At 39.2% G+C, this 72089-nt stretch overlaps 1 protein-coding gene across 1 annotated transcript; it reads left to right on the top strand.

Moving 5' to 3' along the window:
- Window positions 1-36441: 36441 nt before the first annotated feature.
- Window positions 36442-64631, top strand: LOC132612940 (uncharacterized). Its single transcript, XM_060327009.1, has 10 exons — window positions 36442-36975; window positions 37512-37580; window positions 53319-53546; window positions 60125-60194; window positions 61097-61284; window positions 62216-62222; window positions 62399-62451; window positions 62530-62613; window positions 63448-63717; window positions 64221-64631. The coding sequence occupies exons 1-10, from the start codon at window positions 36442-36444 to the stop codon at window positions 64314-64316; spliced, it is 1599 nt and encodes a 532-aa protein (XP_060182992.1). The 3' UTR covers window positions 64317-64631.
- The last annotated feature ends 7458 nt before the right edge of the window (window positions 64632-72089 follow it).

Below are 72089 nucleotides of genomic sequence, written 5' to 3'. Positions count from 1 at the left end.
GCTTGGATCTTACCAAATCTCCATTATGATGATGGAAAATGTTGGGAGTAAATATGCTAGGGTTTTATCTGACTTGGAAGAGAGAAAATGAGAAATAAATTCATGGGATCACCTATTTATACTTGGAACTAAAAAGCTTCAGCGGTGCGGTTCGACGACCCGTCGACAGTCCGTCGACTTGCTTCGTCGACCTGTGCCTGCAGATTAAAGGCTACGAAAACCTATCGATTCCGCACAACGATAGTCCGTCAACATGTCAACGGCCCCTCGATGATTACTAGTGTCTGCAGATTTTCTTGAATCAGTTCAGGTTGCGTCAATTCGATTCGTTCAACTTCTAGTTCTGTAAATTACTAGGAATACCTACTGGTACCCTTGTACACGGGGTAAAACACTTTCAATCTCCCAAAACTCAAAGACGGGTCTCTATTCCAAAGGAATACCCGACTAGGGAACCATAAGTTCTCCTATGACAAAAACGAGAGGCGTAACATTCTCCCCCCCCCCCCCCCCCTCTTAGGAAGGACGAATGTTCAAACAAATCATGGGCTATAAAAATTTTGGCAGAGTTTCCCCTGTAAATATACCAATCCAACCTGCACACAGCAACCCAAACGATGCCACATAGGGCTACATACTACAACATACAATACCATGGCCTCACACGACCAGTCACGATGACTGAAAATGGAATAATACCTGGGGTGATGATGCCTCGGACTAAACCTCCTGTACTACAAAAAAAAATGCGGGTACATAATCTCATTGCCTCTATCGCTTTCCAAGTCACTTCCTCAACATTCTTGTTCTTCCATAAAACTTTAACTGAAGCTACATTCTTGGTTCGCAACAAACGAACCTATCTGTCCAATATAGCCACTGGGATTTCCTCATATGCTAACTGCTCATTCACCTAGATATCATCGACTAGTACAACTCTTGAAGGATCTCCGATGCATTTACGAAGCATAGACACATGAAATACCGAATGTACAGACTCTAACTCAGAAGGCAATTCTAACTCATATGCCACCTTACCCACAGTACGAATGATCTTATATGGCCTAATATATCGAGGGCTCAACTTACCCTTCTTGCCAAACCTCATCACTCCCTTCATAGGCAAAACTTTTAGGAAAACCCAATCGCCTATCTCAAACTCTAACTTGCATCGCCGATTATCCGCATAGGATTTCTGTTGACTCTGAGCTGTTAGCAATCTTTCTCGAATCATTTTCACCTTATCAACTGCTTGCTGAATTAAGTCTGGGCCTACTAGCTGATTCTCGCCAACATCAAACCATCCTATGGGCGATCTATATCTCAGGCCATATAAGGCCTCATAAGGAGCCATCTGAATACTGGAATGGTAACTGTTGTTATATACAAATTCAATAAGAGACAAATGATCATCCCAGCTACTTCAAAAGTCAATCATGCAAGCTCTCAACATATCCTCAAGTGTCTGTGTAGTACGCTCCGCCTGTCCATTTGTCTGTGGAGGAAACGCAGTACTAAGACTCACTTGAGTCCTCAATCCATTCTAAAACGGCTTCCAAAAATTAGCTGTGAACGGTGTTCACCTATCTGAAATAATGGTCGCGGGAACACCATGAAGTCGTACAATCTCTTTAAGGTAAAGCTTCGCATAATCCTCGGCTATATGAGTAGTTCTGACAAGCAAAAAGTGGGATGACTTTGTGAGCCAATCAACTACAACCCATATGGAATCATACTTCCGCTGGGTACGGGGAAAACCTATAATAAAGTCCATATTAATTACCTCCCACTTCGATGTCGGAATCTCCATAGCTTGCAATAGACCTCCAGGCTTCTTGTGTTCTATTTTAACCTATTGACAATTTGGACACTGAGCAATAAATTCTGCTATATCTCTTTTCATACAATCCCACAAATAAACTTCCTTGAGATCCTGGTACATCTTTGTTGAGCATGGATAAATAAAATAGCAAGAATGATGTACTTTCCCAATAACCTGCTGACGAAGTCCTGTAATGTTAGGAACACATAATCTACCTCGATACCTGAGTACTCCATCCCCTGTAATTACAAAGGGTGTATTTTCTTTCTAAGGTGTTGTATCTCGATAATGAACTAGAACAGGGTCTTCGTACTGACGTTCTTTTAATTTTTCTACCAAAGATGACACCGCTGTGTTTTGAATAGTAACTCCTATATCACCAGAATCTATCAATCGAACTCCGAGGCTAGCTAGTCGACGAACTTCATGGACCATTCCTCTTTTCTCTGACGGCATATATGACAAGCTACCCATGGATTTACGACTGAGGGCATCGGCTACTACATTAGTCTTCCCGGGGTGGTACAGAATATCCAAATCATAGTATTTCAACCACTCTAAATATCGCCTCTGATGCAAATTCAAGTCTTTCTGCTTAAAGATGTACTGGAGGCTCTTATGATCAGTATAGATATTAACATGGACACCGTATAATTAGTGCCTCCATATTTTCAAAGCATGAATCATTGCCGCTAGCTCAGGATCGTGGGTTGGATAATTCTTCTCGTGCTTCTTCAGCTGTCTAGAAGCATAAGCGACAACCTTACCATGCTGTATCAACACACAGCCCAAACCAATACCTGAAGCATCACAATATACCACATAGCCGTATGTTCCCTCTGGAAGAGTCAAAACAGGTGTTGAAGTCTACTTATCCTTCAATGTCTGAAAATTCTGCTCACAAGCATCTGTCCATTGGAACTTAGCCGATTTCTGAGTCAACCTAGTCAATCGGGCTGAAAGAGAGGAAAATCCTTCTACGAACCTTCTATAATATCCTGCCAGGCCCAAGAAACTATGTATCTCCATTGGTGCCATAGGCCTTGGCCAGTTCTTCAAAGCCTCAATCTTTTGGGCATCCACTCTAATGCCTTCCTCTGAAATAATGTGACCTAGAAAAGTCACAGAGTTCCGCCAGAACTCGCACTTGGAAAACTTTGCATATATCTCTATTTTTCGAAGAACTCCCAGCACTGTTCGTAGATGCTCTGCATGTTCAATCTCTGACGGTGAATAAACCAGAATGTCATCTATAAATACAATCACGAACCGATCTAGGAAGCGTATGAATACAAGATTCATCAAATCCATGAATACGGCTGGAGCATTATTTAATGCGATTGACATGACACGAAACTCATAATGTCCATATCTAGTCTTGAATGCCATCTTCGGAATGTCTTCCTCCTTTACCCTGACCTAATGATACCCAGACCTCAAGTCTATCTTTGAGAAGTATTTGGCGCCTTGCAACTGATCAAATAAATTATCAATCCTCGGAAGCGGATACTTATTCTTTATATTCATTTTGTTCAATTGCCTATAGTCAATACACATTCGTAAGGAGCCATCTTTCTTCCTTACAAATAATACTGGCGCTTGCCATGGCAATGTACTGGGTCTAATAAAGCCCTTCTCAAGTAATTCTTTCAACTTCTCTTTCAATTCCTTCAACTCCGCAGGTGTCATCCTATAAGAAGGAATAGATATTGGCTGAGTATCTGGCAATAGATCAATCGTAAAATCAATCTCTGGAAGAATGCCTGGAAGTTCATCTGGAAATATCTCTGGAAACCCATTAATCACAAGGACAGACTGAAGAGTCGATGACTCTGCTTGCACATCTTAAACGCGAACTAAGTGAAAAATATATCGTTTCCTGATCATCTTTCTAGCCTTAAGGTAGGAAATAAACCTACCCTTTGGCGAAACGGCATTACCTTTCCACTCAAGAATTGGCTCATTGAGAAACTGGAATCGAACTATCTTTGTCCTACAATCACCATTAGCATAACAAGAAGCCAACCAGTCCATGCCCATAATAACGTCAAAATCAATCATATCTAACTCAATCAGATCTTCTACGATATGGCGGTCACAAACTATAACAACACAGCCCCGGTATACTCGCCTAGCTATAACCGGATCACCAACCGGCGTAGACACCTCAAATGGTTTAATCAACTCGGACTCTATCCCAAACTTGCCGGCAACAAAGGGCGTAACATATGATAAAGTGGAACCTGGGTCAATCAGTGCATAAACATGATGGGAGGAAACTGGTAATATACCTGTATCAGCATCAGGGGACGTCTCACGGTCTGTCTACCAGCTAATGCACAAACACAGTGCTAAGGCCCACTCGAACTAGGTGCTCCACTTCTCCCTCTATCACATCCCGCTGGTGTCCGAAAAAAGTGGCCTCGAAGGGCGTACTAATGAAAAAGAACCAGCTGTGGATCCCATAGGCTGAACAATGCCTGCACCAACCCTCGCCAGACACTCCCTCATCTTGTGGCCCGACTGACCATAATCATAGCAAACATCTAATCAAGCCCGACACTGCCCATCATGCAACCTACCCTACTAAGCACACCGTGGCAAGGGCGGTCTCACCTGGCCTGACTCTGGTCGGTACTGAGAGCCTGATGCTCTGAAACTCTGGCTCGCTCCGGAATATGAAGACCGATCAAACCTAGGGCCTGAAAATCGCTGACGTGCACTCCCTACCGATTGATATGAATATTCGGAATGTTGCTGCCTCTGTCCTCCCCTGAACTCACCAACCATATCAAATGACTTAGCCCTCTTACCAGGGCCCCCGTCACGCTCTGTCCTTCTCTGGCACTTACGGTCCTCCAAATTCTGTGCATACGCTTGTATACGGAAGATATCTATGTCTGGCTGTAATGCATCTATCAAGTGTGGCCCTAGACCAGCCACGAAACGATGAACTCTGTCCTCTATCTCAGCCACCATGGATGGGGAATATCTAGCCAACGAATCGAAGTGTACACAATACTCCTGAACACTCATACTTCCCTGCTCAGTATGTAAGAACCTATCTGGTCGGCTCGGCGGACCACTGGTGGTAAATAATGGTGAATAAAAGTATCTGAAAACTCTCGCCAAACAGCTGGAAGAGCACTCTCTCTCCTAGATAGCTCCCAAGTTTGATACCACTATACTGCAATGTCACGAAGTCTATATGAAGCCAACTCTACCGACTCAGCCTCATCGGCGTGCATAACCCTTAAGGTCCTCTGCATGCTATCAATAAAATCCTGGGGTTCATATTCTGCTTCAACACCTAGAACTCTGGAGAATCTAACCCAAGAAAAATCTTGACACTTGAACTACCAGCCCTGTCTGCCTGGTCAACACCAACTCCCTGCCGCTGAGCCTGGGCAGCTACTAATCTAGTCAACAACTGCACGGTATCCCGCACATCTTAGCTCGATGCATCTGGCTGAGGAACTGGGGCAGGTGCTGGAGGCGGGGTGTGCGATGTCTCAGACGGGCTCTCACTCTAAATCTTATCCTGAGCCCTCGTATCCGGATGCTCTCTTGCCCTTCTGGGAAGCTGTAGCTTTCTTGCGAGGCATCGCTAAAATCAGAACAAATCATCAGAAAGCGAACGCTTAACACATGGCTCTATTGCACGATCTAAGAGAGAAAGAACGACGTCATCCTAAATGTCCTGTAGCCTCCTGTTTATAAGTGTGGTGTACAACACACACATAAACAATACTCTACTAGACACGGTCTGTAGACAACCCTAGGACGGAATGGCTCTGATACCACTTCTGTTACGACCCAAACCGATGAGTCGCGACGAGTGTCTGACCTCTAGCAACCAAACACCCCTACATGCTTATCTAAACTTTACTGAACATCGAAAGCCCATAAATTACTTAAACTGATCCCATAAATAAGTGACCCCATGAACTCTGTACAACCTGTACATACATAAACATGCAGAAATAACAATGCAAGCTAGCTAGGCTGCTACATATACTATACTCAAAAGAATAGAAGCCGACAAAGCTACATCATCTGACTAATACATACAACTGTCTACAGACCTCTACAGGAATAAAGTTGTATAAAGGACGGGACAGGGCCTCATCATACCCATATACATATACATCTCAAAAGGTCTAGCATACAAAAATAAACTACAGCTCTAGATCAATGGAGCGCACAGACCACTGTTGGATAGAAGTCCTACTAAGCTGGACCATCTGTCGGTCTATCTGTACCTGCGGGCATGAACGCAGCCCCCCGAGCAACGGGGAGTCAGTACGGATATTATACTGAGTAAGTAAAGCATAAGAGCAACATATAAGTAAGAATCATGAATGATATATGAAACTCATAAGCTGAAATGACTATCTGCATTTATTTGAATGAACTAGTATCTGTATATATCTACCTAAATCTGTATAACTGATAATGCCTTTGTGGGCGCATAAGATGCACGCTCTCAATCATAATCATGCTCATGTGTATGTATATATATATGTCATAGTGCTGAGGAACGTTCAGCCCGATCCATATCTCATATCACATCGACCTCTCTGCAGCCATACTCAATATCATCATCACTGTGCACCAGCTGATCAGGTGGTAATGCGTGTATAACGCCTTCCCGTTTTTCCCTTCATACCCCATATACATATAATATACGCGTATATAATGCCTTCTGGTCACAGGTCAATATGCATATAAGTACATGTATGAATGAATATAATGTATAAATAAATTGTATACATAAAGCTGGACCCATGAACAGAAGGAACAATCATAAGCGGGGAATAGGAACATCAAAGACTGAAGTACCCCTATTGCTTCTAAGAGTAGAGTAATATGGAAGCTCATTTACTCACTTGTTGGTTCATAGCATAAGGTCATGCCAAAAGAAAGAATGGATAGCCCTAACATACCTTGAACTATATCCAATCGTCCAACTTCTAATCCTCAAACTCGTAAGTCTACAATCAAGATAACATAGGCCTTAATTAGACTATTTACCTCGCTTACTAGCCATTGTAGACACAATTAGAGCTTAACAAATCATAGGCAATGTATATATTCCTTGTAAGATCACAACCCTTCAACTTTCCATTCCATCCAACATCAACCACAATATCCATAACAACACTTACATATTAAAATACACTCAAATCTATTCCCAATCATCTCTTAAAATAGCTCCAAACAACTATCTTACCCTTTATCAACTTACCACTTCCATAAATATCCTCATTTCACTTAACATCACTAAAACTTTTGATAATTAACTTGAATACAAGGGTAGAAATCATTTACATACCTTGTGGGGCCTAAGATTCCAAGGATCAACTTCAACTCCAAATTCCTAAGCTCCAAAACTTAGGAGAAACCCTAGAAACAACCTTCTTCTTCATAAGCTCAGGTTTACGGGGCTCGAATCTTGCAAAATCTCTACTAATAATGATGGAGAAGGTTGGGAGAGAAAATACTAGGGTTTTCTCTTATTTGGAATGGAGAAATTATGAAATAAGATCGTGGACCACATATTTATACTCGAAGTTTAAAAAGTTCCAGCGGTACGATTCAACGAGCAGGTCGACAACCCGTCGACGATAACTGGTGTCTGCAGATTTCTTAGATCCGGCTCAGATTATGTCGATTCGATTCGCTCAAATTCTAGGGCTGCAAATTACCAGGAATACCCGTTGGTACCATTGTACACGGGGTAAGACACTTTCTATCTCCAAAACTCAGGCACGGGTCTCAACTCTAAAGGCATCCCGGGCTAGAAAATCATAAGCTCTCCTATAACGAAAATAAGAGGCGTAACATATGGACCCGCTGCAGCGGCCCATCACCCACTGCAATGGTCCATTTTGACCAGTAGCTCAGGTATTTGCAACAGCTTTCACCCAAAAATCCCAACACCAATCCAAGGCCCTACAAACACAAACAAAACATGCACAGATACATAAAAAGACACTATACACTTACCCGCGGCCTCAGAATTACCAACGAAGGTCTAGTTTCTAAATCACCCCCATAACGGGTAGTTATATCAAGACTAGAGCGTGACAGACATATGACTTCCTTCCATACTTTAGAGATGACGAAGAACAGGAGACCATGGCACCTGCATAGGATGAAACCCCACCTCCTACTCCAACAAATGTTGCATCAGCTTCTTCTCAATAAAGTTCAAATGAAAGGCCACAGAGGATGAAGAACATCCAAGAGCTCTATGAGGATACAAAAGAAGTTACTAATTTTGATTTTTTGTATTGTCTCTTTGCTGACAACGAACCAATGAATTTTGATGAATCTGTTACAGACAAAAGGTGGCGACAAGCCATGGAGGATAACAACACTTGGAAATTAACAAGTCTTCCCAAGGGTCATCAAGCAAATGGTGTTAAATTGGTATACAAAGCAAAAAAGAATGCCCATTGAGAGGTGGAGAGATACAAGGCAAGACTCGTGGCTAAAGGCTACAAGAAAAGGCTAGATATTAACTATAAAGAAATCTATGCACATGTTTCCCACATGGAGATGATCTATTTGTTGATCTGTTTAGTGGCACAAATTAAGTGGAAAATGCATCAACTAGATGTTAAGTCGGTATTCTTGAATGGATATCTTGAAAGGACGTCTACGTCTATGTTAAGCAACCACTAGGCTTTGTGGTAAAAAATCATAAAGATAAATTGTTGAAGTTGAAGATAGCTTTATATGGATAGCAAGCTCCACTAGCATGGAATAACCGCATTGACAAGTACTTTCAAGACAATAGGTTTACTCGTTGTCTCCATGAATATGCTCTTTACATTAAAGTTCATACTAATGGAGATATTTTGCTTGTTTGTCTTTAGGTTGATGATGTTATTCTGACAGGTAATAATCCAAGTTTTTTTCAAGCTTTCAAGAAATCCATGTCCCTTGAGTTCGAGATGATTGACATAGGGCTCAAGTCAAATTAATTAGGCCTAGAAGTGAAGCAAATGGAGGAAGGCATCTTCATATCTCAATAAAACTATATAAAGGAGATTTTGAAGAAATTCAATGTCACGACCCAACTAGGGGGGCCATGACTGGTACCCGGAGCTAACTACCAAGCACCACTCATTACGCTAGTCATCATACTCTTCCTAGACACATACAATTTCCAAGGCAATACATAAATATACATAAGCCCTCACGACTGCAAAAATGATATACAAGAATATACACTGATGTATCAATAAGACAACAACTACCGACGCATCCATATCTACGAGCCTCTATTAGAGTACTGACACATAAGGACGGGACAGGACCCCGTCATACCCAAATATATAAACAAAATAATGTATCAAAATGGCACCTCTAGAACAGTGGAGTGCTCCTGTGAATCTGCTGAGTAGCTCCTAAGAATCTGGGCCACCTCCCTGTCTACCTGTGGGCATGAACACAGCGTCCCAAAAGGAAGGACGTCAGTACGAAAAATGTACTGAGTATGTAAGGCATGAATAATACTAGCATAATAAAGAAATAATGAAATAGGAGGCGAAGATATAACCTGTACGTCAAATGCCTCTTAAAGCGAATACTATGCCTGCTTAACTTTTAAAGGAAAACACATGTTATGCATATCAAATATACCATCATCGTTAACCCGCGTCCGGGTAACTATCGCATGCCGCCCACTAGTGTGTCATGTCCGGCCCTCCAGGCACGGTGTTATCATAAGCCGCCCGCCTTAGCGATGTCATGTCCGGCCATCTAGGAACGGTGTAGTCATAAGCCGTCCGCCTTAGTGGTGTCATGTCCAACCATCTAGGCACTGTGTAATCTCATCATTATATATTTATCATAAAGCATGCATTAAAATAAATTAAATGCTACAACTCTATCGGGGTGACGTAAGGTCGAGAACCTCCGATTTCATTATGGAGTAGTCATGATCATCATGTCTCACCTTGAAGGAACTAGCATGATAAGGTGAGTTTAACAACAATGAATAACATCAAGGAATCATATAAGGGACATTAGCTTCGTAAGAATATCATATCATGAACTTTAGGATCACTAGACTTAGACTCACCATCATCATTGTCATTTTCATAACACATCACTTATCTTTATTTCATGAAAAGCTCTTAATAATCATAGACTCATAATTTTCGGAATATAAGAGAGTCATGGAGTGATAAAGGAAGTCGTGTTGTAGGAATCATACCTTAGAGGAAAAAAGGACTAGCCTTACATACCTTTACGCCTCTTTAACTTTATCGATTAAACGCTTCCCTCCAATGTTCACGGTTCTACATTCAAGAGAGTTTGTACTAAGGTTAGATAACCGAAAACATGCTTAAGCTTAAAGCTAATGAAATTTGGATAGCATCTCCTTTGTTTCTATAACTTTCTCCATATAATATAACTCCCAAACATCAACAACACACCCTCAATATCATAATCAATGAACTTCGTTAAGTTATTCATTATTCAATTATCACGATTCCCTCTCAATGTCATTCATAACCATAGCCATAATACAACACCACCTTCATCCTCACATAATTCTTCTCTAATATTCTTAATACCATTTATAACAAGATTATACTCATAACATCTCAAGAATCATGATGCATATCAAACTACTATTCAAGAATACCACTACTCTTATATTTGTAACCCATTTTCTACTTTCTTCCATAATCCAAGTCTTTCAACCATTCAATACTATTAATAGAAAACATCTTAGCATTGAATATCAAAACTATCAGTCGAAACCTTAATAGTGTCCAACCTTTTCACGGCGACAATGGCCTCTCCGGCCACTGGACAGCCGCCTATTTTGGCTGTCCAGGCTAATACAACAGCACCTACGCAACCTATTCACCTTTTACCGAACCAAACTTATGCAACAGCCCTTAATCCTACTATTTCTACTACCACGTATAGTCCTACACTACCTATGAAAAATATCACATATTTGCATAGAGAACCCATGGTAGTATGGGATGAAGAGGAGATTGAGCAGATGATTATTAAGGAAAAACTACAATATGCTGTCGTTGGGAAATTCACATATGGATGGCCTGACGTGAAAGATTTGAGAACATTAATTCCAAAGCAATGTGGTTTGAAAGGAGAGTCTATTATTGGTTTGTTGAGCAATAGGTATGTACTAATACGTGCTTCTTATTTAGAAGATTACGTGACCTTATTGTCCAAACCTTCATATTACATTACGCATAAGAACTGGTTCTATCCCATGCGTACGTTCAAATGGGATCCATGGTTTGATCTAGAAGAGGAAACGAAGATTCCAATTGCATGGATATCATTCCCATCATTACCTCCAAACTATTTTGTGAAAGAAGCTGTTTTCTCACTAGCATCTGTTGTTGGAAAGCCCCTACAAGTTGATATGGCCACAGCCAATAAAACCAGGCCAAGTTGTGCGAGAGTGAAGGTAGAAGTAGACTTGCTTAGAGAATTCCCAAAGAGAATCAATATAAGGATGAAGAAGAAGAGTACATGGGAGATTGTGGACAAATGGATAAAGATCAATTATGATTATGTTCCTAAGTACTGCAAAAACTGCAAACTTCAAGGGCATAATGAGCAAGATTCCTATGTCATTCATCCAGAATTGTATCCCAAGGATGAAGAACAAAGTTCAGACAAAGAATAGGAGGAAAACTGTTAGAACCCGTATTTTTGTACAGTGGAATAATTCGGATTTATTTATGATAAGCTAAGGACAAAATTATTTTGGGATAAAAAGTCGGGATTCTTGACCTTCGAATTTATTTTGAGATATAAGTTGTGCATGAATTTATTGGTATGGAACAATTAGGAAAATTTGGGACCAAAGGTTATAAAATTTGAAGTGGAAAGTCATCCACAAATTCCATGTGGTGCCCACACAACTTTGTGTCATCTTCTAAGTGGAACAAATCATTATGTGGGCCAAGGCACCCTTGACTAAGTCTTGCATTGTTAAAAAGATGACCACTTCATTTCACTTCACTCCAACTCTTAAAAAAAAAAAAGGAATTGAAGAGCACCACAATAAGGGGGCTCCCGGCCAGCCCAAGGAAAAATCCACCCCCATTTCTTGCTCTTCCAAAATTATTGCCTTGGTGCAAACCCACTATTTTGAGGTCCCTAAGTAGCGTGGGAGTGTCGTTGGAGCGATCAACCCATTATTTTTCATCCATTGGAAACCCTAGCATTTTGTGGAATTGAAGAGGATAGGTAAGAGTTGATCTTGCTTTTGTGTTATAAAGGTTGTTTGTATCTTGTAGTATCTTATAATGGAGGAAAATCATGAAATATGAAATGTTGGAGGTGAGTTGTGTATGTGGAGCTTGAGCCGTGTAAATGGGTGTTGTTGTGTTGTGATTGAAATTATGAATTAATGCCTAGTTAGTTGATTATGATCATTGTAAGGTGAAGAACAATTGAGAATCATCCATCTATGTATATGTGTAGTGTTAGCCGAAAATGGGTCACCTTATGTGCCAAGAATTGAATTAGTATCGCTTATTGTTTAGCCGTCGTCGCCATGAATTCTATGTTGGAAATGAAAGTTTATTGACTCAAATTGATGTTGTAAATATTGCGGACTGATTTGGAAGTTGTTGTACATTTAATGTAAATTGTGTATTGATGAAAATAGCATTGTTAGAATGTAAATTGTAGATACGAACCATGATTTGGAAATGAAGAAAACGTTAGGGGGGCTGTCTCGGTTAGGGGCTGTTTCGGGTAGCTTGGGAAAATTTATGGATTGTTGGAAAAATTGTATAAATTACTTAGAATGTCTTGAAATGTTTTTGGTATGGGTTCGGGTTAGTATGTGAGCGTATAAGCGTCGATTTTGGCTTGAAGGTAAGTCGTCGAATTGAATTTATGAAAGTTGATGAATGATGGAAAAGAGAGCTATTATTGTTGTATTACCTTTCGGATTGATTATTAATGTTGTTAGGTTGGTTGTTGTTGTTGTTGTTGATTGATACGGCCAAGTTAAATTCTAGGGGTAGCCTATTTACAGGGGAAATGCTGCTCAAATTTCTGTAGAATTAAGGGCGAAATTGGAATTTAATGCCCAAAAAGTCTTTAGCTAATGTTTGGCATTTTATGGCTTGTTTATAGATCGTGGGCAGCCCGAATCATATGTTGGATTTAGCTTGAGTTTGGATCGTATTGGAGAGCGTTTGAGGTATGTAAAGTAATCTTCCTTCTTCGGCATGCCTTAGTTAAAATAGGCTATGATATAAGCCTCGAGGAAACTCTATTCTCACAATCCGAGCATGTTTATGAATCGCATTTGTTCTTTGGCATCCTTGCCTTGTCATGGCAAAACATTGATCCTTATGTTCTTGGAATCCATAATTTGTAAAGATTACATGAAAGCTGATTTTTGTTTTAAAGTTCATTCTTTAGCGATTCCAAAACTTCAAACGCCCATTATTTCCTCAGAAAAGCTCGGATTGCTTTGAAATTTTCGTAGGAGTTTGTATGATATAAAATGAGTATGTTTTTCATAGGCGGGCTCAGTTCGGGTCTATACTCGTCCGTGGGTCCCGCGACGCCCTTTTTGAAATTCGATAACTTTGAAACAAAAAGTGATAATTATTATTCCGATTTCGAATATGACTATTTTACTTATCCTTCAGATTTATAATAATGATTTTATGCATATGATTCCTCACTACTCCGCTCGTGCCTACTGTGATATCGTTCATCGGTTCCCGGGCCGGTTCTGTTGTCGTGCGCTTTGTGATACATTTCGGTGTTATGCTGTGATTATGGTTCACCGTGCTCCTCGCTCGAGGGCCGGGTTCCACTTATGTTTGGCGTTATGCTGTGTTTGGCGTTATGCTGTGTTTGGCGTTATGCTGTGTTGTGATGTGTGACGGGGATTCAGAGATTTGAAACTTTCTGGTGTTATGATGTGTTGTGGCGCCATCGACAGGCGGGCGACCACATTTTCCTGTGCCCTATGCATAATTTATACTTTGGAAATAAACATTTTGATTTTTTTTTTTATATGTATTATTTTCTATATATCTGATTCGATTATTGTTCAGATTTATTTCTGTACCTTCTGCTTTGCATACTCAGTACATATTTCGTACTGACCCCCTTCTCCGGGGGCTGCGTTTCATGCCGGCAGGTACGGACGCACAGCCTGGTGATCCACCTGTTTAGGACACCCTTAATGCTATTCGGAGTGCTCCTCTCTTTCCGGAGCTTATACTTTTGGTATATATATTTATTAGTGCATTTGTATATATTCGTTCATGGGTACGGCGGGGCCCTGTCCCGTCATATGATTCTGTCGGTCTGTTTAGAGGTCTGTGGACATGTTTGTGGGTTAGGGTCTTTCTGTATGGATGTATGTACATGTCGTTTGGGCGATCCCATACGCCGAGGCGGCCGGTCCGCATATGTTTATATATTGCTTGGTTAGCCCTGTGTGGCATTTGTTGGTATTTTCTGCGTGCAGGGTATATTGGATAGTCCGTAAAACAAAGGAAACTCTGCCGAAATTTTTCTGGAAATTACCTAAATTTGAAATAAAGCCTTGTCGGCTTCCGCCATATACTAGAATGAGTTGATGGAATTTGAGATAATATTTGATAGATGGGTTCGGGTGCCCAGATCGGGCACTAGTCACGGCCTACGGGGTTGGGTCGTGACAGAAGTGGTATCAGAGCGGTTTGTCCTCGGAATGTCTACAGACCGTGTCTAGTAGGGTCTTGTTTATCGGTGTGTTGTGCACCACATCTATAAACAGGAAGCTACAGGACATTTAGGATGTTTCCTTTCTTTGAATCTTAGATCGTGCGATAGAGCTGTGCTATTAGGATGATTCTGTTCTGATCTGTTGTTGTTTTTCTTTCAGTGATGCCTCCGAAAAAGGCGACGGCCGCCCAGAAGAAAAAGGGTGAAGTAGGAGAGACCAGTCGGGCTCAGAAGGATACTCGGACCCTTGCTCAGATGATGCGTGATATTACGTCCCGGCCAGCCGACTCTGCTACGTCTTCATCGTCAGAGGAGTCTGGAGCAGCTTCACCATTAGCTCCAGGGGCTCCAGCTCCCGCGCCTCCAGCTCCTCAGCCAGGGGCGGAGGACAGGACACTGAGAGAGGTTGTGCAGTTATTGACCACTCTGGTAGCGGGACAGGCTCGCAGACGCGGGCGGAGAGATGATGATGATGACGATAGGTGTGACAGCCTGAGGGTTCGAGAGTTTCTATTATGTGGCCCTCCAGAGTTTTACGGGTCTAAGCCCGACGAGGACCCCCATGACTTTATTCGGGGGATGCGGCGCTCACTAGATTTGGTCAGGGCTTCAGAGACTGAGTCTGTTGAGTTGGCTTCGCATAGACTACGGGATGTCGCTGCTCACTGGTATGAGTCCTGGGAGCTATCTAGGGGTGAGGGTGCTTCCCCAGCTACTTGGGACGAGTTCGTGGCTGCTTTTACCCGCCACTTTTTGCCCCCAGAGTTACGGCGGGCGCGGGTTGACCGAATTTTACATCTGCAGCAGAGGGGTCGGAGTGTTCGTGAGTATAATATGGAGTTTGATTCTCTGGCCCGGTACGCACCTGCCATAGTAGCAGATATGGCCGATCGGATGCACAGATACGTGATGGGGTTAGACCGCTACTTGATTGATGGCTGTATGGCGGTGGCATAGCAGACAGACATGGATATTGCCCGACTACAGGCTTATGCTCTGGGTATGGAGGACCGACATAGAGCTGATTATTCCAGCAGAGATCGGGACAGGAGGCCGCCCAAGAGGGCCAGATCCGCAGGCTATTCTGGAGATTTCTGAGGCAGACAGCCTCAGCAGCAGCAGCAGAGCAGATATCCTTCTCAGTCATCACGGGGTACACCCCCACAGTTTACCGGCAGGAGATCTGAGGGTGCCGGATATTCAGAGGCAGGCCCGAGCTCCAGGGCTTCAGGTTCACAGTTGGACAGAGGTTCCAGCAGTCAGATGAGGCCACCCAGACCTTTGTGTTCCTACTGTGGGAGACAGCACCCGGGAGAGTGTTTCCGAGCTACGGGTGCATGCTTTGTTTGCGGCCGTCAGGGCCATCAGATGAGAGACTGTCCGGCTAGAGGTGGTACAGGCAGTTCAGCTCAGTCTACCGGGTCAGCCGGTGGTTCATCTTCAGCCTCGGTGGTGATGCGCCCTGCGGGGCGAGGTACTCCAGCACCAGCAGGCCGCGGCAGGGGTCGTGGCGGAGCTTCGGGTTCTAGCGGTCCTTCGAACCGCATTTATGCCTTAGCCAGCAGACAGGACCAGGAGGCTTCGCCTAATGTCGTTACAGGTATATTACTGGTTTTCTCTCGTGATGTGTATGCATTGATTGATCCTGGTTCTACATTATCATTTATATCTCCACTCGTTGCTGATAAAATTGGGATAGAATCCGAACCGATAGAGCCTTTTGAGGTAGCTACACCAGTAGGGGACTCTGTTATAGCCAGTCAGATTTATAGAGATTGTTCCGTGATTATCTGTGGCCGCTGCACTAAGGCGGATTTGGTAGAGTTAGATATGATCGAGTTTGACGTGATTTTGGGTATGGATTGGCTAGCTTCTTGCTATGCTAATGTTGATTGTCAAAAGAAGATAGTCCGATTCCAATTCCCAGGGGAGCCAGTTATAGAGTGGGCAGGTAATACAGTATCGCCGAGGGGTAAGTTTATTTCATACCTCAAGGCTGAGAAAATGATCAGAAAGGGGTATATTTATCATCTGGTCCGTGTTCATGATTTAGAGGCAGAGGCACCGACTCGTCAGTCAGTCCCAGTGGTTAATGAATTTGTAGATGTATTCCCAGATGAGCTTCCAAGTCTTCCTCCCGAACGGGAGATAGAGTTTTCTATTGATCTGTTGCCAGACACTCAGCCTATCTCTATTCCTCCGTACAGAATGGCACCCGCAGAATTGAAAGAATTGAAAGAGCAGCTGAGAGATTTATTGGAGAAGGGTTTCATTCGGCCTAGTGCGTCACCCTGGGGAGCTCCGGTATTATTTGTGAGGAAGAAAGACGGCTCGCTGCGGATGTGCATTGATTATCGGCACTTGAATAAGGTAACCATCAAGAATAAATATCCCCTCCCCAGGATTGATGATTTGTTTGATCAACTGCAGGGTGCCAGGTACTTCTCGAAGATAGACCTGCGATCGGGTTACCATCAGGTACGGGTACGAGAGGCTGATATTCCCAAGACAGCATTCAGGACCCGATATGGGCACTATGAGTTCAGAGTTATGTCTTTTGGGCTGACAAATGCCCCAGCAGTATTTATGGACCTGATGAATCGGGTATTCAGACCGTTCTTGGATATGTTTGTGATCGTATTTATCGATGATATTCTGGTTTATTCTCGGTCAGAGGCAGAGCATGCGGACCATTTGAGGACGGTACTTGGCACACTTCGGCACCAGGAATTATATGCTAAATTTTCTAAGTGTGAATTCTGGTTATCTTCAGTGGCATTTCTGGGACATATTATTGGGGCTGATGGCGTCCGGGTGGATACCCAGAAGATCGAGGCCGTAAAGAATTGGCCTAGACCTACGACGCCGACAGAGGTGCGTAGCTTTCTGGGATTGGCTGGTTATTATCGGAGATTCATGGAGAAGTTTTCTTCCATTTCAGCGCCTTTGACAAGGCTGACTCATAAGGGAGCTAAGTTTCAGTGGTCAGATGCTTGCGAGCGTAGCTTCCAGTTGCTGAAAGTGAAGTTGACTACGGCTCCAGTCCTGACTCTTCCGGAGGGTCCAGATGGGTATGTGATTTATTGTGATGCCTCTGGTATTGGTTTGGGATGTGTGTTGATGCAGCACGACAGGGTGATAGCTTATGCTTCCCGGCAGCTTAGAAAACATGAAAAGAATTATCCTACTCACGATTTGGAGCTGGCCGCGGTCATTCATGCTTTGAAGATGTGGAGACATTATTTATATGGGGTTCACGTTGACATTTATACAGATCATAAGAGCCTTCAGTACATCTTTAGGCAAAAGGAGCTGAACTTGCGGCAACGGAGGTGGTTAGAGTTGCTGAAAGATTATGATGTTGACATTCTCTACCATCCTGGGAAAGCTAATGTTGTGGCGGATGCACTCAGCTGCAAGTCTATGGGCAGCCTAGCAGACGTGTCATCAGAGAGCAAAGAAATGGTTCGTGATATTCATCAGTTGGCTAGTCTTGGAGTTCGCTTGGCTGATTCTGGAGATGTTGGGGTTTCTGTTCGAGGTATTGCTGAGTCCTCTATTACAGAAGATATTAAGCGGCATCAGTATGAGGATCCTATTCTGGCACAGTACAGAGACGCAGCGCTGGCACAGGAGAAGACTCCGTTTGAGATTTCACCTGATGGAGTGTTATTTCACAGAGGCAGATTGTGTGTACCTGACGTTGCAGGGTTGCGGCGACAGGTTATGGGCGAGGCACATTACGCCCGATATTCTGTTCACCCAGGGTCGACGAAGATTTACCATGATATCAGATGCCTATATTGGTGGGACGGTATGAAAAGAGATATAGCAGAGTTCGTTGCTCAGTGTCCAAATTGCCAGCAGGTTAAGATTGAGCACCAGAAGCCCGGTGGGCTATTGCAGGAGATGGAGATACCGACGTGGAAGTGGAAGATCATTAATATGGACTTTATTACAGGTCTACCTCGCACTCCACGGAAGTATGATTCTATTTGGGTTATTGTTGATCGGCTGACGAAATCAGCCCATTTTCTTCCGGTTCGGACGACCTATTCAGCTGAGGATTATGCCAGGCTTTATGTCAGGGAGATTGTACGACTTCATGGAGTTCCTGTGTCTGTTATTTCCGATAGAGGTGCCCAGTTTACAGCTAAGTTCTGGAGATCGTTTCAGGAGGGATTGGGGACCCAGGTGAGCCTGAGTACAGCCTTCCATCCCCAGTCCGACGGACAGGCCGAGCGCACTATTCAGACATTGGAAGATATGTTGCGTGCCTGTGTTATTGATTTCAGGGGTAGCTGGGATGACCATTTACCGCTTTTTGAGTTTGCGTATAATAACAGCTACCACTCCAGTATTCAGATGGCACCATATGAGGCTTTGTATGGCAGGAAGTGTAGATCACCGATCGGTTGGTTTGATGTTGGGGAGACTGAGTTGATTGGCCCAGATGTGGTCTAGCAGGCCGTGGATAAGGTGAAACTTATTCGAGAAAGATTGTTGGCAGCCCAGAGCCGACAGAAATCTTATGCCGATAAGCGACGTCGACCGTTAGAGTTTCAGATTGGCGATTGGGTGTTCCTGAAAGTGTCACCGATGAAAGGTGTTATGCGATTTGGCAAGAAAGGAAAGCTCAGTCCGAGATATATTGGGCCCTATCTGATTATTCGGAAAATAGGCAAGGTGGCCTACGAATTGGATTTGCCAGCTGACTTGGGAGCGGTACACCCGGTATTTCATGTTTCTATGCTTCGTAAGTGTATTGGTGACCCTTTCAGAGTCTTTCCTGTAGATGATATTCAGGTCACCGAGGAGCTATCTTATGAGGAGCAGCCTATAGCCATATTGGATCGCCAGGTAAAAAGGTTGCGGAACAAATATATGGCTTTTGTTAAACTGCTGTGGCGGAACAATAACCGAGAGGAAATGACCTGGGAAGCTGAGGAGCATATGAAGAAGAAGTATCCTCATTTATTTTCAGAGCCTACAGGTAATCCAATTCTCTATTTGACTATGTTGCTTGATAAATGAATCGTTGATCAATGATTGTATTGTTGTGATAGTTAGTAAGGAAACTCCCCCAAATTGTTGTATGACCGGTAAGGTTAATATGGCATTCGAGGACGAATGTTCTAAAGGGGGGGAGGATGTTAGAACCCGTATTTTTGTACAGTGGAATAATTCGGATTTATTTATGATAAGCTAAGGACAAAATTATTTGGGATACAAAGTCGGGATTCTTGACCTTCGAATTTATTTTGAGATATAAGTTGTGCATAAATTTATTGGTATGGAACAATTAGGAAAATTTGGGACCAAAGGTGATAAAATTTGAAGTGGAAAGTCATCCACAAATTCCATGTGGTGCCCACACAACTTTGTGTCATCTTCTAAGTGGAACAACTCATTATGTGGGCCAAGGCACCCTTGACTAAGTCTTGCATTGTTAAAAAGATGACCACTTCAATTCACTTCACTCCAACTCTTAAAAAAAAAAAAGAATTGAAGAGCACCACAATAAGGGGGCTCTCGGCCAGCCCAAGGAAAAATCCACCCCCATTTCTTGCTCTTCCAAAATTATTTCCTTGGTACAAACCCACTATTTTGAGGTCCCTAAGTAGCGTGGGAGTGTCGTTGGAGTGATCAACCCATTATTTTTCATCCATTGGAAACCCTAGCATTTTGTGGAATTGAAGAGGATAGGTAAGAGTTGATCTTGCTTTTGTGTTATAAAGGTTGTTTGTATCTTGTAGTATGTTATAATGGAGGAAAATCATGAAATATGAAATGTTGGAGGTGAGTTGTGTATGTGGAGAGCCGTGTAAATGGGTGTTGTTGTGTTGTGATTGAAATTATGAATTAATGCCTAGTTAGTTGATTATTATCATTGTAAGGTGAAGAACAATTGAGAATCATCCATATATGTATATGTGTAGTGTTAGCCGAAAATGGGTCACCTTATGTGCCAAGAATTGAATTAGTATCGCTTATTGTTTAGCCGTCGTCGCCATGAATTCTATGTTGGAAATGAAAGTTTATTGACTCAAATTGATGTTGTAAATATTGCGGACTGATTTGGAAGTTGTTGTACATTTAATGTAAATTGTGTATTGATGAAAATAGCATTGTTAGAATGTAAATTGTAGATACGAACCATGATTTGGAAATGAAGAAAAAGTTAGGGGGGTTGTCTCGGTTAGGGGCTGTTTCGGGTAGCTTGGGAAAATTTATGGATTGTTGGAAAAATTGTATAAATTGCTTAGAATGTCTTGAAATGTTTTTGGTATGGGTTCGGGTTAGTATGTGAGCGTATAAGCGTCGATTTTGGCTTGAAGGTAAGTCGTCTAATTGAATTTATGAAAGTTGATGAATGATGGAAAAGAGAGCTATTATTGTTGTATTACCTTTCGGATTGATTATTAATGTTGTTAGGTTGGTTGTTGTTGTTGTTGTTGATTGATACGGCCGAGTTAAATTCTAGGGGTAGCCTATTTACAGGGGAAATGCTGCTCAAATTTCTGTAGAATTAAGGGTGAAATTGGAATTTAATGCCCAAAAAGTCTTTAGCTAATGTTTGGCATTTTATGGCTTGTTTATAGATCGTGGGCAGCCCGAATCATAGGTTGGATTTAGCTTGAGTTTGGATCGTATTGGAGAGCGTTTGAGGTATGTAAAGTAATCTTCCTTCTTCGGCATGCCTTAGTTAAAATAGGCTATGATATAAGCCTCGAGGAAACTCTATTCTCACAATCCGAGCATGTTTATGAATCGCATTTATTCTTTGGCATCCTTGCCTTGTCATGGCAAAACATTGATCCTTATGTTCTTGGAATCCATAATTTGTAAAGATTACATGAAAGCTGATTTTTGTTTTAAAGTTCATTCTTTAGCGATTCCAAAACTTCAAACGCCCATAATTTCCTCAGAAAAGCTCGGATTGCTTTGAAATTTTCGTAGGAGTTTGTATGATATAAAATGAGTATGTTTTTCATAGGCGGGCTCAGTTCGGGTCTATACTCGTCCGTGGGTCCCGCGACGCCCTTTTTGAAATTCGATAACTTTGAAACAAAAAGTGATAATTATTATTCCGATTTCGAATATGACTATTTTACTTATCCTTCAGATTTATAATAATGATTTTATGCATATGATTCCTCACTACTCCGCTCGTGCCTACTGTGATATCGTTCACCGGTTCCCGGGCCGGTTCTGTTGTCGTGCGCTTTGTGATACATTCCGGTGTTATGCTGTGATTATGGTTCACCGTGCTCCTCGCTCGAGGGTCGGGTTCCACTTATGTTTGGCGTTATGCTGTGTTTGGCGTTATGCTGTGTTGTGATGTGTGACGGGGATTCGGAGATTTGAAACTTTCTGGTGTTATGCTGTGTTGTGGCGCCATCGACAGGCGGGTGACCACATTTTCCTGTGCCCTATGCATAATTTATACTTTGGAAATAAACATTTTGATTTTTTTTTTGATATGTATTATTTTCTATATATCTGATTCGATTATTGTTCAGATTTATTTCTGTACCTTCTGCTTTGCATACTCAGTACATATTTCGTACTGACCCCCTTCTCCGGGGGCTGCGTTTCATGCCCGCAGGTACGGACGCACAGCCTGGTGATCCACCTGTTTAGGACACCCTTACTGCTATTCGGAGTGCTCCTCTCTTTCCGGAGCTTATACTTTTGGTATATATATTTATTAGTGCATTTGTATATATTCGTTCATGGGTACGGCGGGGCCCTGTCCCGTCATATGATTCTGTCGGTCTGTTTAGAGGTCTGTGGACATGTTTGTGGGTTAGGGTCTTTCTGTATGGATGTATGTACATGTCGTTTGGGCGATCCCATACGCCGAGGCGGCCGGTCCGCATATGTTTATATATTGCTTGGTTAGCCCTGTGTGGCTTTTGTTGGTATTTTCTGCGTGCAGGGTATATTAGATAGTCCGTAAAACAAAGGAAACTCTGCCGAAATTTTTCTGGAAATTACCTAAATTTAAAATAAAGCCTTGTCGGCTTCCGCCATATACTAGAATGAGTTGATAGAATTTGAGATAATATTTGATAGATGGGTTCGGGTGCCCAGATCGGGCACTAGTCACGACCTACGGGGTTGGGTCGTGACAAAAACAGTAAGGAAGATCAAAGGAAGAATAAGGATCAAAAGAATGCAAAAAATAGCAGGTCTGAGATTAAGGATTACAAAGAGACTAATGCTAACATAATTAAAGGGAAGGAATCAGAAGACAAGGTGCAGCCTACACAGGTTAATGATAATGATGGATTCAAGGAGAAGAAAGGAAAACAAAGGAATAACAGGCACTTTCATAGAGGTAAATATGATGAAAATTCTTGGAGACCGAAGGAGAATCAAACTCTGCAAAATAATCAATATGCAGCACTGCAGAACACAGATGAGGATATAATAGATTTGACTGATATGCAGAAGTCTTCAGATGGAAGGATGGTAGAACCAAAGGTGACTGATGCTCCATATTAGATTGTTACAGTGCAGCAAATTGTAGACAATAATGATATGGTCAAGGAAAAGCAGATGGAAGAATCAAAGGAAAAGCAGATGGATGAATCAAATCAGGTGGAGAGGATATCAGCAAAGGCATGGATTGAGAAGAACTTTGGTAAAAAAACTCAATGATAAAGGGGAGATCTTGTCTCAACAGGTGCCTAAGGTGAATTCAAGTACTACATTTGGACAAGAGAAGGAACATGACTCAGAAGAAACTGGTGACACCTTAATCCACCAAAACTTGGAGGAAGAAAACAAGTCAGGTGAAGTGCTGCAGGAGGATGCTGATCAAGATAAGACTCCTATATCAGATGAGGAAGTGAACGATAATGAAGGAAAATAAGGAAAAGAAGTCACAAGGCCACCAAAGAGTAACAACTCTGTCAAATTGTCTGTGGAACAAGTAAAGAATGCACATCATGGAAAGCAAGATGAGATACAAGCCCAAGCTGATCTCAATAGCCAAGATGAGGAAGATTTAACTCAGAACATTGATGATATAGCACAGGAGGCAGATTTATCTCCTAGAAGTGTGCAGTAATTGAAACAAGCAACAAATAAACAAAAACCTGTCAGAAGCACCAGTATTCCAGTTGCAGGAGTTTCAACAAGGAGGAGTAAGAACAAAATTAATAATTCTCAATGATAGACAAAGTTTTATTTTGGAATATTAGGTCAGTTAACACTCAGAAATCTTTTGAGAGGTTAATTGAACTAAAGAGGAGACATCATTATTCTATCATAGGCCTAATGGAACCTTTTCAAGATCCTCTTGCTATTGAAGAGTATAGAAGGAAGTTAGGCTTTCAGAATTGCAAGTTGAACTGTTTAGGAAAGATCTGGATTTTTTGGACAGATGAATGGCTTAGTGTAGTTATATATGAATCAGAACAACAAGTTACTTTGCAACTAACTCACTCATCCTTGAATCAATCAGTGCTGGTGTCAGTAGTCTATGCTAAATGTGATAGACAGAAGAGGGAGGAGTTGTGGGAAGCTATGGTGGAGTTAGCAAATCAGCAAGACCTTCCTTGGATAATAGGAGGGGATTTTAATGTCATAGTGTCTGATGAGGAGAAGCAAGGTGGTCTTCCAGTCTCATCCAATGAGACATTATATTTTTCTACCTGTATACAAAGTTGTGGTATGATTGATGTAGGATTCACGGGAAGTAAATTCACCTGGTGGAATGGGAGGACTGAAGAAGATTGCATATTTAAAAGGTTAGATAGAATACTGGTGAATCAGCAAGTGCTAGACATCATGCCATCCACAGCGGTGACTCATATGATTAGACATGGTCCTGATCATGCACCACTACATCTTGAGTGTAACAGCAATGCACATCATACTGTCAAATCTTTTATGTTTCTCAACTTCTGGACAAATCATCATACATTTATGGAGGTGGTAAAGGAGAATTGGACTGCTGATTTCTGTGGAAATCCATTTTATGCATTTCAACACAAGTTGAAGAAACTTAAAAAAGCAATGGTTCAATGGAGCAAGAACACATATGGGAATATATTTCAGCAGATTGCCACTATTGAAGATACTATAAAGGTGAAGGAGTTGCAGTTTGAAAATAATGCTTCGAGGGAGAATCTGAATGCTGTTACATCAAGCACAGGCTGAACTAACCAGATTTTTACACCTGGAGGAGGAGTCTTGGAAGCAGAAAGCTGGTATGAAATGGTTCAATGATGGAGACAGAAATACAAAATTCTTCCATTCATATGTGAGGGGCAGGAGGAATAAATTAACTTTGAAAAGAATACAAGATCCTACTGGTACATGGCTGGAAAATGAAGTAGATATTGGTTCTGAGGCAATCAGGTTCTTTGAGTCACAGTTTAGTGAAGAAAACTCAGGAGGGCATTATGCATTGTTGAAAAATATTCCTAAGCTGATAACTGAAGAACAGCAAAAGAGTATGGAGGAGTTGCCATCTGAAAGTGAAGTAAAGGAGGTTGTATTCTCACTCAATCGGGACAGTGCTAGTGGGCCTGATGGATTCACAGGACAGTTTTATCAAAAGTGTTGGGAGATTATCAAGTTGGATGTGCTTCAAATTGTTAGAGCTTTCTTTTGTGGATCTGAGATACCACAATTCATCACACATACTAATCTGGTTTTATTGCCAAAGAAGGAGGTGATTAATAATTTCAGTGATATGAGGCCAATCAGTCTCAGCTCCTTCTTCAATAAGATACTGTCAAAAATACTGCAGAATAGATTGACAAAGGTTCTTCCTAATATTATTTCTAACAATCAGACAGGATTTGTGAAAGGAAGGAGCATTGCAGAAAACATATTACTGGCACAGGAGATCATCAGAGATATTAAATTGAGAGCTAAACATACTAATGTGGTGATCAAATTAGACATGGAAAAGGCATATGATAGGCTCTCTTGGATTTTTTTGACTAAAGTATTAAGACAGTTTAGATTTGGAGAGGTTCTCATTGATTTAGTATGGAGATTGCTTTCAAATAACTGGTATTCGGTATTAATCAATGGTCAAAGTCATGGCTTTTTCAGATCAAGTAGGGGGATAAAGCAAGGTGATCCACTTTCTCCTACATTGTTCATTATAGCAGCAGAGGTCTTAACAAGGAGTCTGAATAAGTTGCATGAGAAGCCAAGTTTCATAGGCTATGGAATGTCAAAATGGAGTCCTCAAATCAATCATTTATCATATGTTCATGATACAATCCTATTCTGTCCTGGGGATGGATACTCCTTAAAGAAAATGATGAAGAGGTTGAGGAATTATGAGAAGGCTTCAGGACAACTGGTCAATGCTGATAAAATCTGTTACTATATTCATCACAAGGTTTCTTCCAGAGTTAATAGCAGGATAAAAAGACATACTAATATGAGAAATGGATCCTTTCCTTTCACATATTTAGGATGTCCAGTGTTTTATGGAAGAAGGAAAGAGATATTATGAGGATTTGATCAAAAAAATGATGAAAAGGATTCTGTCTTGGCAAAACAGACTGTTATCTTTTGCAGGTAGATATGTGCTGGTCAATCATGTGTTGCAAACCATGCCAGTATATTTACTGTCAGCCGTGAACCCTCCTTCTGGGGTGATAAAGTAGTTGCACAAGATATTTGCCAAATTCTTTTAGAGCAATACTGTGGGGGTGAAAAGCAAACATTGGGTGGCATGGGACAAATTATGTCTACCAAGGGATGAAGGAGGGATTAGTCTTAGATCACTAACTGATATATCCAATGCATTATTTGCTAAGTTGTGGTGGAATTTCAGATGTGGAAGAAGCTTATGTGGTAGCTACATGCTGAACAAATACTGCAAGAAATGGCATCCTACTATGGCAGTAGATAGAGGAGGATCTCACACTTGGAAGAAGATAGTGAACATAAGAGATGCAGTTGAGCCACAGATATTTTGGTATTTGAGAAATAGAACTTCAAGTTTCTGGTATGAGAATTGGACAAGGCTTGGGGCATTATATTATATCATTCCTGATGCTGCTAGAGAAGAAGAGATAGAGGTTAGACAGTTTGTGAAAAATGGTGAATGGAACATGGAACTATTAACAGTTACTCTAGATCAGGAATTGGCTCAGCATATCAAGGATAATATCAAAGTACCAGATGAAGAAGAAGATGATGAGCCATGTTGGATGTTGGAAACAAATGGCAGATTCTCAGTTAAATCTGCATGGGAGTTTCTCAGATGCAGAGAGAGCAAACAAACCAGCTATAGGTTCATATGGGAGAAAGGATAAAGATAAGTTTTTTCATGTGGAGAGTGTGGAAAGGGAGAATCTCTACAGATGATATATTGAAAAGGATGATGATCAATATACCATCAAGATGCTGGTGATGTGAGGAGCATAAGGAGGAAACTGTAGTTCACTTATTTCTAACATATTCCGTAGCTGTTAAGTCATGTAAGTTTTTTGCTTCTTGTGCAGGTATTCCCACAGATGGAGTTGGTCTACATCAAATGATCATGGCATGGTGGTCTGCTCAGACAAAAACAAAATTGCAGCCTATGTATAGAGCAATGCCTGCAGTGATCATGTGGTCATTATAGAAGAGAAGAAACTCCATTAAGCATGGAGGATCAGTTACCTTCTACAGACTGAAATAACAAGTACAACACATCCTACACCAACTGACAAGGAAGAGATTCCCATGGCTGTAGAATGTATCTGTTGATTGGGAAAATATGCATCAGCACCTTAGTAGATATAAACCAAAAGTTTATTATGCTAAGGTGGTATGGAGAATGCCACCTTCAGGGAGATTAAAATGCAATACAGATGGGGCAAGCAGAGGCAATCCTGGGCTCAGTTCATATGGATTCTGCATCAGAGATATCAATGGGATTTGGTTTATGCAGAAGCACAACAAACGGGAATAGCAACAAACATGGAAGCTGAAGTTGAGGCTATAAAACAGGCACTGAAGTTCTGCAAAGAACACAACATTTAACTGGTTCAGCTGGAGACTGATTCACTTGTCCTTCAAAACATCTTACAAGATACATGGATCACTCTATGGGAACTGAGAAATCAGATTGAAGAGATCAAACAGGACATGAGAACAGTACAGGTACAGATCAATCATATTTTCAGATAAGGCAACAGGTTGGCAGACTTTCTAGCAAATCAAGCTTTGGATCATGCAGAGATCAAAGTACAAGACTTTATACTCATGCCATCAGAAGGAAGACGAATTCTCAATATGGACAAATCACAACTTCCTCAACTGAGGATTAGAACAAGGAGGATTCAGCATCTTGACAATCAACAATGATACTACATGTATGGATAATCATATGGTGTGTGCACAGATTTGGACTATCATCAATGCTGACTCAACATGATCACAAAGGGAATACTAGTTTAGGCATACAGGATAGAACTGGAGGACAATCTCTTATTTTTTTGATATTAGCTAGTTCATTTTATAGACATGCTGTAATAGACAGTTTTGTACATTATGCATTTATTAATAAAAAGTTCTAACAAGCCTAGCCTGCTAGAGCACAATTTATTTTAAAAAAAAATACTTTTAATAGAATGAAATGAACATAAAACTTACCTTTCATTGTGTAGGAATTGGTTTTGGATGAAAATACTTCACTTGGAGAAAACCCTAACTTCAACTCCAAAGAGATTCTTGACTGCTAGCAACCCTAGTTAACATTCTTTCACTTGATTCTACTATTTTTTTGGTATTTGATCTTTGATTTCCCTTGAATTCATGTAAAGGAAGTGTGTGGAATATTCTATAGGGTTTGAGAGAATTGGAGGAAATGAGAAATGAAAATAATAACTTGGGGTCTTATATTTAAAATTGGGAAATCTGACCCGTCATGGATTATACGGACACTTATACGGCTCGTATAAACTTATACGGTCCGTATAAGTGACCGTGAAATTACACCAACAAACATCCTTTTCGTAACCATTATACGATACCTTATACGGTCCGTATAATTTTATACTTTCCGTATAAGTGACCGTATAATACTTCCAGTGATCACCCCTCACTATGACGGTTATACGGACCATTACACAGACTGTGTAATATTAAACAAACCGTATAAATGGTCGTATAATCCACCTTTTCACCGAACTTGTTCTCGTCGTTTCGTTTGATCTCCAATCCTTATGGAACCTTCTTAGCACTTGTTTAACACTTCATTAACAATCTAAAGGGCGTCATAACTCTTCTTTAAGACATCATTAAGTCAACATTAGTTTTGTTCTTCACAAAACCCTTCCAAAACACGACTCATACCTTACATTCTTCAATGAACTTTCTTCTCTTGCCTCAAATGTCTTTGGAATCTTAATTAGAACTGTTAAGTACTACTTCTTACTTGTAGAAACATCATATACTTCTTACCCTGCATTAGTCTATCTACCATACGATGACATGAAATCTTCCGAGGTGTAACACTCTTCCACCCTTTAAAAACATTCGTCCTCGAATGTTAAGTTCTCGGGAATTCTACAAAAACATTGCCAGAGTTTCCCCGGTAATATGGCGCTACCATACTGTCACAACAACCCATAATAACAATGCCTTATAGGGCTACAATACAATGGCAAGAAAATATGTCCACACACGACCAAAAGCACAACAAAAAAAAGGCATTACATACCTCATAATACTGATGTCTCATCTTGAATCTCTTCCGGGGGTGGGAATAAGTGTGGGTACTTGGACTTCATGTTTTCTTCCGCTTCCCAAGTCATTTTCTCTTGATTATTATTTCGCCACAAGAACTTAACTGAGGCTACCTCTTTATTTCTAAGTTTCCGTACTTGCCTATCTAGTATCGCAATAGGCACCTCTTCATAGGCTAACATTTCCGTAACTTGAACATCATCTACAAGCACGATTCTAGTAGGGTCTCTGACACACTTACGGAGCATTGATACATGAAAAACTAGATGGACTGATTCAAGTCTGGAGGTAAGTCCAGTTTATAAGCTACTTGGTCTATCTTGCGGACAATCTTATAAGGTCCAATGTATCGAGGACTTAATTTTCCCTTCTTACCAAATCATTGACTTGGAATTCTAAGTCTCGCCGACGATTGTCCGCATAAGATTTCTGGCGACTTTGGACTGTGAATAATCGATCTCGGATAACCTTGATATTTTCCACTGCTTGTTGAATCAACTCCGGACCTATTAGTTGTATCTCTCCTACTTCAAACCACCCAATTGGGGATCTACACTTTCTTCCATATAGAGCTTCATATGGGGCCATCTGAATACTGGAATGATAGCTGTTGTTGTATGCAAACTCAATAAGAGGTAAGTGGTCATCCCAACTTCCACCGAAATCTATCACACATGCCTGTAACATATTCTCCAGGGTCTGAATAGTGGGTTCGGCTTGCCCATCCATTTGTGGGTGAAACGCGGTGCTAAGCCTTACCTGAGTACCCAAACCTTCTTGGAAAGACTTCCAGAATTTAGTTGTAAATTGTGCTCCTCTATCTGTGATAATAGATATCGGGACACCATGATGTCGCACAATCTCTTTAAGATACAACCTTGCATAATCTTCTACTGAATATGTAGTTCTGACTGGAAGAAAATGAGCTGATTTCATGAGTCTGTCAACAATCACCCATATGGAGTCATATTTGAGTAGGGAGCAAGGCAAACCTACAATGAAATCCATGTTGATCACTTCTCATTTCCAGGCTGGAATTTCCATGGCTTGTAACAATCCTCCTGGCTTCTGATGCTCAATTTTCACTTGTTGGCAATATGGACATTGAGCTACAAATTCTGCTATGTCTTTCTACATTCCATCCCACCAATACAATAACTTGAGATCGTGATACATCTTTGTCGCTCCTGGGTGAATGGAATACCGAGAGTAATGAGCTTCTTCTAGAATCCCACCAATGCAACATTTGGAACACATAGCCTGTGTCGGTACCTAACAACTCCATCTGTAGAAAATTCAAATGGCGAATTCTCTTTCTCAGGAAATGTATCCCTATAGTGATCCAACTGGGGATCTTCATATTGGCGCCCTCTCACCTTCATATCTAGGGAAGAAATAGATGGGTTGTGAATACCAATTCCTGCATTGCTTGAATCAATTAGACGAACTCCGAGATTGGCTAGCTGGTGAAGCTCACGGATTAATTCCTTCTTCTCCGGAGGGACCTCACATAAACTACCCTTTGATTTGCGGCTAAGTGCATCGGCTACTACATTCACCTTCTCAAGATGACATAAAAGACTCACATCATAATCCTTTAATAATTCTAACCATCGCCTCTATCGTAGATTTAATTCCTTCTGCTTGAAAATGTATTGTAGATTCATGTGGTCTGTATAAATATCAACATGTACACCGTACAACTAATGTCTCCACATTTTTAGTGCATGAATAACCGCGGCCAATTCAAAATCATGGGTCGGATAGTTCTTTTCGTGTTTTCGCAACTACCGAGAAGCATAGGCAATGACTTTACCGTGCTGTATCAACACACTGCCCAACCCAACATCACAACACACAACATAACCATCTGGCCCTTCTGAGAGTGTCAGGACTGGGGCTGAAGTTAGTTTATCCTTCAATTCCGGGAAACTGCGTTCACAAGCATCGGTCCACTGGAATTTTGCTGATTTCTAAGTTAGCTTCATCAATGGTGCTGAAATGAAAGAAAATCCTTCTACAAATCTTCTATAGTAACCTGCCAATCCCAGAAAGCTACGGACTTCTGTAGGCGTTGTAGGCCTTGGCCAAGTCTTCACAGCCTCAATCTTTTGAACATCTACTCGAATGCCATTAGCTGAGATGATGTGGCCCAGAAAAGTCATAGAATTTAGTCAAAACTCGCAATTTGCAAAATTTTCATACAATTCGCGAGTCCGAATAATTCCAAGGACAATACGCAAGTGGTCTGCGTGCTCCGTTTCTGATCGAGAATATACTAAGATGTCATCAATGAACACAATCACAAATAGGTCTAGAAAGGGCCTGAATACATTATTCATCAGATTCATTAACACCGCCGGAGCATTAGTCAACCCAAATGACATCACCCGAAATTCATAGTGGCCATAACTCGTTCTGAAAGCTGTTTTGGGAATATCTTCTTCTCTAACTCTCACTTGGTGATACCTCGATCTTAGATCAATTTTGGAAAACCATTTGGCGCCCAGCAATTGGTCAAACAAATCATCGATTCTTGGAAGCAGATATTTATTCTTTATCGTCACCTTGTTCAGCTGCCTATAGTCAATGCACATCCGTAGGGAACCATCTTTCTTTCTCATAAATAGGACAGGTGCTCCCCACGGTGATGAACTAGGCCTAATGAATCCTTTCTCGAGCAAATCTTTCAATTGCGCTTTTAGCTCTTTCAACTCTGCAGGAGGCATTCAGTAAGGGGGAATATATATAGGCTTGGTGTCCGGCAACACATCAATCGCAAAATCAATCTCCCTTTCCGGAGAAAGGCCTGGAAGTTCATCTGGGAATACATTCGGAAATTCATTTACTACCGGGACGGATTGAAAAGTCGGCGGATTTGCTTCGGTATCATGTACTCGAACTAGATGATAAATATATCCTTTCACGATCATCTTCCTCGCCTTAATGTAGGAAATAAACCTACCTCTTGGAGACACTGTATTACCTTTCCATTCAAGTATGGGTTCTCCCGAGAATTAGAATTAAGCTATTTTCGTTCTACAATCCACATTAGCATAGCAAGAAGCCAACCAATCCATGCCCATAATCACATCAAAATCTAACATTTCCAGCTCAATTAAATCAGCAATAGTCTGACGATTACATACCACTACCACACAATTCTTGTATACTTGTCTAGCTATTACCGGATCACCAACCAGAGTAGATACCTCAAAAGGTTTAATTAGTTCGGGTTTCACCCCAATGCGGCTAGTAATTTAAGAAGTAATATAAGACAACATAGAACCTAGATCTATCAATGCATAAACGTCATGAGAGAATATAGATAGTATACATGTAACCACATCCGGGGAGGACTCAAGATCCTGATGTCCGGCTAAAGCATAAATACGAGGCTGGGTGCCACCTGAACTGGATGCTCCTCCTCTGCCCCTATCGCGGCCTGCCGGAGTCTGGGAAATCTTCCCTACGGGGTGCACAGATGAAGAAGAATCGGCTACTGACCCTGTGGGCTGAGCCCCACCTCTACCGTTCCTCGAGGGACAATCACGCACCACGTGCCCAGTCTGTCCAAAAACATAACAGATATCTAAACCTTGGCGGCATGGCCCCACGTGTAACTTTTTGCACTGGCTATATCATGAAACCGGTAGTCTCCTCTGGCTAGGATAACCTCCAAACTGGGAACCTGAAACCCTCGACTCTCCCATGTCAGCCACCATAGTCGGAGCCTTTCTAGCCAATGAATTAAAGTGAAGGCTATACTCCTGGGCACTTATATTCGTTTGCATAAGATTCAGAAACCTGTCGGCTCGGGCCCTTCGAACCTCGGGTGGCAAATAGTGATGAACGAAAACATCTACAAATTTCTGCCAAACCGGGGGAGGTGCATTTTCCTTCCTTGAAGACATCCAATTATTATACCAAAGGACCGCTACATCCCGGAGTCTATAAGATACCAACTCCACAGATTCAGTATCGGAGGCATGGATGATTCTCAGCGTCCTCAACATTTCATCTATAAAACCTTGAGGGTCTTCATCCGGCTTCGACCTGAAAATTTCTGGGGGATCTAAATTCATGAATTCACGGGCTCTAGCACTAGTCGCCCTGTCACCTGGACCCGTACTCTGCCGCTAAGCCTGAGCGATAACTAGCTAGGTCAATAGTTGAATAGCTTCGGTCATTTGTTGACCCGAAGCACCCGGTGGAGGAACTGGAGGCACAGGAGCCAGAGCTGAAGCCCCCTCTTGTTCCTCTAGAATAGGCGGAGTGTGAGAGGTATTGGGTGGAGCCTCATTTTGAGATTCACCTTCTTCTGCATTCATTGGCGGCTCCCTTTCTATCCGCGTTTTTGTCGTAGTCTTGCCCTTCTGGGCGGCTGTGGCTTTTCTCTTTACCGGCATCGCTGAAACAATAACGCACAATTAGGGAGGAGAAATTCTTATAACATGGCTCTATGGCACGATCTAATGAGAAGAAGTGTGGCGTGCTTCACACCCATAAACGAGACTCTGCTTGACACGGCTCGTAGACACACCCTAGGACAGAACTGCTCTGATACCACTTGTGTTACTACCCGCCTAGGGGGCCATGACGGGTACCCGGGTACCCGGAGCTGACTACCGAGCACCACTCATTACGCTAGTCATCATACTCATCCTGGACACATATAATCTCCAAGGCAAAACATAAATATACATAAGCCCTCATGGCTGCAAAAATGATATACAAGAATATACACTGATGTATCCATAAGACAACAACCACCCACGCATCCGTATCTACGAGCCTCTACTAGAGTACTGAGACATAAGGACGGGACAGGACCCCGTCATACCCAAATATATACACAAAATAATGTATCAAAATGGCACCTCCGGACCTGTGAATCTGCTGAGTAGCTCCTAAGAATCTGGGACACCTCCCTGTCTACCTGTAGGTATGAACACAATGTCCAAAAAAGAAGGATGTCAGTATGAAAAATGTACTGAGTATGCAAGGCATGAATAATACTAGCATAATAAAGAAATAATGAAACATGAGGCGAAGATATAACGTGTACGTCAATTGCCTCTTAAGGCGAATACTATGCCTGCTAAACTTTTAAAGGAAAACACATGTTATGCATATCAAATATACCATCATCATTAACCCGCGTCCGGGTAACTATCGCACGCTGCCCACCAGTGGTGTCATGTCCGGCCCTCCAGGCACGGTGTTATCATAAGCCGCGCGCCTTAGCGGTGTCATGTCCGGCTATCTAGGCACGGTGTAGTCATAAGTCATCCGCCTTAGTGGTGTCATCTCAGGCCATCTAGGCACGGTGTAATCTCATCATTATATACTTATCATAAAGCATGCATTAAAATCAATTAAATGCTACAACTCTATCGGGGTGACGTAAGGTTGAGAACCCCCGATTTCATTATGGAGTAGTCATGATCATCATGTCTCACCTTGAAGGAACTAGCATGGTAAGGTGAGTCTAACAACAACGAATAACATCAAAGAATCATATAAGGAACATTAGCTTCATAAGAATATCATATCATAAGCTTCAGGATCACTAGACTTAGACTCATCATCATCATTGTCATTTTCATAACACATCGCTTATCTTTATTTCATGAAAAGCTCTTAATGATCATAGACTCATAATTTTGGGAATATAAGAGAGTCATGGAGTGATAAAGGAAGACGTGTTGTAGGAATCATGCCTTATAGGAAAAAGGGACTAGCCTTACATACCTTTACGCCTCTTTAACTTTATCGATTAAGCGCTTCCCTCCAATGTTCGCGGTTCTACATTCAAGAAAGTTTGTACTAAGGTTAGATAACCGAAAACATGCTTAAGCTTAAGCTAAAGCTAATGAAAGTTGGACAGCATCTTCTTTGTTTCTATAACATTCTCCATATAATATAACAACTCCCAAACATCAACAACACACCCACAATATCATAATCAATGAACTTCATTAAGTTAGTCATTATTCAATTATCAAGATTCCCTCTCAAAGTCATTCATAACCATAGCCATAATACAACACCACCTTCATCCTCACATAATGCTTCTCCAATAAGATTATACTCATACCATCTCAAGAATCATGATTCATATCAAACTACTATTCAAGAATACCACTACTCTCATATTTGTAACCCATTTTCTACTTTCTTCCATAATCCAAGTCTTTCAACCATTCAATACTTTTAATAGCATGAAATGAACATAAAACTTGCCTTTCATTGTGTAGGAATGGGTTTTGGATGAAAATACTTCACTTGGAGAAAACCCTAACTTCAACTCCAAAGAGATTCTTGACTTCTAGCAACCCTAATTAACATTCTTGCACTTGATTCTACTAGTTTTTTAGTATTTGATCTATGATTTCCCTTGAATTCATGTAAAGGAAGTGTGTGGAATATTCTAGAGGGTTTGAGAGAAATGGAGGAAATGAGAAATGAAAATAATAACTTGGGGTCTTATATTTAAAATTGGGAAAATCTGACCCGTCATGGATTATACGGACACTTATACGGTCCGTATAAACTTATACGGTCCGCATAAGTGACCGTGAAATTACACCAACAAACATCCTTTTCGTAACCATTATACCCGGTACGTTATACGGTCCTTATAATTTTATACGGTCCGTATAAGTGACCGTATAATACTTCCAGTGATCACCCCTCATTGTGATGGTTATACGGATCATTATACCAACCATGTAATATTATACGGACCGTATAAATGGTCGTATAATCCACCTTTTCACCGAACTTGTTCTCGTTGTTTCGTTTGATCTCCAATCCTTATGGAATCTTCTTAGCACTTGTTTAAAACTTCATTAACAATCTAAGGGGCGTCATAACTCTTCTTTAAGACATAATTATGTCAACATTAGTTCTGTACTTCGCAAAACCCTTCCAAAACACGACTTATACCTTACATTCTTCAACGAACTTTCTTCTCTTGCCTCAAATGTCTTTGGAATCTTAATTAGAACCGTTAAGTACTACTTCTTACTTGTAGAACCATCATATACTTCTTACCCTGCGTTAGTCTATCTACCATATGACGACATGAAATTTTTTGAGGTGTAACATTCAACATGTTCGATTGCAATGCCGTGAACACCCCAATGGAGAGTGGAACAAAATTGTCAAAGTTTGATGATAGAGAAAAGGTGGACTCCACTTTATTGAAAAGCCTCGTGGGAAGCCTGAGTTACTTGACATGTACGAGGCCAGATATACTCTTCACAGTTGGAGTAGTAAGTTGCTTTATGGAAGCTCCTAGCTCCACTCACTTGAAGGTTGTTGGACGAATTCTTCGTTACCTAAAAGGTACGATAGACCTTAGACAGTTTTATACTTCTTCTAATGACTTTAACCTGGTGGGATTTTGTGATAGTGATCATGCGGGATATATTGATGATAGAAAAAGCAAAACTAGTTTTATGTTTTCATTGGGTGATTGTGTTATTTCTTGGTGTTCAAAGGAACAATCCATTGTTACTCTCTCGACATGTGAGGCTGAACACGTGGCAACGACACCATGTACGTGTTATGCTATTTGGTTGAGAAGACTGTTGAAGGAGCTAAATTTTCCACAAATTGAAGCCACGATGATTTGCGTTGACAACAAATTGGTGCAAGCACTTGCTAATAATCTGGTGTGTCATGATCGAAGCAAGCACATAGACACAACATAACAACCCGATTGGTCATTATAGTCTTTTCGGCACCTTGACCCTTCTCCGAGCTTATTTAGCTCACTTTTGACCCGAGGGGACTGTTTACATGCTTCTGAGGTGTTTGGATATGATTCAAGCGACTTTTTGGGAAATCTGGGCTTCAAGTGAAAAGGAATTGACTCAAAGTTGACTTTTGGATAAACGGACCTTTTTTGGGAATCCGTCTATTCCGACAGGTTTGGATGGTCTTTTAGAACTTGTGCGAATATTTGGTTCGATTCCCTATGCACTCGGATGCATTTTGGGACTTGGGTTGGGAAGTTAATTTTGAGGTATTGGGGGTTGACTCAATCTACGAGACCCTCCATAGGAATTTCGAGGCTACGCGTGCATTCGTAGCATGTTTTTATGTATTTCTACATATGTGGTATGTGAGAAGATGGCCTCGGGTGATAATCAAAATTTCGGATTGAGGTTGTGATTTTGGGAATTTCTGGTTCTGGTTCCCACTGTAGCGGCACTATTACAGCAGCAGCAGCACTGCTATAGCGGTGGACTTGCCGCAACAGTCGCCAAGTGCAAATGTTGGCTGACCATCGTGGCGGTCTGAGTGGTCATCAAAGAGGGACCATCGCATCGGTCCTATTGTCACAGAAGCAGTATCGGGCAGATTATTTCATTAAATGAGTATTAAAATCCCTAAGTCCCTCATTCTTTATTATTCCGACTTTAGAGTTATTGAGAGCTTTTCAAGGTGATTCTTGGAATAAACTCTTTGTGATAAGTTCTTCTATTTTCTTTGCTATTCCATTTTCCTTAATCATCTTAGGATTCCATTATCATGCTAGTTCACTAAGAGACTAAGAATTAAAAGAGGGTTCAATGAGTTCTTCTTTCTAGGCCTCTAAATCTTGATTTATTGATTGGGTTAGCTTCATTAAGGATGGAATTGATGATTAAAACCTATTATTGCATGATTTCTTCCTAATTAGTGGCTAAATTATAGATTTGGAGTTAGGGTTTACACCCAAATTTGGGAGTTTGCCAAGAATCCAAATTTAAGTTATTTGTTGGTTCCTCTAGCTAGTAATTGTTACACCCCATAGTTCAGTACGTTGAAATTCGTAAATGTTGGTCGCCCAAGTGTGGACCTTAGAGTCACTCCCAAGGATAGGTATGATTACATGCATTTATGCTATGATCATGAAGATTTAGTTCATGTAGTAAGCCATGAGAGAATTGGAAAGCAGGTGAATTGCGAAAACTATGTTCGTGGGTCCGACTTGGAGAAAGAACTTTTTCTAGAATATGACGAATTTTGAGGCAAGGCAAAAGCCTAGGCGAAGTTCATGAAATTTATCCTTCAACGCAACAAATCGCTCCTCGATATGACATCAGGGTAAGGAGATATGGACTTTATCAGTCAGGCTGGCAGGCCAGGACAATGGTCTGCGTGCTTGCGCCATCAGATGCTACACCTCGTCGTTTTGGATGTTGAGGTTCATTAGGTGTTAGTTGTTTTAATTGTGATCTAGAGTGATATGTTCCTATCTTATGGTTATGAGGGTTTAAGATCATGTATGAGAAGTATCGGAAGGAGTGAAGGTCGAACGGGTAAAGAACAAAAATCTGTTTAAATTGGGAAGACTTGCCCTACGTGTTAGCGATAGGGGCCCGCATTCCCTATGGCCATAAATATTCTAGACCATCACATTCGCGAAGGACAGTGATTAAGTCAGTTTCCACCGACTTCAGCACCCTATATAAGGGTCAAGACCCCCTTATTTCATGAAATAATATCTCTCTAAGCTCAGCAAACATATAGGGGCATTTATGTCATAACAAAGTGAGGAATTAGAGTGATATTCATTAGTCGAGGCTCGGGTAGCGCATAATCGTGATTCTAGTATTGTTGTGCGGTGGATTTTAGCGTGGATTCAAGTGGATATCGGAGATATTGCTGTTTTAACAAGAATAAGGTATGAATCTCTTTCTATTCACTTTAATACCGGTTTATTCTCAAAGGCAAAGTCGTCAAATAATTGTATAGTAAGTTGGTTAGTTATGGAAGTTGGAAAATAGCGTGTGGGCTGTTTTATGGCACATGTTGATGTTAAAAGTGATGTTGTTAATGTTGGTATTGATGTTATTGTTGTTGGTTGTTGAATTACGATTTTGGGCTAGGCATATAAACAGAGGAGATGCTGCCGAAAATTTCGGCAGATTCTAGAAAGATTTATTTGGAGGCTTAGGATAAGTATATGACAATGGACCTAATTATAGCATGAATGGTCTTATATGTAGATTGCGAGACCGGAAATAGATCGAAGAGCCGAGGCGTGAATTTTCAGGTATGTTAAGGCTCGTCCCTTTCTTTCAAAGGCATGATTCCTATGTTTTGATTCCATAAATGTTTCCATAACCTCCTTATTTTCAAAAGCTAGAAGTTTATGATTCTTAAAGCTTCTCATGATGTTAAGGATGAGAATGTTTCTATGATGATTATGATGATGATTTTATGTTTAAAAGTCTCAACTAATGATTTCAATAATGATATGAGAATGTTGGGTTATTTCATGATTTCTCAACTTTATTCATTGTTGTTGATCTCATCTCATGTTATTCGTTCCTTCGAGGTGAGATGTAGCGATGATGAATACTCCATAATATAATCAAAGGTTACCGACCTTACGTCACTCTGATAGAGTTATAGCTTCCTTTGGGCTCTCATGCATGCTACTTATACTATTTTATATATATATACGCATAACCACCTGATCAGTTGGTATATTATGATATCATCCCGGACGCGGATATATGGCTAAATGGATCGGGCTGCATATTCCGCAGCAATATATATATATATATATATATATATATATGGATCGGGCTGCACGTTCCGCAGCACTACTATGATGCATATCTATGAGAAAGATTTTGTAAAACGCTAACCGTGCATGGTATCTGCCTTAAGAGGCATTCAGACGTACAGGTTATCTCTTTATCTCATATTATGTTCCATATTTCTTACTATGTTATTATTTCATACCTTACATACTTAGTACATTATTCGTACTGATGTCCCTTTTTGTGGACGTTGCATTCATGCCCGCAGGTTCAGATAGCCAGCTGAGTGAGCCAGACCAGTAGGACCTCTTTCCAGTTCCAGCCAGCAAGCTCCATTTGGACTGGAGCTACAACCCTTTAGTATGCTATTTTGATATGTACACATACGGGTATGGCAGGGCCTTGTCCTGTCCTTTCTACAGTCTGTATTCCATAGAGGTCTGTAGATAGTTGTGTACAGTATGGATGTCTGTCACGACCCGACTAGGGGGCCATGACGGGTACCCGGAGCTGATTACCGAGCACCACTCATTATTCTAGTCATCACACTCATCCCAGACACATATAATCTCCAAAGCAATACATAAATATACAAAAGCCCTCATAGCTACAAAAATGATAAACAAGAATATACATTGATGTATCCGTAAGACATCAACTACCCACGCATCCGTATCTACGAGCCTCTACTAGAGTACTGTGACATAAGGATGGGACAGGACCCCGTCATACCCAAACATATACACAAAATAATATGACCATAAGTAGCACCTCCGAAGTAGTGGAGTGCTCCTGTGAATCCGCTGGTAAGATAAGCTCCTACGGGTTTGCACCGCCTCCCAGTCTACCTGTGGGCATGAACACAGCGTCCAAATAAAAGGGCGTCAGTACGAAAAATGTACTGAGTATGCAAGTCATGAATAATACTGACATAATAAAGCAATAATGAAACATGAGGCGAAGATATAACCTGCTTAGCTTTTAAGAGAAAACACATGTTATACATATCAAATATACCATCATCGTTAACCCGTGTCCAGGTAACTATCATACACCGCCCACTAGTGGTGTAATGCTCGGCCCTCTAGGCACGGTGTAATCATAAGTCGCCCGCCTTCGCGGTGTCATGCCCAGCCCTCTAGGCTCGATGTAATCATAAGCCGCCCACTTTCGCGATGTCATGCCCGGCCATCTAGGCACGGTGTAATCTAGTCATCATATACTTATCATAGAGCATGCATTAGAACTCAATTACATACTACAACTCTATCAGGGTGACATAAGGTCGAGAGCCCCCGATTCTATTATGGACTGGTCATGATCATCATGTCTCACCTTGAAGGAACTAGCATTATAAGGTGAGTCTAGCAACAATGAATAATATCAAGGAATCGTTAGCTTCATATGAATATCACATCATAGGCTTTGGAATTTCTAGACTTAGGCTCATCATCATCATTGTCATATTCATAACGCATCTCTTGTCTTTATTTCATGAAAAGCTCTTATTAATCATAGACTCATAGTTTCCAAAATATAAGAGTCATGGAAAGATAAGGAAGTCATATTGCAAGGATCATGCCTTAGGAGAAAGAAGGGACTAGCCTTACATACCTTTATGTCTCTCTAACTTTATCAATTAAACACTTTCCTCTAATGTTCACGATTCTACATTCAAGAGAATTCGTACTAGGATTAGATAATCGGAAATATACTTAAGCTTAAGCTAAAGTTAACAAAAATTGGGCAGCATTTCCTTTGGTTCTACAACTTCCTCCATATGATATAACAACTCCAAAACATCAACAACACATCCACAATATCATAATCAATAAGCTTTGTTAAGTTAATCATTATTCAATTCTCAAGATTCCCTCCCAAGGTCATCCATAACCATGACCATAATACAACACCACATTCATCCTCATATAATGCTTCTCCAATATCCTTAATATCATTTATAACAATATTATACTCATAACACCTCAAGAATTATGGTTCATGTTAACTATTATTCAAGAACACCATTATTTCACATTTGAGCTCCATATTCTACCTCCTTCCATAATCTAAGTCTTTCAACCCTTCAATATTCTAAATAACATGAAATGATCATAAAACTCACCTTTTATTGTGTAGGAATTGGTTTTGGATAGAAATGCTTCACTTGAAGAAAACCCTAACTTCAACTTCAAAGAGATTCTTGACTTCTAACAACCCTAGAGAACTCCCTTGCACTTGATTTCCTTGAATTGATGATATTAATCCTTGAGTTGCCTTGGATTTATGTTAATGAAATATGTATAACCTTCTAGAGGTCTTGAGAGAAGTGAAGAAGCGGAGAAGTGGGAAGAATGAAAAATTACAAGTGGGAAGATGTATTTATACTTGGAAATTATTCAGCCCGTCGGGACTTATACGGTCCGTATAACATTATACGGACCCTTATACGGTCCGTATAACATTACACGGTACGTATAAGTGTCCGTATTTCATTATCAGGGAAAACATCTTTTCTGTTGGGTTATACGGACCGTATAAGTGGTCGTATAACTCCACTTTTCTGAAATTATTTCCGTCGTTTCGTTTGATCTCCAATCCTTATGGAGCCTTCTTATCACTTGTTTAGCACTTCATTAACAACTTAAGGAGCATTATAACTTTTCCTCAAGACATCATTAGATCAACATTAGCTCGGTACTTGCAACCCCTTTCAAAACACGACTTATACTTAACATTCTTCAATGAACTTTCTTCTCTTGCTTCAAACGTCTTTAGAGTCTTAATTAGAACCGTTAAGTAACCTTTATTACTTGTATAAACATCATATACTTCTTTCCCTGCGTTAGTCTATCTACCATACGACGACATGAAATTTTTCGAGGTGTAACAATGTCATGCGGCTTTGGTTGTTTCTCACTTTTGGGGGTACAGTGTAAATATTAACCGAGTCAATCTACGTCACCATCTTTGTTCGTATGCCTATATATATATATATGTATATTCACATGCATGATTTATGAGATTCTGAGGTAAATTTTACCGTATAAATGTTACAGCAGATGGTGTCGATTGAATATCATTTGAAATGGGACACCAAGTTACTTAGTATAGAGTAAGAATGAGTTTAGGGGTGCTTGATCCATAGTGGTCGAGCACTCGTCACGGTCCATGGGTTTGGGTCGTGACAGTAATTGATGGGAATTGATCACTTAAATCTTAATTACATGTAAAAACCTTTAGATTCCTAATTTCATATTTCGTTCATAAACCCCATTCCATAGGTTGGGGATTTGAGTCTTAAATAGAAATAAGCTTTGATTGATGTTCTCCTTGATTCTAATTACATATTTCGGATACGATTAGACTTCCATTATCAAGAGGCTCAAAGGAAAGGAAAGACTAAAGTGTTATTGTGGAGACTTTTTACGGTTTACTCTATGGTGAGACTTCAATTAGTGAAGCATATATTTAAATGATATTCTTGGAGAATGCATGTAAACGTTCGAGTATGAATTTGGGTTGGATATTGTCTTAGTTTGGTCCTTCTTGTGTGATTTGGGGCTAGCCACCCCGTTATATTGTGACATATCTTGTTCTATTTATTGTTGGTTCGATGCCACGTGGAGATAGTAGAAATTGGTCACTAGTGATATATCTTGATGATGATATTGTAGCACCTTACTTGATGTTGTTTGAGACGAGGATAGTGATTCTATTACAGCTTATTGTGTAGCCTTTTTTATTGATATAGTTGATATGGTACTATTGATATTGACTTGATCATTGACATTGAACTCATACATTACACGCATTCTCATTCTTCATGATATATTGTTGATACATTGATGATATACAAGGAAACACTATTATAAGCTGGGCTCAGTTGGATGAGAGTGACATGAGGACCGATATCCGATGTTTATCCCGGAATAAAGCTATGAGTGCTGTTAGCGATTGCCGAGGTCTTTGCTGAAATCGTGAGGGTACAAGGACTTCGCGGGTCCCTCATGGGTTTTGCTGTCGAGATGTGATGTTACATCATTGGAGTACATGTGTACGGTGCATATGCATTGCATTCACACTTCATACATTATTGCATTGCATTGTACCTTGGCTTTTATTATGATATTCTTGTGATATACGGATTCCGATTGAATGTACTGAGACTTGGCACAGTTAGGTTTAGATGCTATAACATAGGTGATGACTTGTACTTGATTACTGGCTTGTGTTGACTTATACCTATTTGATTTACCTATTTATCTTACTTTATTGCCTTGATATATGTTAGCTAATCTTAGTCGGCCTATGATATCTACCAGTACGCGCTGTTTGTACTGACCTATACTTGATGTATTCTTTTACGAATGCAGAGTATCAGGTGGGGTCGACGTCTACCCCTCGTGACTGAGAGTTCGAGGTTGCTGATTCGAGTCTTGTTGGGGTGAGCACGTGGACGTTTCACTACCTAGAGACTCCTCTTTTCTTATTTTTTACTTTGATATTTTGAGACATATTGGGACTATTGATATATTATTATTACTTCCAGGCTTAAAGATTTTAGCTAGATGCTCTTGTATGACCAGACCAGATGCTGGGGTGGTTTTTGATGTACTTCCACATTATTTATATATTTCTATGTCAGACTTATATTACTTTAATCTTTTCTGCTATTTATATTGTGTTTGTGAATGTTGGGTTAACGGTTCGCCTACCGAGGTGGGATAGGTAGGTCCCCGCGCGACTTTGTGAAATTGTGTCGTGACACACAAGGTATCACTTCATCCGAGAATGCATTGCCAAGAAGGAGTAGAACTCAAGTATGTGAAATCTCACGATCAAGTCGCGAATACCTTTACAAAGCCTCTTAAGTTTATTGAGATCATGTATGAGAGTGAAGAAGAGAAATCAAAATTAAGGGGGAGATTTGTGGGGTCGCTAATAAAGAAAATAAAGGAAAAAAGAAATTTAATGGCAAAACAAGTTGCATGTGATAACAAGATTTGATATCTCAACTTGTGTTGAGACATTGTAGGAGTCAGAGCAAGATAAAATAATTTGAAATTGCAAGTTGCCAAAACTTGCAATGTGATTGGCTCAAGGCTATGGCAACCTTCTATAAATAGCAGCCTTCAGTTTCATTTTAACACACACCAAAACAAGGAGAGTTGTACAGAGAGAGTTTGAGAGCAGTTCACAGATAGTGATAGAAAATAGTTTTGTGAAGAAAAATAGTGTGTAACCAAGTGTAATAGTGAGGTGTCTAAAATAAAGAGTGTTATTTTCTTCAGTGTGGTATAGTTTTTTGAGACTACCAAGTTATAATATTTCTCATTATAGTGGTACTGTGTTGCTCCTCTCGTGTATTTTATTTTTACCACGCTAAAAGATTTGGTGTCGTTGTTATTCTCTTGTTCTTGCTATTTAACGTGAAAATCATTCGTGGGTGGAATTATCATTTCTTAACAGAAATAAGAACTATAGTTGAACAAAAATGCTGAAATGTTACTGCACTAGTAGTTTTGGATAAGGAACATTAATTTTTTATTGTAAATATTTTTGTTGTTAAGCCATAGTGTAATGCAAGAACATCTTATTTGAGCAGAGCTTATTATTGAGTCGTCACATTTTATTTTACATATGTATATGTTGACAGGGAAAGGGTAGTGTGAAAAGCATGTGGTTCGATTTTATGTTCGGCACAATAACTCATAGAACAGAAGTGATTAAATGCTTAAATCTAATTTTCTATTTACGCGGCTCAATAGCATTTTAAGCTCTATGATAAAATTCTGGAAACACCATCCTTTTTCATTCAAATTATATTCCACGCTGTTGAAAACCTCGAAATCAGTTTGATGTTCGCTTTAAATGTTCCAAAGCAACTAGTTGCCGGCGTAAATATCAAGATATTAATGTCAATGGGTGAGGTGCGCGCGCCGCCCCATATACATATGCTCTAGCAGTGGCTAGTATAGTCGGTTTTTTTAAAATGATCATTCAGCTTAACCTAATTATGGAGTAAAGTTCCTATTTTGTCACTGTAAAATCATTCAACTTAATTCAACCCTCCAACAGTATCGTTTCAGTTGGAAAATTAATTAATTTCCTCATGTCGGAAAGATAATGTAGCATGCTACATCACCCGGCAAACTTTCAAATTTCTCAAACTTACAAATTCTTACAAAATCGTCCTCTATAACTTCGTGTCAAATCAATCCTATTTGAGGAACAAAGGCATGAAAAAATTTGATGTAGAAAAAGAAGTTTTTACTCAATAATTAATGTTTTTCACCAGCTTCCTTAATGTTGGAGGTCCGATCAGCTATCATTTTAATATAATCACTTTTTAAGGTGATACGATATTGTACCGCTAAAGTATCTCAATTCATTAGTACTTTTTAAGGTGATACGAAAATGTACCGCTAAAATATCTCAAATCATTAGCTAAAAATCGGTTGGCTTGTTTGTGCAGTAGGCCATAATTAGTAGCAGATGACATGGGCTATAATGCAATGTGCAACATTTATGACTTCGAACAAATATATATATATATATATATATATATATATATATATATATATATATATATATACATAGACATATACATATACATACATTTTTTATCTTCATTACATACTAGGGCTCCATGATCTTCTATACTCATTAGTTCAGTAAAGTGTATGCCTTTAGGTTAATATATGCAAGATCATTATTTAGAACTCAAATAAGAATTAAATAACCTATACCCAGAATATATTAAATTAAGTAGTACCAAAGAAAACCAGTTAAGACTACAAGAATTAATAGATATAATATCAGGATTAGAATATAAGTTACTAGGATATATAAAATCTAGAAAGACCTCAAATAACCAAAAGCGATTTAGACCATATTAATTGTATGAGAACACTACCCTTTGTTAGACAAATAGCTATCAATCATTGGTATTTATATAGAGATATAGAGAAAAGACGAGAATATAGACGAGTAGAAAAAGCCTTAAGTGCGTATTTAGAGATAATAAATTCAGAAACATTATCATCACTAATAAACAATAGACTCTTACAAAGTCAGATTAACGAAGAGACAATCTCTGCTATAACGTGGCAATTACAAGGTATAAGAGAAGATATAGAAAGACTTACAACTAATATAGAGTACCAGAAGAAAGTTTGTAAAATAAAAATTCCGTTCGGGCAATAAATAAGGCTAGAAAAATAGATACATTAAAAAATCTAGAATACTTAAACTTAAAAATATACCCAGAAAAGAAATATAGAGCATTAAAAGATCATAGTATTATAAAGTGTAATTTCAGTAACGAAGACCATATATTACATAGTGAAGACAAACAGTTGAACACATTAGTAGATTTAGTCATAAATTTTAGTGAAAAAATAAAAAATTTGAAAACAACATTAATTTCCTGCTTTGTCCTTTGAACTTTTCTTATTGAAAGAACTTATTTGTCCCATCCGTCTCATCCATTTTTGTCGGAGATGGAGAACTCTGGGATTGTACTAATTCGAACTTAACTGCTTGTAGTCTTTGTTCTAACAGTCTTGCTTGTTCCAAGAGTGTCATTTTTTCTTGGATGAGTGTCTCTTTCTGCTGGTTAAGTCTTCTGACGGTCTCAGTCATAGTAGAGCAGTGATCGCAAAAAATCACCTTGTTTGTGTCTTTTTGTATATTGTACTAAGGGGTTCTATCTGGATTTTGTCTGAGAGCTGGAGAAATATAGTAGTTTGGACCCAACACTCCTCTAGCATAGTCTAATGCCTCAGTGAAATCATTAAAACCTTTGGTATCACAGCCTTAGTATATGTAGATAATATATTAGTATTTAGTAAAGACATGAAAGAACATTTAGGACACCTACAGACAGTATTTAGATTATTCGTAGAAAATGGAATAATAATTAGCAAGAAAAAGATGGAATTATTATCCAAGAAAAAATGAAACTCTTAGAACAAGCAAGACTGTTAGAACAAAGACTACAAGCAATTAAATTCGAATTAGTACAATCCCAGGAGTTCTCCATCTCAGACAAAAATGGATGCGACGGGTGTGCATTCCCCAATGCATGCAAATAGATTCACTGTATCGGATAAAGATACAGCTAGTCCGGTTCAAACGGTAGTCGGTAAAGACTCATCAAATCCGTTGATGGCTGTCACTTTGCCAAAAAGTGAAGATGAGAGATGTTCATCTCTCCAGACAAGACGAAGACTACCAAAGACACTGACGCAAGGAGCTACTTCTACCAAGAAAAACATACTTGCAAAAAAGAAAAAAAAATGACAACATAGAAAGTATAGTCAAAGAGACTTTGGAAAGATTTTTCCAAACAAAAGCAGAACAAGAAAAGCATATAATCAAGAACCCTAGTCCAAAATTATCTCCAAGTCCAAGGATGTCACCAGTCCATAGTTCAGAAGAAGGAGATATGGTAAATTTCCAGAATAGTGCATTTCAAGATTCACAAGACCCAAACGACAACGATTCGGGAATGAGTTTTGATTCTATTGCACTGCATAATTTAGACACATAAAAAAAATAAAAAAATAAAAAAACTTAGAGGGGGTAGTAAATTTTTCAATATGTTCTTTCAATAAGAAAAGTTCAAAGGACAAAGCAGGAAATTAATGTTTTTTTCAAATGAATTTTTAACAACCCTACTCGGTACTTCCTCACTCCTATATTTCTTCTTATCATGTAATTGTATTTCTAAATAATTTTCTATCTATCTCCCAAAATTTTCATTTTTTTTTTTTTGAATCTGGACTCTGTCCAGTCACAAATCTTGTTATATTGTTCATCTTTTTCTCTTAACCTTTGTTCTTAATAACAGTCTTCTTTAACCACACCCTGGTAACCACGGCCAACATTGTCTTTTATCATTTGTACATTAAAACGGCCAAGGGGTAGGTATTAAAAACTTAATACTATTTTACAATAGGAGTTTATATTACAAAGGTTTTTGATTGGGCAAAGGATTGGAGCATTTGATGAAAGAGAAGGGGAATATGGAAGTTTTCTAGAGAGTTGGAGCATTTGATGAAAGAGAAGAGGAATATGGAAGTCTTCATCTTCACTATCTGCTTCTTTTTGTTTTCCTTTTTCTAATTTATATAACCTGGTTTCTAATTCGTTCATTCTAGTTTCTAATGTCATTATTCTTATACTAATAGTAGGGTCTTCTATTTTTTTTATGTCTTTCTTCTTTGTGTATATTTGTCTTAAATTCTTTTTCTATACACATGATACATCCTTCTATAAAACAATTTTTACATTTTGCTCTTTTATCTCTACTAGAAAACCATTTACAAGAGAAACATGCATTACTATCTAAACCTTTATTTCTTTCGAAGTTGTGACTACAGTCTTCTGATATATTTGCCAAATTATCCATTTGAATTGGTTCTAGGTCTAGTTTTTCTAATCCTATCTCATTAATTAATTCTTCTGCTTCTGAGTCTGATGAGTCTGTTTTAATTTTTTCTTCTGTATCTACACTTACTGTGGAGTATATACTTTCCGTGTCTGACATATATTCATCTACATTTATTAAGGTTTCTTGAAAGTCTTCAATTAGCTGTGAATTTCGTGTCTTATTATTTATTCTTTTTGGATATGTATTTGCTAAGTGTTCTATACTTCCACAAGTAAAACATTCCAGTTTATTTTTATAATTTCTATTTGTTCTGTATTTTCTTATATGTCTATTTCTGTCTAAATAGGGTTTTCTGGCTGATGATTTTCTAAGATAGTATTTCTTTCTATTGTATTAAGGGTAGTTTCTATTATATTGGGTTCTGTATTTCTTATACTTTTTATAATTGAGACTTGGTACCTAGGGCATCCAGAAGAAAAGTAGTTTCAAGTACCTTGGGTCTATTCTGCAAAGCTGCGGGGAGATTGACGATGATGTCACACATCGTATTGGGTCAGGGTGGATGAAATAGAGGCTTGCTTCCGGAGTGCTATGTGACAAGAAGGTGCCACCAAAACACAAAGTGGTGGTTAGACCGACTATGTTGTATGGGGTGGAGTGTTGGCCGGTTAAGATCTCTCACGTTCAAAAGATGAAAGTTGCTGAGATGAGAATGTTAAGATGGATGTGTGGCCATACCAGGAGTGACAGGATTAGGAATGAGCATATTCGGGATAAGGTGGGGGTGGCCTCGGTGGAAGATAAGATGCGAGAAGCGAGATTGAGATGGTTTGGGCATGTGAAGAGGAGAGACACAGATGCCCCAGTGCGGAGGTGTGAGAGGTTGGCCATGGATGGTTTCAGACGAGGTAGGGGTAGACCGAAGAAGTATTAGGAAGAGGTAATTAGACACGACATGGCGCAACTACAGCTTACCGAGGACATGACCTTAGATAAGAGGGTTTGGAGGACCCAAATTAGGGTAGAAGGCTAGTAGATAGTCTCCTTTTCCGTTCTTATCAGTAGTCGCATTATCGCAATATAAATTCTTCTGCTCAGATTTCTGCTATTATCTGTTATTTCCTGTGCTTTGACTATCATGTGTTATCTGTGTCGCTTGCATTATTTCATTTCATATCGCTTTGATTCTCTTAACCTTATCTGACTTCTTTTTATGCTTTTATTGAGCCGAGGGTCTTTCGGAAACAGCCGTCCTACCTTGGTAGGAGTAAGGTCTGCGTACACTCTACCCTCCCCAGACCCCACGATGTGGGATTTCACTGGGTTGTTGTTGTTGTTTCTTTTTATAATTGTCTTTATCGTAACTCTGAGTAGTGTATACCACGCTTTTACAAAAATTCATCTCATTTTGTTTTAATTGTTTTTGTATTTGTATATGCATGCATTTTTCTTGTAGTATATCCATTATATGTTGTATTCTATATCCTATTGACCATTTTAAATTATTGGTTCCAAAATGTATTCTTTCTAAGGCGTTTTTGTCTAATGCAGATATAGGTCTAAAATGAAGATTACCTAGTACCTTTTGTCTGTAAATGTCTTGGATTGAGGCTATGCCTTTTCCCTTGTCTGCTGTCTGAGAACTTGATGGTCTTATGCTGTTCAAATAAAAAATCAGTTAGATGTGATTTTTAATCTACTTAATTGGTCTGCTAGGTTATTATCTTTTCCTTTTATATGTTCGAATGTTAAATTATAAATTGAAATAGTATCCATAAAGTTTAACCATCTTTGGTATAATCGGAATAACAGAGGTAGATATGACAAATAATGGAGGAATTTTTTATATTAGTCCAGACTTTATAATGAATTTAGCAGAATTTGGCAAACATATAAAAATAGGAATACAGACTAAAGGATACGACGAAATGTGTAATGGTGATAATTTTTTAATGTGCATAGGATTTTTAGGAAAAATGACAAATAATAGTCATATTGATGAGTTATTATATTTCATGTTTTGATGATTTGAAAAACTTATTCGAGGACTCATATGAGGAACAAATTGATGAGTTATAATATTTCGTGTTTTGATGATTTGACAAACTTATTCGAGGACTCAGATGAGGAACCAGACACGATCAGGTTCACTCGTTCAACTTTATGATATTTCATGTGTTGATGATTTTGACAAATTCATTCGAGGGATCAGATGAGGAACCGGATGCAATCAGGTTCTAGTCATTGCTTTAGTCAACTCTACAGCTGCAAAGATGTTGACACTGTACTAACCGGCGGCAGTGCAGCAATAACACAGATGAAACAGTGAAATTCACTTCCATAAACCAAGTTAAGGAACCAGATGCGATCAGGTCCCAGCCGGTATTCGGTCAACTCTATGGCTGTAAAGCTGCTGGCACTGTACCGACTGGCAACAGTGCAGCAACACAGTTGTAGTGTACTAGTGGACGATGCAATGTCCCTTTCACCTCAACACTTGCTCCCCTTATATATACAACATTATACAAGTGTAACCCTATCACTTTGCAAATCAGAAAAATTATTTTCTCACAAGTAGTAGTCGTCGCTGCTCTCAAAGTGCTCATCAAGAACAAAGTTGCAGCAACTGAGGGACCAGTTCTCCAATCACTGTTAATGTCTTAAGTCCTTTAAGTTGTTGAAGTCTTTGTCTTTGCTCTTAATTTGTATTCCTACACTGCTTTTAAGAAGTTCTTGGTAGGACAGATTTTCAACCTTTTGTGGTATTTGCTTGACTAGAGTTAGTCAAGGTTTATTCTTTGCAATAGAGTTATTATAAAGGTCTTGCAATAGAGTTGTTATAAGGGGGAGGGATTAAGAGTTTAATTCTTAGGTTACAATAGGTTGTAATCTGAAGTTGCTCAGTTTAGTAAGTTTGAGGAAATCCTACTTTCTAGGTCGTGGTTTTTACGCCCTTGAGCAAAGAGTTTTCCACGTAAATATATTGTGTTATTTACCTTCTGTTTTACTTATGAAAACAGATAAAGAACCTGGTTCTCTATACTGTTTGGTGAACTCATATATTTTATCACATGTGTCAAAGAGAAGTGATGGAAAGAGAAGCAAGTGAAAGATGTATTATGGTGATGAAATACAAGTTGGAGGAATATTATCTCCATCCAAAAGCTAGCTCCTCCAAAGAATTTCAAGTGACACAGTATGCCTGAAAAACAGATTGAGTGAATACATTACAAAAATCCCAAACTTGGAGACTCATATTTTTAAGACTTCTTTCACCTCTCACACGCCTCTCAGCAAGTTATCCTAAACATTCTACCACATATTCAATCGGGGTTTAATTTTTTAATCCTGGGATTAACAGGAACACCCAATAGGATGAAACTCACGAAATGACGATGATAGTTAAGTCAAAAGCCCCTTGAACTGTTGACTTAGTATGACCTCCTTAACTCTCTTTTGAACTATTGCATTATGATAGTATATCATTAAAAAAAATAAAAAAATAAAAAAAAGTTCCTATACTTTAAAATTTGGTACGGTGGCTTAGAATTAATGGTATATGAATACATTAATACTCCTAGCTAGTTCACTGAACCACTAGAGAACTGTGTAATATATTGGCAGAAGAAAAAGAAGATTGCGAATGTGAATTTAAGGAATCTTAATAATTACTCCCTCCGTTCACTTTTACTTGTCCACTATTCCTAAAATAGATTTTTATTTTTACTTGTCATTTTTCACGTATCAAGATAAGATAAATTCTTTTTTCCTGTTTTACCCTTAGCATTAATTACTCATTTCAAATCATTTTTCAAAACTAATACCATTATATACCAATTAGTATAGGCATCGTGGTAAAATACACATTTTATTTATTATTTCTTAGACAACGTGAAAAATTAAAAGTGAACAAGTAAAAGTGAACGGAGTGAGTAATAAAATGCGCGCGTTTGGTCAAGTACTTTTTGACGATCTATGTTCCAACAGGTTTACATAGATATAATGCCAAATAGTTCATGCATGTTCTTTCACTATTGAGCTCTCAACACAGCCTTCATAGTCATCCTCTAAGCAGGTAGCAGCAGGTCATCATATGAGGGCTTACATTCCTCCGCACAAGAGGCAAACAAAGGGTTCGCCGCCGTTGGAACCAACTCCTGCACCGGAGTCTCTAATACCCGCTAACTTCAGGAAAAAAGTAACTCTCAATTCGCTTTGGGATCATCACAAGAGAAAAAAGGACAAGATTTTTCGCACGAGCAACGTCGTTTACACTGATGATGCCGTCTTGAGATGGTTCTCCGTACTAATACTCTCTCCGTCGCAATTTAAGTGTGTTTGACTGAACATAGAATTTAAGAAAGAAAGAAAATATTTTTTTAATCTTGTGGTCATAAATTAAAGATGCTTATGGTCGTAAACTTATCATGTTGGAATTGGAAAACTTCACTCTTTTTTGGGACAGGCCAAAAAGAGGACGGAGGGAGTAGCTTGTTTGGATGGTTGTTGATCTATTGGATTGTATCGTAGAAGTACTTTAGATTGCTGATCATGTGTGACATTATGTGCCAACGGGAAACGATACAATATATTCAAATGTTACATTCATCAAAACAATACAGTACAATATAATACAATTCAATGTATTGCGGTATAATATCTTTATATTATTTGATATTATTTGGTAGCATATTTGTAGGGAGATAATTACCATATATTAGTTAGTTTCCTTGTTTCACTAATTACCATATATTAGTTAGTTTTCTTGTTTCACTAGGGTTCAAGATTGTATCCTATATATATTCTCTCTTGCTGAATGAATGGAACAAGTCAAGATTGTATAGTTTCTACATGCTATCAGGCCACACGTTTTTTTTCTTCTCTTCATCGTAAATTTTCATGGCCGGTGACGCCATACCTCCTCCACCACCACCCAAAATTGAGTCTAATTCTCCTTATTTTCTCGGTACTCAAGACCGACCCAGGGACTATATCACGCCTACTCGTTTCAAGGGCACATCAAATAACGCTGCCGTCGGTCAGCTCTTTACTTCCGATCAATGGAAGGCTATTACGGGATTTTTTGGTAATGCTACAATTCCCGAAAATCGCTTGAATGGTAAGTTTGATGTTTTTTCTTGGATTATTGACACTGGTGCTACTCATCATGTTATCGGTGAGAAATCTTGGTTGTTTGATGTCCATACTGTTGATTGTCCTATTGGTTTGCCTAATGGTGAAAAGGTGCTTGCTTCTTTGGAAGGTTCTGTTCGACTGTCAGATAAAATCACCTTACATCATGTCCTTTATGTGCCTTATTTACGTTGCAACTTACTCTGCGTCCCCCAACTTACTGATAATTTACATACTATTGTCTCTTTTAATTCTAATATGTGTGCTATTCATGACCCACTGAAGGAGCTGATTGGAACGGGAGTTAGGAGGGACGGACTATACTATTTTAGCAAACCGGACGTGGTGCAACATGTGTCTACTGTCGTGGCAACGTCCGCATTGGAATTGTGGCATCGACGGTTGGGGCATCCTTCCGAGAGAGTAGTTAAGTTGCTTCCTCATGTCAGTAGTGATAAGAATAGTTTAGCAAAGGATTGTGAAGTGTGTTTACGTGCTAAGCATCCTAGAGACAAATTTCCTTTAAGTGATAATAATGCATCTAGAATATTTGAGAAAATACATTGTGATTTGTGGGGCCCATATCGCCATGTTTCGTCGTGTGGAGCTCGTTATTTTTTAACAATTGTTGATGATTTTTCCCGAGCTGTTTGGATTTACTTGTTGGTTGATAAAACAGAAGTGTTTCCGATGTTTATGGCTTTTGTTGCTATGGTTGATCGACAATTTAATCAAACAATTAAAGTTGTACAAAGTGATAATGGTACAGAATTTAATTGTTTGATCGATTATTTTTCCGCCACTGGTATTTTGTTTCAATCCTCTTGTGTGGGTACTCCACAACAAAATGGGAGGGTAGAGAGGAAGCATAAACATGTGTTGAATGTTGCGAGGGCTCTCAGATTTCAGGCCAATTTGCCTATTTTTTTCTAGGGTGAATGTGCTCTTGCTGCATCTCATATCATAAATCGTACCCCCACACCCAAATTGGAAAATAAAACACCTTTTGAAATTTTATTCAATAAACCTCCTTATTTTGATGCTATTCGTACTTTTGGGTGTTTGTGCTTTGCTCATAATCAAAAAACTCAGGGTGACAAATTTGCTAGTCGGAGCAGAAAGTGTTTGTTTGTGGGATATCCAATTGGTAAGAAGGGGTGGCGGTTGTTTGATCTTGATACGAAGGAATTTTTTGTCTCTCGTGATGTAAAGTTTGTGGAGGATGTGTTTCCTTTTGCTTGTCCGGAAGATGTTAATATTTCGTCTAGTTTTTTTTATGAGGATGCTGAAATTGATCGTGATTTTATGGTGTACGGGGATGAATTAGGGGGCGAAGTTGATAGTTCGGAGGCTGCCGAGCAGCAGCCGCAAACCACTGCCCAACCAGCGCCTGCTGGCAGCCAGGCCGAGCTGCAGCCAGCGGCCACTGTCCAGCCCGCTGGGAACCCAGCCCCAGCTGGCAGCGAGGCTGAGCGGTTGCCAACAGCCACTGCACAACCCAGCGCCCGCTGGCAGCGAGGGGGGGGGGGGGGCAGCAACACCATACCCCAGTCACGAATGTAGAAGGTGGCTTGGGGCGTGGTTTTCGGGAGAAATTTCCCTCTATTGTGCTTCGTTATTATGTGACACACTCAGTTTTTGCTAATAGTCCGTCCCCTACAACTCCTGTTAACAATCAATCCTCAGGTACTCCCTATCCTTTGGCACACTATATTAATTGTGACAATTTTTCTGTAAATTATCGTAAGTTTCTTGCAGCTATTATTTCGGGTAAGGATCCTAAGACCTTCAAAAAAGCCATGAAACACGAAGGTTGGAGACATTCAATAAAAGAAGAGATACGTGCATTGGAAGACAATGGTACATGGACTTTGGAACATCTTCCTCCGGGTAAGAAAGCACTTGGTAATCAGTGGGTGTACAAGACCAAGTTTTTGTCAAATGGAGATGTGGAACGGCTCAAATCGCGCTTGGTTGTGTTGGAAAATCATTAACAAGCGGGGATTGACTACAATGAAACTTTTGCTCCGGTCGCCAAGATGACTACTGTTCGAGCCTTCCTAGCCATTGCAGCATCCAAAAATTGGAAACTTCACCAAATGGATGTTCATAATGCCTTTTTACATGGTGACCTTGATGAGGAGGTGTATATGAAGCTCCCTCCCGGGTTTGAAAGTCCATATCCTACGTTGGTGTGTCGTTTGCGCAAATCGCTGTATGGATTGAAACAGGCCCCTAGATGTTGGTTTGCAAAATTGGTGACTGCTTTGAACGGGTACGGTTTCCTTCAATCTTATTCTGATTATTCTCTTTTTACGTTTACTAGAGGGAATATTCAGATTAATATCTTGGTTTATGTTGATGATCTTATTATTTCTGGGAATGATTCCGCTGCACTTGCAACTTTCAAAGCCTATTTGAGTGATTGTTTCAAAATGAAAGACCTTGGGTCTCTCAAATATTTTTTGGGTATTGAAGTAGCTCGTAGTTCATCAGGGTTGTTTTTGTGTCAACGCAAGTATACTCTTGATATTATCTCTGAAGCAGGATTGTTAGGTGTAAAGCCAAGTGGGTTCCCTATTGAGCAAAATCATAAATTTGGCCTTGCAAATGGAGATTTGTTGTCGGATCCGGAGGTCTACCGTAGATTAGTCGGGCGTTTGATTTATTTGGGGGTCACTCGACCGGACTTGGCATATTCTGTTCATATTTTGTCTCAATTCATGCAAAAATCTCGAATTGAACATTGGGAAGCGGCCTTACGAGTGATCCGTTATTTGAAAGGCACACCAGGACAGGGTATTTTGTTACGTGCCGACAGTGAGTTGACTTTGCAGGGATGGTGTGATTCTGATTGGGCGGCTTGTCCGCTTACTCGTCGTTCGTTGACAGGTTGGCTAGTATTTCTAGGTCAATCTCCCATCTCTTGGAAGACAAAGAAGCAGCACACAGTTTCTAGATCTCCTGCAGAAGCTGAATATAGGTCCATGGTTGCGGTCACTTGTGAGTTGAAGTGGCTGAGAGGTCTGTTGTTGAGTTTAGGTATACAACATCCCAAGGCGATCAAATTGTTTTGTGATAGTCAGTCCGTTTTGCACATCGCAAAAAATCCGATTTTCCGTGAACAAACAAAGCACATTGAGGTAGATTGTCACTTTGTTCGTGATGCAATTAATGAAGGTTTGATTTCTTCGTCACACGTTTCAACATCTTCACAATTGGCAGACATTTTTACCAAAGCTCTCGGCAAAACTCAGTTTGACTTCTTGCTTTCCAAGTTGGGCATTTTTTATTCCCATGCTCTAACTTGAGGGAGGTATTGCGGTATAATATCTTTATATTATTTTATATTATTTGGTAGCATATTTGTAGGGAGATAATTACCATATATTAGTTAGTTTCCTTGTTTCACTAGGATCTTAGTTTCCATGTTTCACTATGGTTCAAGATTGTATCTTATATATATTCTCTCTTGGTGAATGAATGGAACAAGTCAAGATTGTATAGTTTCTACATAATGTGTAACAACCATCCAAACAAGTTTTACTGTACTTGACAAATGCTTCATTAATCGTTCGTAGTTTTATGCTCGAGTGGCTGTACCTACAATGTGTTTTCTCCCATGTTATCGGCTATACTAGATGGGTACAAACAATGTGGGGAATGCGATGCAACATCTTGAACGTGAGCTACAACTTCTATACGGATGAAATTAAATTTGGTTGACCTAATATTTCTGAGAAAACCTTGGAAAAACTAATATTCTGGAAACATAAACGGAAAAAAATGGAAAAAAAGATCATCTTATAAAGCTACCTGTTTTTATCCTAAGTTTTAAGGCGTCTTTCTGTTTTCCTTAATGTAAACTTACCACAGCCAATTTACACCATCAATAAAAGCAAGATATATTTGTCTTTTAAACACAAATTCCGAGCACCTCAAATCTTTTTCAGGGCATCCAAAGATTCAACCATATTTGTAGGGGTGGGCATAGTTTGGGCCAATCCGAAATTCAAATCGAAATTTGAATTCAAACCGGATTTAGTATTTCAAATTTTTGGATATCCGAAAATACAAAATTTTTATACCTTATATTTAGCCCTACCCATATAACATGTCCCAATACTAATTAGTCCAAAGGTCCAATAGATTAGTATCCTATAGCCCTACCCATTATAATAGTAAGTCCAAGATAGAATTTTCTACCAAATTAAATACACTATAGCTTGTAAAGTAGGACTTAATACCTTTTGGTTTAGTGATACCAACTTTTTGTTGAATCCACATATTTGGTTTCACATTATGCTAAGATATATAACTTGGTAACTGGGGCACATAAATTTCGTTCCTAATAAGCATGCCTTTAGGGATCAAAAATCAAAACCGATTAACCTGAAACCGAACTTAAAATATCCAATCCGATTCGAGCTTATTTGAATTGGATTAAGATTGTAATTTCTTCAATTCGAGAACCGAAAATCCAAACCGAACTCTTCATATCCAATTCGACGGCCCGAACACCCGCCCCTACATATTTGTATGACTTCTCTTGCATTGCCTTTTCAATGGGCTTGAAGATAAATCCTTTATTGATTAGCTATAAATTGACCTAGGTAAATCCATATTGAACTCCTTATCACTTAACCGTGTTAATTATTACCTTAATATTTAACTGTTAAGGTTAAATTGCTTTTAAATATTGGGAGTAAGTATTTATTGTCGAGGAGATAGTCACAATTGCAAGAAGATTTTTTTTAAGTAATTGGGAGTAGTCAATATATAACATTTTTCCCGATTTGGGTCATTCTGTGTTGCTTGGTTCCTCTCACCAACCGTATCAACCTTAAGATGACAAGACTCGCCCTCTTCGAGAAAAAGAAGAATAGGTGAGGATCGAGATGGGGATGTCGGCTCCTACAAAGAAAGGTGGGTTGATTGTGCCAACCAAAGCTTTGATTCTAAGAGTGAGAGTTGGCGTCAATCTCATGTCAGATAACAAAGTGGGATTTGCCCCAAAACCCTCCGCCTCCCAGGCCCCCCTTAGGGGAGGGCAACCAAGAGCAAGGAAACCCCAGCGCCGACGGCTGAAGCTATTTCTTTTATGATTCCTTCTCTCACTTCTTGAAGACTTTCTTTTTCATTCAATAGCGCCTATGATTCCTTCTCTCACTTCTTGAAGACTTTCTTTTTCATTCAATAGCACCTCTCCTATAAGAGAAGGAGCTTTCTTTACCCCCTACGTACGGCAAGCCCTTCTTCAAGAGTGCCCTTTTTTCTGAAGAAAGGTGGGATCCAGACAAAATCGATGAAATGGAAGAAATCCGAGTGAATGGAAAGGACAAAATAAAGGAGAAATTCGTTCGGACAGGGTTCAAGAAGATTCCATTATTGAAAGGAAGCACCAGATTAGGAATAAAACTCTCTTCCCTAATTTGACACTAATCTCGTAGATGCGGTTGTTTCGCACTATAATCTCACTCGAATAACACAAAAGCCTTTGAACTTATAGCAATCGGCGACCTTTTCTTCTTTTACTTCACATAGCTTTTCATCTCCTTGATAGCTGGAAGTTAAGTACTTGACTGTCTTAAGAACCTGACTCAAAAGAGAAAAAAGACTGGAGTAAAGAGATCTCACTTTCGATGATTGAACTTGACTTTTATGTCTACATTGGAACTAGATTAAACCTCTTTTGATCCTGCTTAAGGCTGGCTTTCACCTTTCACTCCACTTTCATTTTCATATCAGGAATGTGGACTTGCACTGCAATACCATATTTGGCTTTCCGGAATCCTTGCGCCTGGCTATATTCATATAGGTCATTCATAAGAATAAGACTTCAACTCCCTAGCTAAAACACGTGTAATAGAGAATCATCATATCAGTGCCTTGGGGAAATGCCTACCTTCAGGAGAAGATTACCGAATGAGCTTCAAACCTGTACTCTTAGCTTATTTAGGGAAAGGGGTGTTCAACCACTTGACTGTACGGAAAGGGGCCTTGTCGGCCACTGCTTGCTAATGATGGAATGCAAAGGTAGGTATTCAGCATGTGCCTTGCTTGCGAATTTCTTTAATAGGGCGGAGGTGCCATTCCTCACGTTTACCGTTGTCTCCGGACTTCACTCTTCAACACTTGTATACTTTCTAAAGAGTCCGGCATGTCCCTGTCTCCAAGTGTGTGATCCACCGATTCACTAAGTGACTTTTTCTTACTGTTGCGCCGGAGTTCCTATCTCAACAAGGGTTGGTGTGGCAGACTTCCCCCTTGTTTGCTGATTGAAGAAATCCTTATATGGCTTCAAACAAGTGAGAAAGGCCCTTTCTTTAAGGAAAAAATATGTAGTAATTGCAAAAGGAAAGAGAAGCAAAACTGGTAAAGAAGCCGATGCATTTCCTATAATGGCTGTCGTATCCAGTGGGGATTTAACATAAAGTTAAAAGAATTCCAACTACGCTTTCTCAGCTTGACTAATTACCTTACTACTGCCATGTGTAACAGGACCAAGTAGTAAAGTATAAGAAGGTGCCTATACCTACTTTCATTATAATGTTGTTTATAATGTTGTTTATATTGTTATGACCAACTTTGTTTGTGCTGGACTTTCTAGTTTAGTGGTGTATATCTCTAAAATTCTTTGTCTGATATTGTGGATTTCAGTTTATATTTCTATTTTTCAGATCTTAATTCAGGATCTTCATTTATAAGTATATTTTCCAGGTTGCAATGAAGGAACGAATGAGCTTATAGATACACCATGGCTTTTTGTTGCTGCAAATGTGAAGCAGGACTTACTTTTGTCATTTCAACATATGAAGCGTGAAATGGAGGAAGCTGATATGGCACAAGTAAAGCCCTCTGTAGGTGCCCGTTTTGGAAAAGTTCTCTTTTATGGGTCAGTCTTCTTCGTTTGATCACATGTTCTGCTTTATCTACTACTAAAACACAGGTTAGCGATGGATAAATTCTGTAGCTAAATAGGAATTATGCTTATAGTCTTGTTCATTAGGGAATTTTAACACTTGGAAATCTTTTCTGATCTGAATGATAACTATGTGTCATTTGAATTCCAATTTCTAGTGTATTACACGACCAAAACCCCAGATAAAATAGGGTGGCTGTTTTTCCTAGTTCAGTAACCCCGCAATTCATCCCCTTTTGAACAAAGACAAATAAAATTGCTTGATGATGAAAGTTGGGAAATGTTTAAGCAATTCCTATCATAGGGAATTTAGAGAATATAAAAATCAAGTGAAATTAGGATGATGCGTGGCTGAATGTTTTTTGTTCCCTAATATTATTGGAATTCCACAAAGGAAATCTGCTAGCTGAATGTCAAAATTAAAAAAAAAAAAAAAAAAACGTTGATGAAGAGTATAGACTAACAAGTCAACCATTAGCTTAAGCGTAAGATTGTTTATAGATGACCAATTAACAAAGATATTTTGTAGTTGGGTAGTAACTGTGTCATGAGATAAGCACGTAAAGAGTCCTTTTGATGATGAGTTAAGGCGAGGCTTGAACCCAAGTTCTTTGTCTACTCTAACACCATGTTGAAGTGTGTGGCCACCTCATTTAAAAGGTTAAGCTGTTGGATACAACGCACTTTTAATATGTCTTCAACACCTTCTAACCAGACCTAGAACTACAACATTAAAATATCACAAAAGATACTACTACATTGAATGGACATTTGTCGTTATCCTTTAAATTGGGACACAGAATGGCACAAGATATGGTATCATTTTTACGTATAATTAGTTATATTATATGTAACACCTCATATATTATATGTATCATGCTGCTTACTTTGTTGTGTTTGAAGCATTTTTTTATTAGGTCATTCGTATGTGATGCGTGTTCCAAAATCCTTCTCAAATTATTTATGATGCAGGATTTCTTCAGCTTGTAAAGAATCTCTAAAAACTAACTCATTGATTGAGAGTAATTTGAGAGAAATGAAAAGATCTTTCCATACGGTTGTTCCTCCTTCATATATGAGTTACATAGAAAATTGAGTAGTGGAGAAACTCGGTCTAGAATATGTTCAACGGAAAGAATTATACTATGTTAAGGTATGAATTTCAAGCTTCTAAAAATGTCTTTGTCCTACTGTATTGTTTCTTTGAGCTCTCTATCCTTATGATTTGTAGCTTTCCAATAAGTTGAGGCCTGAATCAACTGTTTCCCGCAAATGTGTTGTGGCAAAAGATCGGAAAAAGATTCAGTTCTGTAAGGTCAGTTCTATAAGAAAATCAAGATGGCTTTATCTGTAAGTTATTTCTTCCATATTTAATAGTAGCAGTTTTTCTGTCTTTCCTTCTAGAATGGATTTATGTTTTTAAGGTATGTAAGTTCTCTATTTAGTGGTTGTTTCCTAGCATTCTTTTACCTTTGTTATGTCATAGCTCATATTTGAAAAGTTCTGCCTGATGTATGTATTTATATTTTCTAAACATAATTTGCAAGCAACCGAATCTAAAAACTCCTAGGTGCAAAATTTCTTGTTTTTCCCCCCTTTTTGTAGCTTTGAGGGTTGAATGTTTCTTCATGAAAAAGAAAATAGAACATTAAAGCTGACAGCATTTTGGATTGATCTCTAGTGTTGCATTTTGGAGTTCTCTAGTTGTTGGAATGAAGTAGATACGAGGCATTGCCGTACAATGAGGAATGATGGAAAACAGATAAAAGGAAAAGTAAAAGAAAAAGACACGGAGATAAAAATAGAAATAAAGATATTCTTCTTAGGCCTATACCAGGGTGGTTTCTTAATAAACTTGATTTGCTTTGGGGTCTAAAAGTATTGGGTTAATAATACTTAAAGGCTTTTACACCCTGTATGTAAAGTTTCTTTTTGTTGTCAAATAAGGTCTCTTGATATTTCTTCAGTTCGGCGTGTCTAATACTAGTTCTGTAACTTCTTGATTTTTAAATGGGAGAATGTGTTTTATTTGCACTCTACTTCTCATCTTCTCATCAGGACTCCTGCACTGTTTAAACTGAAAGAACACCACTAATGTTGTGTGTAGTTAAAGATGCTTCTTTCTGTGATGATTCTTCGCATTTTTCAGGATGAGGAGATTAATGAACTTAAAGATCTTATTGGTTCCGCCATTTTGGATTCAGAAGTTCAAGGTGGCTTGAGATGGCCCTTTGGCAAGATTTCTTCTGGTGGTCGATATGTTGTTATTGGTATTGGTCACACAACTTCAAAATCATATAGAAATTCATCAATTAGGTTTAAGCTTCGGCATGCAGATCAATTTGATTTCAGATCTACGACTGGTGAGCTTACACAGGAGATTTTCCTGAAAATGCCTGGAATTATATCCCAGTTACGAGTAGGTTCTCTTTTTCTGACAAGCAATTACGTCACTAATTTTTATTTTATGTTTTCCATTTTTTGATGTCTCTGCATGATACATAAATGTTGGTTTGGTGTTACTCGGAACCATATCATAGTAAAATCTTACCTTATCAAAAAAAAGAAAAAGAAACCATATAGTAATTTTCTTCGCATAAGCTTGGACTATTGTATCCTGCATTCACTCACTGATTTATCCACCAAATTGGGAACCATTTCATCCAAGAAAGCTAAAGCAAGACGATCTTACCAACGATTCAAATCTGGTTTTGCTTCTACTTGGGTAGAAACCATCCAAAAGTGATTGTCTGAAAAGAATTTAGTGAATGGTTCAAACTTGCATGTGCCACGGAAATACAAACAAAAACATGCAGTGCCTTTTCATTGTTGAATTGATACGCCTTTCTGTTTTATTTTCTGAATTGTTGCTTTACTGCTGAAATAATTGATTTGATTTACATCCTCTTACCAAAAATGCAGATGCAAACAGTCAACGAAAGCCTTGTGTTTGAATTGCTCGAAGATAACCTGAAGTTAATCTGGGATCACTGTTTGTTGGATGGTTCTTCAAGCTGACCGTGTTTTGTTGAATGGTCTGCAGAATCTTCTAGATGTTTAACTTTCACAAGTTGTGTACAGTTGGTTTAGGCAGGCTTAATCTTGTTTTGCAGTTGTGGGATGTAGATTGTTGAGATAAGAACTAGAGTTCGAACGATAACACTGAAATGTTATTACACTCAGTGTTTTAAAAGGCAGTTTTGGGACTCGCCTCGGGGCTCGCCCCGGGGCGGGGCACCAGCAAAATGCCCCAGGGCTCACGTCTGGGGCTTAATTCCTGCGAGGCTTACTCCCTAAGCGCCCGATTGTACGCCCTAAACACGCCTAACGCCCAACGCTCGGGGCTCGCCTAACAGTTCTTACACAATTATATGTTAAATTCCTTAATTAAAACCGTTGACCTTCATAATTCTTTAACAAATGATTGATACTTAATAATTTTTCATTTATCGAAATAAGAAGATTGGGTATAACTCAAATAACAAGTCGTAGTGTTGCATATTTACTATATGAGAATATCGTGAGGGTGAATATCACTTAATATTTCTTTTAAGAATACATAACCGAATTGTGAATTTTCACTTGTCATTGGTCTTTTGTCCTATGTATTAAAATTATCATATTTTATTATTTCTCAATTTGAAAGTAATTTTATTTTTATTCATGAAGGAGTTACGTTTCAATTATAATACTGATAAAGTTGTTTATAGGGACATACAATGAATAGTATGATAGTAATATTGTTTTAACAAATTGTGATTTTTTCATTGTTTGAAAGTTAAGATGTTAGAGTTGATTTGCATTTCATAATAGCTTTTATTTCATTGTATTGTTTATACTTGTAAGGTTATATATATATATATATATATATATACTTATACTTTTCTTTTCTTTTTTATGTAATTTTACCTATTTAAAAATATTTATTATAATTATATTATTTTATGAAATACAAAAAATTAAATACCCATGGGGCTTACGCCTCGTGCCTCGGGGCTTACGCCTCACCGAGGCATATGTAAAACGTCCCGCCTTACGCCCCTGCCTTTTTAAACACTGATTACACTATGTAGTTTTGGAATGGAATGAACTGAACAGGGCCTTGGATGTTAGTAAGGAGCATCGGTTTTTTAATTGTAAATGGAGTCGTTTTGTTGTTAAGCCGTAATGCATAGAACTTCTTATTTGAGCTTATTATTGAGTTGTCACATTTCATTTTACATGTGTATCTGCATTGACAGGGAAAGGTCGTGTCAAAAGCATGTGGATCAATGTTCAGCACACTAATAACTCATAGAACAGTAGCGATGACTATATGCTTCTAGCTTACGCGGCTCCATAGCATTCTAAGCTCTTTGGAAAAAATCTGGTAGTGTGAATGGATCCATCAATACAAGGTAGTGTGAATAGATCCATCAATGCAAGGTAGATATGGAGAGATACTCAGAAGTCCTACACGAAGGGTATCATGTTGGATTTGCATTACTAAATTTTGCTTCGGATACAGAAATTAAAACACAAACGTTAGCCTGAAAGCCTCTTTGTAGCAAAGAACTTGTAAAACAAACATATACTGCCCTCATCCCATTTTACTTTAGCTTTTTTTAAGCTCATTAGAAAATAATAAATACAGTACAAGATATAATTAACTAAGTTAACTCTATTTATTAAAGGTAGCTTGATTTTCCTCTTAATCATTGTGCATATTTTTTTTCATGTTAAGTGTATAATTTGAAACAATTATCAACTTCGGTTTTGAATTTTTAAAGTGACATTTATTTTGGTACAAACATTGAGCTAACAATAGCCAAAATGGGCGGAGGGAGTACTTCCTCCGTCCATTTTTACTTATCCAAATTGGAAAAACAAGAGACAATTTACCATTCCATACCTGTTTTACCTTTACTATTAATTTTGAGTTGGAAACCTCAATAAATTTTTAATGGTTGCATAACATTTAAAGTATGTTTGGTTGATTAAACATTGGATGACTTAATAATAATTATGAGTGATATAGTAAAATAGTCATTCTATTATAACTCCTTGGGTGTGTGCCAAGTCAATATAGGACAAGTAAAAATGAATGGAGAGAGTATATTATTAGGCATATATTCCATGTTGCTAAAGGTGGAGTTGCCAATGTTTTTCAATGAGATAATTACCCATAACTGCAGGTCGAGCTTCTTTATTATTCCCTCCACCCATTTTAACTTGTCCATGTTTAATTTGACACACCGCTTAAGAAGCAATAAATATCCGTATATTTCATTCTACTTCCCATTTCTTCTTTTTTCCCCTCTCCCGCGTGAACTTTTCCGATTCCCGTTCTATTATTTCCTCTCTCATTTCTTTTTTTTCCCCACCCACATTTCCTCTCTCATTTCATTCTATCAATTTACACAATTTTTCTCTCTCCAAAATTCATTTCTCTTTAGTTCATAGGTTCTTCTTCTCAATAAATTTTTCTTCCTAATGCTTTTTTCTCTTAGTCTCTCCAACCCCACTCATGCCTTTCACAATCCAAAATCCCCTAAACTGTCACGACCCAAACCGATGAGTCGTGACGAGTGTCTGACCTCTAGCGACCAAACACCCCTATACTCATATTTGAATCTTACTGGACATCTAGGGCCCATACATGACTTAAACTGATCTCATAAATAGGCGACATCATGAACTCTGAACAATCTGTATATACATAAACATGCTGAAAGAACAGTGCAAGCCAGCTAGGCTGCTACATATACTGTACACAAAATAATAGAAGCCGACAAGGCTATATCATCTGACTAATACATACAACTGTCTATAGACCTCTACTGGAATAAAAGTTGTAGAAGGACGGGACAGGGCCCTACCATACCCATCTATATACATCTCAAAAGGCTAACATCCAAAAAATAGACTGCAATTCCGGATCAATGGAGCGCACTGACCACTGCTGGATGGAAGTCCTACTAAGCTGGACCACCTGTCGATCTACCTGAACCTGCGGGCATGAACACAGCCACCCGAGCAATGGGGAGTCAGTACGAATAATGTACTGAGTATGTAAGGTATAAGAACAACATATATGTATATGAATCATGAATAAGATCTGAACCTCATAAGCTGAAATTACTAACTGCATGTACTTGTATGAACTAGAATCTGTATGTATCTGCATAAATCTGTGTAACTGACAATGCCACTGTGGGCGCATAATATGCATGCTCATGCCTATCAATGAAGGTCATACATACATATATATATATATATATATATATATATATATATATATATATATATATATATATATATATATATATATATATGTGTGTGTGTGTGTGTGTGTGTGTGCGCGCGCGCGCGCGCGTGCGTGTATAACGCCTGATATATGTGCGTGTGTAACGCCTGTTTCTCTTCTCATATCATATCGGTCTCTCTGTGGCCATCATCATATACATTTTTGCGGTACGTGCAGGCTAATTCTCATATCATCATCATGGTGGTAATGCGTGTATAACGCCTATCTCTCTTCGCATACTCCACATATATCTAATATTCACGTATATAACGTCTTCTGATCATGGGTCAATGTACATAAATATATAATGAATGTAATGCATGAGTAAACTGTGTACATAGAACTGGCTACATAAGACTAGACCCATGAGCAGAAGGAACACTCATAAACGAGGTACATGAACATCAAAGACTGAAGTACTTCTAATGCTTCTAAGAGTAGAGTAATATGGAAACTCGCTTACTCGCTTGTTGGCTCATATCATAGGATCATGCCAAAGGAAAGAAATGATAGCCTTAACATACTTGAAGTATATCCAATTGTCCAACTTCTACCTCTCGAATTTACAAGTCTACAATTAAGATAACATAGGCCTTAATTAGACTATTTGTCTCGCTTACTAACCATCTTTAAGTACATATAGAGCTTAACGAATTATGGACAACATTCCCCTTGTAAGCTCAACAACCCTTCGACTTCCCATTCAATCTAACATCAACCACAATACCCACAACACAATGACAACACATATACATATCAAAATATACTTAAATCCATTTTCAATCATCTCTTAAAATAACCCCAAATCACTATATTACCCTCCATGAACTTACCACTTCCATAAATATCCTCTCTCTATTTAAAATCACTAAAACTCTCGGTAATCAACTTAAATATAAGGGTAGAAATCATTTACATACCTTGAGGGGTCTAAGATTCCAAAGATCAACTTCAACTCCAACTCCATAAGCTTCACAACTTGAAGAAACCCTAGAAACTACCTTCTTCTTGACAAGCACGGGTCCACGGGGCTCGGACCTTACAAAATCTCCACTAATAATGATGGAAAATATTGGGAGAGAAAATATTAGGGTTTTTCTGATTTGGAATGGAGGAAAATGAGAAATAAGGTCCTAAACCACATATTTATACTTGGAAGCCAAAAAGCTACAACGGTGCGATTCGATGGAGCAAGTCGACGGACCGTCGACGGGAATGGAGGAAAATGAGAAATAAGGTCCTAAACTACATATTTATACTTGGAAGCCAAAAAGCTACAGCGGTGCGGTTTGACGAGTGGGTCGACGACCCGTCGACGTGTCGACGGTCCGTTGACTTGCTCCGTCGACCTGCGCCTGCAGATGCTAGGTTGCGGAACCCTGTAGACGCCGCACAATGACGGTCCGTCGACCATGTCGACGACCCGTCGATGATGACTGGTGTCTGCAGATTTTCTCAGATTCAGCTCAGATCGCGTCGATTCGATTCGTTCAACTTCTAACTCTGTGAATTGCCAGGAATACCTACTGCTACCTTTGTACACGGGGTAAGACACTTTCTATCTCCAAAACTCGAACACGAGTCTCAATTCCAAAGGCATACCTGACTAGGAAACAATAGGTTCTACTACGACGAGAACGAGAGGCGTAACATAAACTCACCGCAAAAGCAGAACTCTCTTGCTCCAGCCTCAACTTAAATGTTGCCATTACAAATGCTAGAAAGGCTCACAAATGCGGTTGCACAAAAGATAAAATAAAATCTGCAAGGTCAAGATCAATTTTTTTATTTTATTTTGAAACTCAATCGAACTTCTTGAGTCTCAACCCCAACCCTTCAAACAAGTTTCAAATGACAAATATGACTTGTACCAAACTTTCTAACATAAAAATAAGTGTTATCTCTCAAAATCAAGAGTTAGGTTGTTATAATTTATAAGTCTTTTCTTTATCATCCAAAATAGGATGATTTCTCAATCCATTAGATTTAACAAACTGATCTTTTGCTAAATATAATAGCCTCGGGATGCACAGGCAAATTTACTAGTTCACACATATTTGTCACATATTAAATTTCATATATGTTCATTTGACAAAAAAGTAAATTTTTGTAATTAAATGGTATTTAAAATAAAAAATTATCAAACAATTTACACTAAAAAGTACACTATGGTAAATAAATAGATTTTGTAATTATTATACTGTTTAAATACTTAACTGTGTATCGGTTTCAATTTGTTTGTTTGTGTTAGCGCAGAAATGATAAAAACACAGTAATTAACGTGGTTCAGATCAATGTGATCCTAGTCCACGGAGAACGGCCGGCACTTTTATCAATATCAAGGGAAAAAGTAAGTTACAAGATTGAATATTCTTAGGTTCTATATTCTATCCTACTTAATAAATCTTAGATAGCACATATTTATACTACTAGGTCTAATCCTTTTCTAGAAATGATCCAAATCCCAATAACACTTGAAAACCAACAAAGAAAAAAGTTTTCTTTTATTTCTTTCTGCTTTTGAGTAATTGGCTTGAATATCTTCTCAACTTCACAATCTCCACCTTGAGATGAATTTCGCGCTTCCATATGAACGTCTTTCAGTCCAATGTCTCTAAGACTATGTGAGCTAACTCCGTGTAGGAAACAAGAGACACGAACCAAAACCATGTACATACTAGTAGCTCTACCTTGCCATGCCGTTCTCCGTCGTGACGCATTGAACTCCTGCTAAATTCGTACAATGACTGAACTTGACAAGAGGAACCACCTTGGTCAACATATTTGTTGCATCGTCCTTTGTGTCAACCTTCAAGACCTTAATTGTTCCTTGTTCAACAACATCACGAATAAAATGGAATCTGATATCAATGTGTTCGGGCGATCACGAAATCTCTGATTTTTTTTATCAAGTGAATAGCACTCTGGCTATCACATTTTAGAGTTGGTTCATGTTGAACCCTACTCAATTCTGGCACCAAACCTTTCAACCATATAGCCTTCGTTACTACTTTTGCTGCTTCCATATATTCAGCTTTTGTCGTGGACAAAGCAACTATAGACTAGAGAGTTGCCTTCCAACTTATGGCACTACCTGCAAGAGTAAAGATATAGCCCGTTGTTGATCTCCTTCTATCAAGATCACCTGCAAAATTAGAATCCACATAACCAAGGACCGAAAAGACTTCATTTCTCATCCTACAAAAAGTTAGACCAACATTCGAAGAACCTTTAAGATATCTCAGTATCCACTTAATTTCTTCCCAATGTGTCTTACCCGGATTAGACATGAATCGACTTACCACGCTCACTGCTTGAGCAATATCAGGCTGAGTGCAAAACATAGCATACATAATGCTACCAACTGCACAAGAATAAGGAACTTTTGACATGTACTCCACCTCTTCCTTTGATTATGGTGCCATCAAAGAAGAAAGTCTGAAATGTTGTGCTAACGGTAAAGTAACGGTTTACATTTATTCATGCCAAACCTCTGAACTACCTTCTCAATATACTTTTTCTGTGAGAGATGCACCTCACAGTTCTTCCTGTGAATCTCCATTCCAAGGATTTGCTTAGCTTCATCTAAATTTTTCATGTCAAGCTCCTTACTTAGCAGTTTCTTCAAATCATTTATCTCTGTCATACTATTACCAACAATAAGCATAACATCAACATATAACAGTAAATAAATATTTGAATTACCATATACCTTTATGTGATACACGCAGCTATCAAATGCACTTCTCGAGAAATCTTTAGTAATCATGAACGCATCAAATCTCTTGTACCACTGTCGCGGTGACTGTTTCAAACCATACAAAGATTTCTTCAACTGACAAACCTGGTCTTTTTTTCCTTCAATAAGGAAACCCTCGGGCTAATTCATGAAGATCACCTCTTCAAGTTCACCATGTAAGAATGCAGTCTTGACATCAAGCTGATAAAGCTTTAAGTCATAATGGGCAACCAAAGCTAGTAACAAACGAATTGAGCTATGATTTACGACTAGTGAGAAAATCTCATTGTAGTCGATTCCCTCCTTCTGACAAAAGCCCTTAGTAACCAATCTCGCCTTGTATCTAGCATCTTTTACACCCGGAATGTCATCCTTTTTTCTGAAGACCCATTTGCAACCAACAGTTCTCTTCCCCTTTGGTAGACTCACCAAATCCCATGTCTAGTTCTTGTGCAGAGACCCCATCTCTTCGGTCATGGCTAAACGCCATTGATCAGCTTCAGCACACATAGTAGCTTCTGTATAGCTTGAGGGTTCTAGATCCTTTATTTCCTCCTAGACATAGCTAATGCATAGGCCACAAGATTAGCTAGCAAAGGCTGAGGATAATATTTTGGATTAGGCTGAGGAGTTCATTTGTCCCTTCCAGTAGCTATACTGTATGGTTCACCATCAGGTACTACTGTGTGAGCTTTTTCATTATCTGACTCCACCTGAGTCACTTGATCCTCCTACTCGGTGATTTTCATATTTTCTTCCACTGTTT

Source organism: Lycium barbarum, chromosome 10 (genome assembly GCF_019175385.1).
Source record: "Lycium barbarum isolate Lr01 chromosome 10, ASM1917538v2, whole genome shotgun sequence".
NCBI classification, from domain to species: domain Eukaryota; kingdom Viridiplantae; phylum Streptophyta; class Magnoliopsida; order Solanales; family Solanaceae; genus Lycium; species Lycium barbarum.
Note: the sequence above shows the minus strand (reverse complement) of the source record. Positions and strands in the feature narration are given on the sequence as shown.

Bases quoted from the DNA above. Each gene is read 5' to 3' on its own strand.
- LOC132612940 (XM_060327009.1), top strand. From the start codon at position 36,442: ATGGAGAGTGGAACAAAATTGTCAAAGTTTGATGATAGAGAAAAGGTG. The intron at 36,976-37,511 runs GTGTGTCATGAT...TTCCCACTGTAG, and splicing joins AAGCACTTGCTAATAATCTG to CGGCACTATTACAGCAGCAG. The intron at 53,547-60,124 runs GTACTAATACTC...TTTTCATATCAG, and splicing joins CCGTCTTGAGATGGTTCTCC to GAATGTGGACTTGCACTGCA.